At 41.0% G+C, this 72,089-nt stretch overlaps 1 long non-coding RNA gene across 1 annotated transcript; it reads left to right on the top strand.

Annotated features, from left to right (window-relative positions):
• The first annotated feature begins 43,406 nt into the window (after nt 1-43,406).
• Nucleotides 43,407-46,863, top strand: LOC142017087 (uncharacterized). Its single transcript, XR_012646433.1, has 3 exons — nt 43,407-43,602; nt 45,510-45,579; nt 46,036-46,863. It is a non-coding gene; the product is annotated as an uncharacterized LOC142017087 (long non-coding RNA).
• The last annotated feature ends 25,226 nt before the right edge of the window (nt 46,864-72,089 follow it).

The raw sequence follows: 72,089 nt of genomic DNA, 5'->3' as shown, positions 1-72,089 counted from the left end.
TATTCTGAAATAGCACTATGGACCAGGAAATGCTATTTTGAAATAGCTGGATGCTAGTTTGAAATGCATTTTGTACGTGGTTGTGTTATTTTGAAATAAGATATTTTGAAAGAGCTGTTTCAAAATATCTTATTTCAATATAGGGCTGCAGCGCTGTTGAAATTAGTGGGAATTTCATGATATTATACTTTGTATTTTTGAATATGACTCTCTCTCTTACTTTTTTCATGCTTTGAGTAATCACTTTAGACATGGATATTTCAATTTATGGTTCCTTTTAGTATTTTTCCCTCTATCTCCATCTAAAGAATGTTAGAGATTAGGCAGAAGCCAAACCTTTTGCTCCAGTAAAGCTGAACTTCGGAGAAGTTTGATTATGAATTTCATGGTTTAGGGCAGGTCTACATAAGTAGCTAAGGCTATGCCTACACTTTGAGATAATATCAATTTTAAGTAATTTAGCCCAGTTTTTCCAAGTGCCTGTCCTCACTGTAAATTCCATTAGCTTGATTTATGATCCATTAAAATTGACATATCAATATCATAATATCGTAGTAACCTGATGGGTGTAGCGTTCAGTTTGAATTTAAAATTCCAAATGAAGTGTAGTGAGGAAGTGCCCTGCCTTTAAATCGAATTCATTAGCCTCCAGAGATGTCCCGTATGTGCCCCACAATGCCCCACAGTTCTCCACTCTGGCCTCTTCCATCTCCACTGCTCTCAGGTGTGGAGGAATTAGGCAACAGGAAGACACTTTCAATTTGGTACCTAGAAACCTGTGGCTGTAGGGTCATGAGAGGCTGAAAAATCATCTTTTTATTTGCTAGTAATGTGACTGTGGGGTCTGTGGTTCTGTGTATACCGCTGCTAGCTGCCTTTTTTTTCCTATGCTGCCTGGCACCAGCTGCTGGCCCTCCCCCCACACCATGTGGCAGCTAGGTTGTGGGTGTGGGTTGTGTTTGTCTGATAGGATGAGAATCTTCTTTTCAGCCATTTACATGTTGTCCTACCCCCATATCTCTCCCTTCCCTCCCCGAGAGGTGCCATGCATTCTGGAACTTTCCCTCATACGCATCACATGGTAGCTAGTCTGTGGATGGGGGTTGTGCTTGGACAAGTCGCTTACATGTTGTCCTGCCCCCGACATCCTCTCCCTGGTCATTCATGATTTTTGGTCAGCAGAAGAAAATACTTTGTCACTAGCATGGCTGTCATCTCAGAGGAAATTTTTGGATAGGTTTTTGCCAGACGATAAGGGGCTGACCATAGCTGGGAGTCTTTTAGCCCCCGGGGTAGGTCACCCTCAGGGGCACAGTTTGCAGGCTGGCTGTAGAAGGGAGTCTTTCAGCCACCCAGGAGGAAGTCTGCTCAGGGGTCACGATTTTTGGGTGTTGTCTGTAGCTGGGGGACTTTTAGCTGCCTGGGGGAAGTCTCTCTCAGTGGTCACAATTTTCAGGGCTGGCTGTAGTAGGGGGTCTTTCAGCCACCCAGGGGAAGGCTCCCTTGGCTGTCACAATTTTTGGGTGCTGGCTATAGTGGGGGGAGGAGGGGCATCTTTTAGCTGCCTGAGGGAAGTCTCCCCTGGCGGTTATGATTTTCAGGGCTGGCTGTAATAGGGGGTCTTTCAGCCACACCTAGCTGTAACTGTTTCAGTACCACAGTTCTCGAAGTACGACTTGCAGCTAGGAATATTCTTGTTCTGAGGGTCTCTTTTGGCAGGTCTAAACCCAGCTGTAGTCTGGGGTCTTTTAGCTACCCTGGGGCAGTCTCCCATGGCGGACACAATTTTCAAGTCTGGCTGTAGTCTGGGTTCTTTTAGACACCCCAAGCCATAACTGTTTCAGTGATTGATTGCAGTTTCAGTGTAGCACCCATGTCTACTTAAACATAGTCTTCTTTTAAGGGTTTTCTTTTCCGGGAAGTCTAAATCCAGATGCAGATCCAAGCCTAGGCATGCTGTGAATAGGGGCAAGTGGTGGGTCTCCCTGGGAGGTTATGATTTTTGGGGCTGGCTGTTGCTGGGCGTCTTTTAGCTGCCCCAAGCTGTAACTATTTCAATGATTCATTAGAGTTTCAGTGTAGCACCTGGGTCTACTTAAATAGATTCTTGTTCTGAGAGTCATCTTTGCCATGAGGTCTAAATCCAGATCCAATCCTGCAAAGATGCAGTGTTTTTGCATCCCATTGTCAAAAACCCATCAGTTGGGGAAACCAAAATCTTTTTTCTAACCACTCCTAAGCTCTTTACTATTCCTTCTGTCCTCTCAATTATAAAAAGCACATCCCTTATAACGGCAAGCCAGACCCCCATCTAGAAAAAGGGATGTCTGCTTAACACGGCAGGGGAAGGAGGGGAATTAAATGTGGGAAGATGTCATCAGATACCCACATCTATTTGCGGGGCATTTTTTTCCCGTGCTGCACTGGTGAAAGTAGCCAGAATGCTATGGGGCTAAGGGACCTGTGGGATAGGTTCCCACAATACATTGCTGCAGCACTCGATTTAAGCTACTTGTGTGTGGCAGCAATAAGTAGATTTTATGGGGAGCATGTGGGAATGTGAGGATGCTCAAAACTGAATTGATAAAACCCAGCATCAATAAATCAATGTTAAGAAAATCAATTTTAGCTTGTAGTGTAGACACAAACTAAGTTGGTCTAACTTACATGTGAAAAAAGCCCTCCCTCACCACCAACAATGCAAGTTTCACCCTGTTCACAGTGGTGCTATAGCTGCTGGTTATGCTTTCCACCTAACTTAGTTTACACTTCTCCCTGCAGCCAAGGAACCATGCAGATGGCAGAGTGTTTGTCCATTGGCATAGAAAGTCTTCACCAGACCCACTGTTGTGGCACAGCTCCGCTGACATAACACTCTACATGTTGGAAAAAATAACCCAAATTACACGTACTACATGATGGGGTCAAATTTAGCTACGACAGATCAGGAAAGGGATCTTGGAGTTATAGTGGATAGTTCTCTGAAGACATCCACACAGTGTGCAGCGGCAGTTAGTAAGGCAAATAGGATGTTAGGAATTATTAAAAAAGAGATCGATAATAAGACAAAAGATATCATACTTCCCCTATATAAAACTATGGTACGCCCACATCTTGAGTACTGCGTGCAGATGTGGTCTCCTCACCTCAAAAAAGATATATTGGCATTAGAAAAGGTTCAGAAAAGGGCAACTAAGATGATTAGGGGCTTGGAACGGGTCCCATATGGGGAGAGGCTAGAGAGACTGGGACTTTTCAGTTTGGAAAAGAGGCGATTGAGGGGCGATATGATAGAGGTATATAAAATCATGAATGGTGTGGAGAAAGTGAATATAGAAAAATTATTTACCTTTTCCCATAATACAAGAACTAGGGGACACCAAATGAAATTGATGGGTAGTAGGTTCAAAACTAATAAAAGGAAATTTTTCTTCACACAGCGCACAGTCAACCTGTGGAACTCCTTGCCCGAGGAGGCTGTGAAGGCCAGGACTCTATTAGGGTTTAAAAAAGAGCTTGATAAATTTTTGCAGGTTAGGTCCATAAATGGCTATTAGCCAGGGATAAAGTATGGTGCCCTAGCCTTCAGAACAAGGGCAGGAGATGGATGGCAGGAGATAAATCACTTGATCATTGTCTTCTGTTCTCCTTCTCTGGGGCACTTGGCATTGGCCACCGTTGGCAGATGGGATGCTGGGCTGGATGGACCTTTGGTCTGACCCAGTATGGCCATTCTTATGTTCTTATGTTCTACTGTAGATGTGCCCCAACACCCATATGTAACTAACCAATGCAAGCTAGTTAGTTTCCCCTGTTAGTAGCTAATCTTTTTGCTCCATTTAATTCAAGTATCATCGAACTATCCCTACTACGTTTTGGAAGAAAGCTGTTTGCATCCTTTCGTCAACAGTGAGGTAGGTGGTATTTCTCTGACTCAGCCCATTGTAAGAGGTAGCATGCAGCTGGGCCTTTTGGAGGAAATAGCTGTGTATCAGGGACCCACAATACCTTTGTTATCCCTGACAGTTCCTCCTCGGAACTATCTATGAAGCAATTACTCTTCCCTGGTGTTTGCTGTGGTGGAAGTAACGGAGGATAGCCCACTTTCCAACCACACACTGGCTGATGCTTATACTTGGGCCTACTGCCAGATAGCCTGTGTAGAAGGAAAATGGGAGAGGTTCTTGAGCCCTTGTACACACGTATAAGCCAAGTCACAATCCACCTTTGTAGCTTGCATCAGTTTTTTACTTTTTAAAGGTTTATCATTTTCTAAAGAAAAAGCATTGTTGAAATAAAAGAGAAGGTGATATTAAAAAGCCAAGGTGGGATAATAATGAAGTAAACTGATCATCTGAGTTATTCTCCGTGCTTCAGAAATCTTAATTAATTAAGCTTCACAACATCCTGGTGAGGTAGATAACATAGGCTGTGCAGCTTCTCTTGCTGGTATGTGCCGTTTCTGTTTCTCAAAATCATTTTGTTCATATACATTCTTGATAAGTGCGCTAAAATGTTGCCTGGCTAGTAGAGATGATTCTGCATATATTTAAGGTGTGAATATTCTGTATAATGAGATCTCTTCTGGAAAAAGTGCTGTGTTCTTTTCTGTGCAGCCTAAGTCCTGCATAAAAAAGTGTATGTAGTGAAAGAGGCTGCTGGAGATATGTAATTATATATAGTACATACCCTGTATTCTATTACTGAATCAGGCCTAAAATATCCTCTCCCTTTTGTTATTAAAAAAAGATAGCACACTTAATGGGAGATTAATTTTTCCTATTTTGTAATAAAATTAATTGTAATTGTAGCTTGTATGAGTTTGAAGCAAAATTACTTTCTGATTTTATTAACTAAAATTGAGAGCTTTTTTTCCTTTAAGTTTTCAGCTTCACTGGAAACTCACTTTAGTTTTACTATATATTCGGAGTTCTGACTCTTGAAGAGCGCTTGCCTCCTTTTCTTCCACCATGCCACTCTAAACAAGATGTTGTTTATTACTAGAAACATTATATGTAGGTCCCAAGAATATGTTAAATATGATTGAAGTTTTGGCAGACATTGAGCAACTGAAGTTTCCAGAAATTTTGCTAGGTTTTAAAACCAAAGCCATGCTTTAAGGAAAGATTTCTACTTCCAAATGTGTGGTTGCCCAAACCTTTTACATTTTCAAGTCAGAGTCCCCTGCCAAATAATACACACTGTACCTTAACTATAATATGAGAGCGTAGACTCTGTGTTTAAAAAAACATTGCAGGAGCAACTATGATCATATTTCTTAAATTTTATTCTATTCATATGCACAAATGTGCATTTTATAGTAAGCTTTCGATTGCACTGGTCACTTACACTAGTAGAAAATGACATGTACAGACACAAGGTTGGCATAGTGTAACAAACCAAACTGGTAAAGTACAGAAATCCTGAGCCAGACCAAAATATGAGGTCAAGGAAGTTGCTTTTATAATAATAGTGGTTACCTGTTTAATGTGTGATCTGGCAGTGACATGTTGTTCACCATAAGCAATTATGCATGTTTCTAAACTGGCTGTATATAAGCTCAAAGTAACTGTAGGCAAGGCAAGCTGTGAGAACTGGGCACTGAGTACACTTTTATTCTTGTTTTTTACTTGGTTTCCTCAATTAAAACGTACAGTTTAATAGTAGCTACAGGTTCTACCGATTTTTTTTAAAATCCCCATTTCATTCATTAGGTCAGTTATCATAGCAGAGACTTATGAATCAAACTTTTGTCTTGCTTGACAAATAGCAAATCTGGTCCATCTGCATGCATTAAGCATCTAATTTTAGTAGCTGTCTTGAGTATTTTTAAAATGTTTCTTTTATTGTATTAAAGATGTTAATTTCAATGGCCAGGAATAATGTCCATATTCTATAAATTGTAGTATGTTTTTCTGAAAGACAGATAAGCTCTGAGCTGTGTGTTTGCATGTGTGCACATATTTAGTTTCCAGTGAAGATCTGCCAATGCATTGGAGAACAGAATTCAACCTTATTTTAGGCAGAAGGGGAAATCCCTACAATTCACTGAGAAGTATAGTCTGATTACCCAGTTGGGGATCTGTGGAATTCTAAATCCTGTTCTCAGCTCAGACACCAACTTATTCTATGACCTTAGTCAACTCACCGAGCTGGGAATCTTTCTGTTTTCATCAATGGGCTTAGATCAGTCCCTTAACATCTCTGCGTCAGTTTTCTCATCTGTAAAATTGTAATATAATGTTTTCTCACAGTGCTGGAAAAAAATAATGTCTCTAAAATCAGCAGTGCAACTTAGCTACAAGAAAGCCTGTGGGTCCCCCTTTCTACCCACAAGAGGCAGTCAAATTTGGCTGTTGGGGAGTAAGAAGGCAGAATTCAGTGGGCTGGGCCATTTGTACGTGTATAGTTGAGGCATGGTCATTACTCTTACCACACTCCAGACATCATTAGAGAGCTATGCTGGCAAAAGTGCATAAAAAATGTAAAACAAAGGATTTTGGGGAATGTTTTCTCCACTGCCATACTAAAGACAGACTGCATACTTCTGGTCTTTGTGGGTATATTGTCTTGTGTAAACAGGTAATCATTTTCCTAGTTGTCTGGCATTTTTTCTTGGCACATGGAACTATTGTGAAACAACAAGAAGTCCTGTTGGTGCCACAGGACTTCTTGTTGTTTCTGAAGATATGGACTAACTCAGCTACCTCGCTGTTACTTGTCACCGTACAAGGAACTATTGTGGTGGAGCATGGAGCTGAAAATGCTTGTTTTTAAAGGGGGTTCAGTAACCAAAATAGCCTCACAGAATTTGCTCTTTCTTGAACGCTTCATGATAAAGCATGTAGGGATTACCTACACAGAAGAATGGTGGGTGTGATCCTGAAGGGAGTTTTGCTGTTGATTTCAATAGGCATAGGATTAAGATTTCATTGTTTTAAGGAATATAAAGATTTCTGTGTAATAGTGGTTTAGGTATAGTTAAGGCTGTGGTAATAGTAACTATAGGTGGTTGAAACATTTTTGATGGAACGGTTTTCACTTGGAAAATCCAAATTAAGTTTTTTGTGAAATATTTCAGTTTTGATGGACCTTTTGACGAGGAGAAAATTAAAACATTTAATTTTGATCATGTCAAAATGTTTCATTTTGCAAATGTAAGAACATTTCAGGATCACATTATTTTATTTGCCATATGATGAGAAAAGCAGATGGGCTGGTTGTGCCGCAAGACTGAGGGACAGTAGAGGGACAATGTGTATATGCCATTGGTATCCACAAGACAGGAAAGAACAAGAGGAGGGCCTCCAATGCATTTGGTGGACCCACCACTCTGAAGACAGGAGCCGAGGGGCTGAATTCTTGATCCCTGGTGCTCCCCTTGAGTTCATAGCCAGAACTTGAGGGATAGTACTGGGAATGTTGCTCCCCAGGAAAACTTCAGTGGAAGTAAAGGGCAACCCAGGGCCAGATCCACAACCCCTCTTCCATCACCCCCTGGCCAGTTTGGAAGTGGGAAGCTGGAGCTGGGCATTGTGTGGAGCTGCTCATCTGACTGGTGCCATGGAGCAGTGGTATTCCCTCCTCTCCTGCTGCCTCAGGGGGTTAAAGCTGCCCTCATCTCCCAGCCCACTCTTCTCCTACAGCCAGAAGGAGGGGTAGATCCAGGTCCACGACTGGCAGAGCCCTCTGGAAACAGACACAGTGGAGCCCTCCCAGCACACAGCCTCTAGCTATCCCCAACCCTGCTTGCCTACCCACAGTCCCACACTACCTCATCCCTACACCCTAAGCTACCCCTCATCCACGCATAGTCAATGAACTATCCCCTGCTTGTCCCCTGTCCTTGCAGAGCCCCTTGCTACCCTTTCCTTGCAACTTGAGCTACCCCCTTGCTCACACCCCACCCTCGCTACCCCTCTTTCTTACACCCTGAGTTATCCCCTCCTTGCGCTGTGAGCTTGTTTGCAAATTTTTGAGCTGAGCCATAGCCTCTGAATTATAATTTTTGGTTGTGCCTCCTTCCCACCCTGCTACAATCAGGACAGGCTAAGTAGTCTGCTGAGCTGAACTCAGGTGAGGGTGGCATATGAAGCTAGCTTGAGTCTGCTGGCCCCTGCCCTCAAATAAAAGTCATACTACATCTATTTTAAAGCCCCTCAACTCAGATCTCCCCCTTCTGCCCCTAAGTCCTGGAGTTTTTGTAGCATGTTTAGGGGAAGCTACTGCATAGTTCTAATTGGTTGCCACTGAACTCAGCTGAATGCAAGCAATTTTACCAGGTGTCCCATATTCACCATAGAGAAATATGATCACCCTATTTATAAGTCTGATTCAAAGCCTGTTGGGTCAGTGGGAACACTCCCATTTCAGGTACATACTTTGCTGTAGGTGTTGTATAACCACAGAATAGTGTATAGTAATTTTGGAGAGCTATATTGTAATGTTCAAATATAGCATAAACAGCCTGATTCTCACTCAGCTTTCACCAATTTCACATCAGTGGAACTTGCAATGGTCAGTGACTTCAATGTAGTTACTCCTCATAGTGGTCTAGATGGGATCAGAATCAGGCCACTAGCCTTATCTTGAAAGTTAAAATTTGATATTGTTTTGAGAAAAACAAAATAGTTGTTTTTTTTTAAAAATTATTTCTGTCATGTTACTTTTCAAAGTCAATGGGAAAGTTGTGGGGAGGATTGGTAAAAATGCACAGTGTGCTGGTTTTGGTAAGGAAACACATTATAACAATTTCCAGATCCTATTTATTCTCAAGGATGTTTGTGTATTCATGCTGAATATGTGATAACAGACCATGTAAGGACATATAATATTAGAGAAGGAGAAAATGACTATTATAGTACTTCCTACTCTCAGTTTCTTCTACAGTAATGCCCTTACACCTTTCTTTTTCAGGCTTTTTGTAGCATTCTAAACAGAAGGATATTGAAGGGAGCTGATTCTGCTTTGATCCTTATGCTTGTTGTCAAAGCGCTTGGGATTGAAGAGACTGTTGGCTACAATTGACTGTGACAATTAGGAGATGATCAGAGCCCTAGAGTGGAGCACTTAAAGGGTAATTTACATGTCAGTTTGTCGAATAAAAAAAAAGATATTCAGCTAAGATTTTTTTCCCCTCAGAGCCTTGTAAACTGCAATTTGTGCTCTGGTAAGAAAAACCTGGCAGAGGAGTTAGGATAGCCATTTCCATTTGAAAAGAGGCAATCATAAGGCCACTGCTGAGCCTATTGTCCACTAAAAATGCTGATTTGCAGTCAGTGAGTGAAAGAGTGGAACCATCACTAAATAGAACCTTGTGCAAGGTAACTCCCTCTTGGTGGCTTTTTAATGTTGGGTAAAGGTTTTATATACCTTAAATCCTACATTTACTATCATTATAACACTGTTATGAATGTTCTTTATCATAACAAAAATGAATGTATTGAGGGGGAGGTAGGTGGAATGCTAGTTAACGGCAAGTTGGTAGACTAACACTGGGTAGCTGTTGTATCAGATCTTTCTTATTCTCTTGCCTTTTGTATGCCATCACAATTTTCTTCTTGTAGCCCTTTGCACATTGCCATTCAAGTCCTTCTGTAACAGCTTTCTCACAGGTTTTCCATACTTGTTTACACTTTTTACCCATGTTCCCTACAGATTGTTAACATTTTCCACATTTAACCTAGTGGGTTAAGTAAAGTGGGGGAAGTGATATGAGCAGATTTAATGTAGAATTTGCTGTTCTGTAACTATTCCATGATTATTTATTATAATAAATATTGTGTATGTGCCAAACTGAGATGAGCTGAAGTAAAATAGTTGACTATTAAATTTACTTGTCAGTACTTTTCTTGTACTTGATATGTCTCATATAGCTAGAGTCGCTTGGATTGTATTGTGGTATGTTCTTTATCATGTAAAAACTGCAGTTACACTGGTGGATCTGGGCTATAGCATATGTCATTAACAACCGTTAAGGGAAAGGATACAAAGGGATTTACATAACCCTCCAATGACTGTATTGCAAATGTAGGTATAATAAGCTTTTCTCCCAAAGACAGCACCAACTCTGGTTTTATGGTGAATCTTCTTGAAAGAACATCTAGTAATATATAAATGCCAGTTTTGTGTTACAAGTCAAAATCTTTATCACAATTTTGATGTACCCTGCCCTTTTCTGTCAAGATCCAAAAGTCATTGGCATAAAAACCCAGAGGCTATGCTTTTGAGGAAGTTCTGTTGCTTTCAACAGATCACAAACATGAATATAATTATGCCTGATTCTTCTGGATACTGGTGTAACTCCACTGACTTGACCAGACTCCTGTTTCCTGCTGTTCTGAGATAAGAATCAGGCCATGTATCGCCAAAGGGTCATCCGAGTGCCCTTTCATTAGTTGTATTCTCTACATCCTTAGGCACTGAATGTGTTAAACACCAAACAATGAAGCTTTTATTTCTGAATTTGTACTTGCAACATCTTTTAAAGTGACTTCTGTGTTTTGTATAGAAATCTTCTGAAATTCATTCTAAGTTGACTGGAGCAATGTGAGCCCTCTCCCCCCATTTTTCACTTAGAAATGTATTATTTCTGTCTTTAACTCTTCTTTTTTTATCACAGGTTTTCTTGTTTGGGAGAATTGTTCAGTTTCACAGAGGAAAAATAACATCTAATGCCCGCTGGAGATGTTGGCTTCTGCTCTTACTGCTTCTCCCAGCTTAAACTTCCTGAATGCCCAAGTTTTCATGCGTGCCTGTCTTTCTAACAAAGAAAGATACATAAAGAACAAATGAATAAAAGAAGATATTAAGGGCAAACAGTATAATGATGGAGAGAGTCTGGGATGTCTTTGCCTTAGCATGTATCTGCAAAATCGAGGCAGTCATAAATCTGTATCAAAAATCAGGCACAGCAGGAGGTGTTCGTCTCCCAGGTAATGGCTAAATGACGAGCAGATGAGCCATCGTCATATTGATTTAAGCATTTTGTTCCAGCCAGTCACAATTAACTTTGATTTGTTTTTACTTTCCTCTTACAGGTTTGCATTTAAAGCACTCTCAAAGCACTAATTGTATAAAATTCTAGTAACTGCACATTCTCTTGCTAGAGAGGTAATGAATGAATGAATGAATAGTCAGGAATTATTTGAGATTCTAAGCAGGGTTTCTCAGTACACTCCTAGCCCTGACTGAAATTGTTTCTGAAGATGAGCAGGAAGGAAGGAGAAAGTTATACTCAATGGGAAATGGCTGTTAGAAAACCCTTATTTTAGGGATATGGGTCTTTGCTAAAGAGTTCAACAGAAATGTGTTGGGATGCGAGATTAATTAGGACTTCATTAAACACTTTCTCTTTGGAAGATAGTTCAGGTTGTCAGTGTGTACTAAATGAGAATAATCCTTGGCAAATGTATTTTATAATGTCCCTAGAATAATCTTTTACCACAAAAGCATCTCAAAAGTGTGAAAGTCTCAAAATGCAGTTAAGGGATACAGTTACTCAAGATACACATTTTCTTCCTCTAAACCAGGTCTAAACATAGCTTTTGTACCCATTTAACTTTTTCTAATATCAAAATAATTATACAGCTATAACACCTACACTTATACCAGTATAAAGTTTCCTTATAATGTAATGGTGTCATATAGTGTAACTTATCAGGGGGTAGCCGTGTTAGTCTGGATCTGTAACAGCAACAAAGGGTCCTCTGGCACCTTATAGGCTAACAGAAAAGTTTTGAGCATGAGCTTTCATGAGCACAGACTCACTTCATCAGATGCTGGTCTTGGAAATCTGCAGGGCCAGGTAATTATTTACCGCTACGCCTACCTTCATGGCTCCAGCTTCCATCCCAGACACACCACACGATCCATTGTCTACAGCCAAGCACTAAGATATAACCGCATTTGCTCCAACCCCTCCGACAGAGACAAACACCTACAGGATCTCTACCAAGCACTTGAAACTGCAATACCCACCTGAGGAAGTGAAAAAAACAGATCAACAGAGCCAGACATGTGCCATGAAGCCTCTTACTACAGGACAAGCCCAAGAGAGAAACCAACAGAACACCACTAGCCATCACCTACAGTCCTCAGCTAAAACCTCTACAGCGCATCATCAGGGATTTATAACCCATCCTTGACAATGATCCCCCGCTTTCACAGGCCTTGGGAGGCAGACCAGTCCTTGCCCACAGACAACCTGCCAACCTGAAGCAAATCCTAACCAGCAACTATACACCGGACCACAGTCACTCTAACTCAGGGAACCATCCATGCAACAAACCTCGTTGCCAGCTCTGCCCACATATCTACACCACCAACACCATTACAGGACCTAACCAGATCAGCTGCACCATTGTGGGTTCATTCAGCTGCACATCTACCAATAAAATTTATGCCATCATGTGCCAACAATGCCCCTCTGCTATATACATCGGACAAACTGGACAGTCTCTACGTAAAAGAATAAGCACATGCAAATCAGACATCAGAAATGGCAATATACAAAAACCCGTAGGAGAGCACTTCAATCTCCCAGGCCACACAGTAGCAGACTTAAAAATAGCTATCCTACAGCAAAGAAATTTCAGGACCAGACTCCAAAGAGAAATTTCTGAGCTACAATTCATCTGCAAATTCGATGCCCTCAGCTCTAGCTTAAACAAAGACTGCGAATGGCTGGCTAACTACAGAAGCAGCTTCCCCTCCCTTGGTGTTCACACCTCCAGATCAACTGCTGGTAGTAAGCCTCTCCCTTGCTGACTGAGCTAACCTTGTTATCCCCACCCTTGCTCTGGCTTATTTATACCTGGCCCTGAAGATTTCCAAGACCAGCATCTGATGAAGTGAGTCTGTGCTCATGAAAGCTCATGCTCAAAACTTTTCTGTTAGTCTATAAGGTGCCACAGGACCCTTTGTTGCTGTTATAGTGTAACTTGTTTCCCTAAATTTATGGTAATAATAAGCATCTTTTGATTGATAGAACTGTCTCTGCTTTATGGAGTTGTACCACTTTAACTATAGTGGTTTCAAATGTTTCCTAAACTAGGTGTAGAGAAGTCCTTACTATCATCCCATACAACATACGCCTTACCACTGAACTATGATCCTTTGCTGCATTCTGAATTAATAACTTCTTGTTGGATATAAACAAGTGACATAATATTCTATTTAATTAACATAAAAGATTTCAAAACTATTTCAGTCCAGAGTTAGTTACAGTGTCTGATCGCTATGTGTTTTCTACTAGTGCAATAAGTTGATGGAGTAATTAAATATTTTTATGAATAAGAGAGGAAAAAGGTGGTAATGTTTTTCACACCTAAATGTCAAAGGAAAGTCACCCAAATCTATGAGGCATTTAAATAAATAGCCTTTTTTTGTTTTTTTCTAAATTTGTGGGTTCCTGTAAGTCCTGCTAAAGCTAGAAGTTGTGTGTGTTTAGCACCTTTGAAAAATTTCGTCACTTATTAATGGAGCTAACACTTATTTCTAAGCAATCCACCTCCACTTTTGTTTTCTTAAATGAGCAACAAAGTTTAAATCCAATTAGTATATATGGTCTGCAGGAGTGGTGGCATTTGTCCTCTGACAACTTATGTGGGTCCCAGAGCAGGACTATCCTCTCCCCCAGGTTATCAAGTCAGTGTAGGGATTGTCAGCATGGTGAAGGATATAGTACACATCTCAGAGCTGGAAGGGACTGTGGGAGGTCATCAAGTTCAGCCTCCTACCCACTTGGCAGGACCAAGCCCCCTCCCACCCCTTTTTAAATGAAACAAAAACAACTTTTTGCCTCAGATCCCTAAATGGCTCCCTCAAGGATCGAGCTCACAACCCTGGGTTCAGCAGGCTAATGCTCAAGCCACTAGCTACCCCTCCCCCTGTAAGGGAATGGAGGAGGTGGAAAGGCTTTTACCGCTATGAAAATCTTCAGGTGCTCTGACTTTCCTGTTCCTTGCGGGCCCTATTCATTGTTGCCCTCTGGCTCTTTTGCACCTATGCACCTCTCAAAAAAGGGGTCAGAAAAGCAGCTGCAGGCATTTTCTGGAGGATTGTCCCAGCTTTCCTCTGTGCTCTCTGCTGCAGGGACCATTTACATGGAGAATGTGCACTATGCACGTGGAGAATTCTGATTCTGTGCCAGCTCCACTTAGATCAGTGCAGAATAGAGGAAAGCTTGAAGGCCAAGTTGAAGCAAGGAAAAGGACACAGTGGAAAGGTCTGAATTATGGGGCTCTGGTGGTCTCAGACAGCTATAGAGCATGCTTGCAGGGGTTGCAATCCAGGGGTTAGCACAGAGGCTTATGGGACTGCCCCCCTTCTACTTCTTCATGGGGAACATAGACTTTGTGCACCCTGTCCACATATACAAAGCCAGTTCCCTCAGGCTTTATGAAGGGATGGTGTGTGTGAATTTTACTTTAACACATGCAAAATGAAATCTGACTTCATAATGCGCACGTTTCCTGAAATGACTGCAGCTTTTAACCAGCCTTTACCAGGAACCTGATTTTGTTATACATCTAATTTAGATTATTAGAGTTTTCTTTTTGGAAGTGAACAGAGCAAAAGGCAAAGTTCCATTAAGCGGCTGAACTGACTGAGTCACATTCTGTTCTCATTTGCATTATTGTAAATCTGGAGTAATTCAAGTCACAAAACTAGTGTTAGTCTAAATTTACAAAAGTGTATTTGGGAGCAGAGCTTCTTCCTCACATGTCTTGATTCTGATCTTTATTTCCACGAGGCCCTTTTGTACTGTTCTGACAACACAAACGGGCCTTAAATTTGGGCAAGGTTGTGCAAATGTACCTGAGAACCATATCTTCTGTCTTAAACAGATGGATGCTTAAATGTGTTAAATTTCTTATTGTATGCATACATACATCTCATAAAATCCATCAGTGGAAGCCCAGTAGATTTATTTCATTTAGATAACTCAATATAGGCTTTTGTTATGTTCTATAATGATAACAAGGTGTTAAGAATCACAGAAAGTGCAACAGCAGATTTCTGCTTGGTATGGTGCCAGAAACTGCAGGGTCAAAAGAACCTGCAGATTTATGTACTTTTAGTTGGATTTTTACTATCAGATATCTGGCTTGCTAATAATTGAGAACCAGATTCAGACCTCATTTATTCTGGTGTAAATCTGACAACAGAGTTATGCTGCTGTAAAACCCAGTCTATGTGAAAACAGCTTCAAGTCTCATGTATCCAATTGTGTTTGCAATTCTTTAGATAATGCTTAAGTTGATGAGAAAGTTAGCTTTGACATTGTGCTCATGCTGAAAGTATAAGGGAATATAGGATTATTATTAATAATCAGTAGTGGAAAGCAAGCATCTATAAAGTTTGATTTGAATATAGTTAAACTACTTTCATACAACCCCATGAGATTCATATGTGTTTTTCTTTAATCGCTTATTTGTAAAATTGCTGATTTGTAAAAAGCCTGGGATTTTTTGATAGTTAACTTTTGGCTCCTCCCTTGAAATGCAAAGTATATGTCAGAATTTGGAAAATTGTTCACAAAATATTACTAAAACTTGTAAACTGAAGTTGTCTTTCAGATGAATAGTTAGAGAGGTAGCTATGTTAGTCTGTAACTTCACAAAACAAAAAAGCAGTCCTCTAGCACTTTAAAGACTAAAAAATAATTTATTAGGTGATGAGCTTTTGTGAGGCAGATGCACTTCTTCAGATCTGGAAATAGTGCTGAAAATGAACAGGTGGGACAACTATATAGCAGATAGAGAGGGCAAAAAATGAAATGAAAACTGACAAATCAGCTGCGAGGGGGGCAGAAAGAAAATTATTTACTCCAAGTGTCTATTAAGTTAAGTGACTTGCCTGAGATCACTATGAATGAGATGAGTGATTGAACGCCAGCAACTACCATTGTTGGGCTTTATTTATTTATTTTTAAAAATTGCTATGATATCGCTAAATTTTCACCAGCATCTCCAGCATACTTGGTATGTATTACCTCTCATATGTACCTGACACATTTCCAGGAACTCAGGGCTAGATTCTTAGCTGGTGTAAAATGGCATAGTTCCATGGATGGTCGCAAAGCTTTGATGATTTACACCAGCTGATTATTGGGCTCAGCCATTCATGCAGGCATTTCAACTGTGCATATTTATTCGGAGGAAAATATTTTCACAATAAAAACCATATTTATGATAATTGGTATTCTTTTCCCTTTTGCATTTTTTTCTGTTTTTCCCTTTACCTCGTAAGAAAACAAGCTGCTATTTTCAAACCACAGTCTGTGTACACATCCTTTAAGGAATCCCTCTCTCCCAAAACAATTAAAAAAATAAAACACACAACACTGAAATGACATTCTGAGCGTGTCAGGACCATGAACCAGGTAGGGATTGTGTGGGAGGAAGAGAGAGATGTGTGCATTCTGTCTTTGCCACCATTTTGTTTTAGTTCTAGAAAGCAGCAAATGGTGGATGTTGTTGCTTTGCAGAGTATGGTTTTGTACTGGATCCATCTGCAAAGAGTAAACATATCATCAGCCCTCATTTGCTATATCAAAAAAAAATTCCCCATGTCCATATTTGATTTTCAAGTGCATCTGTGCACTGATTGAAACACTCCCAACATGCTGCTACACAAATGCAAAACCCAGACATTTCTGATTTTGAATCAAACACTCTCTTTTGCTCCTGCACTCCTGTTTCAAAGTTTGCTTGAGAGTTTCAGTGTGTGCCCTTCTAACACATTTTTTTTCTAGACTTACTGAGAGATCCCTGTGTTATCTTCGGAGCCTGTGCAGTCTTTCCATTTTGTTTTTATATTTTACCTTTGGAACTAGTGTTCTTTTTCACATCTTATTTATCCTTTATTTACAGGCCACATGTGCTTTTAAGCAACAAAACCAACATTTAAAGAAAACAAGGAAAAGTCTGAGTTTCAACATAGGAATTTCTAGGAATTAATAAGTTAAACTACAATTTGCTCTGGCTTTACTGTTACTGTAGAATTTAAAAGAAAAAGGAAAAATAACACACTGAGCCATAAAGTTCCTCAAAAGAAAGACCCTAATATAAAAATCATGGACTTTTTAACATTGATTAAATTGCTAGATAAAAAACAAGTTTCAGTGCAAATCTGTAATTTTAGAGAGACTTTTGTTTGCACCACATTATTTTGTGCAAGCCCAAAGTCCATGAGTTACCTTAACTGAGAAGTAGGCCTTTCCTGTCATTTTTAATCAGGTTGTTTTAGGTAATTTTTGTTATGCCCCTCATTACTGAATTGTTTATCAATAGGTGCACCAAGTGTCACTAGCTTTTCTCATCAAGCCAGGTCTGACAAAGAGCTGCAGTGCATGGGAAAGAGGCAGCTAGGTGAAACTAATGCCATAGATGTTTGATTCATTAGGAGCTTATTGTTAACAGGGATGTCTGATTGTAAAGGCTCAGTCAAGCAAAAGAGTGCAGAGTAATCAGTCGGATTTATAGTTTGCAGGGCTAAAAAAAAAATCAACATAAACCTTTGGATATAGCAGAAACAGAAAAATCCCCTTTGGGCAGCCCTAACCTGAGACCAGCCAAATAAGGTCATGCTACATGAAGGTTGCCTGTTAGGTGATGGAAGATATAGGAGGATTAAAGCCATATGGCATGGCCTATCATACCTTCTGACTTAAGATAACAAAGCCAAGCTTTGTGCTTAGCTGTTTTTGACTGACATCATCAATTTTATTTTATGTTGGTCACCTCCGGTAACAGGAAAAAATGGCCTAGGGTTGATAACACATGCCTGTTTTTTTTAGTATTAAGATGCCTTACAGCCAGTTTTGTGCTGCAAAAAATTTCAAAGAATTAGTAGCTTGTTCTTCTATCAGCCATCCTCCAGCAACTGTCAGCCCCCCTCCCCTCTTGTTTTCAGTTTGTACCTTGCAAATGAGAGACAGCCTTATTCAGAACCAGATGTAAGGCTCCTAGAGAATGAACGTAAGCTGTTGTACTTTAAGCCTAATGGGAAGTTTTATATGCAAGGGCCTTGAACTGATTAGTATAATTCCCTCTTTAATACAGCTGTCCCTCCAGATTAAGGTAAACCAAATGTTGCAATCAGAGATTAGTGTACCTTGCCAGTTATTAACATCCCTGGTTGCTCAGCAAGCACGTCAGACACTAATTCTGTGTATTTATTTGCCACTTCCCCACTGTAACTTGAACTTCTGCACCTGTCAGTGCGTTCCAGGGAAGAGAGGAGTATTATTGGAAAGCAAAAGTTTTATACCTGTTACACCTGGTTTGGTTTGTCACAGCCTAAGATTTTTGTCTTTTCCTGCCAGGATTGCCAGGTGGTTTAATCCGTTACTCTGCTGGTTTTATGAAACAAGCCTTTGTATGCAAAATTGCATTTGTTACTCTCATCTGCTCTCTTATGGAAGCTGAGATGCTCACCTAAACTGAGCCTTCCCCCCAACTTTGCCTTTCGTAAGGGAGGATTTTGTTTTCTTTCCCCTTCTTTTTCTGTGGAGTGGATGTAGTCAGGGCTGGAAGAATCAGCACCCACTCCTGCTGTGCTCTAATCAGTTAGTGGTGCCTCTCTCACAAGGTGGGTCACACAGTTGTCTTATTACATTTGGCAGGATATCCTGTCCACCAGCAACACAGATGTCAAGAAGGACAATGTCCCAGCTATCACAGAAAGATCTTTGCTCTCCCCTCAACTTGGTCTGATTTTACAGATAATGTATACCGTAAACATACTTAAAAAGCTAAGAGGGCTGAGTTCTGAGTTTTTCTTGTGCTGCCTGAAGGAAACAAGTAAAGTCAGGACATTTCAAATAACTGCCCCTCTAAAGTATTTAATTATTTTGGCACATGTGCTGAAATAGAAATAATATGAAGTTTGCAAGTTTCCTTCACATAGAGAAGGAAAGGCTGCTATAGAGAGATCAGTTTGTTTTATTATGAAAACTATCTGCATTATTTAAGGACATTGGGCAAAACATTAAAATAAATAGCAGAAGACAAGAACATGCTTTTGCTAAGAAAAAGACTGTTTACTCATTCAATTGTTTACATATTGAATGCAGGGTTGCATATCAGCTATAGTTTCTGAGATGTTTCCTAACCAACATTATGCTAAAACTTTTATTATTTAATAGGTTCCTTCTTAAATAGATAATTGACAGAAGGTAAAAGGCCCATTTTACCACACTCCCCTTATAGCACTGTGTTTGCAAAGTTCATTGCCTGTCGTACACTGTCTGCACATTATAGCTCAATTGCAGATTTTTTAAAAAGACAAAATATGTTCATATCTTAGGAATTATGTCTTGCAGCCTACTAAATATGCTAATGCAGTACTAAGCAGGGATAAAGTTCTTGCCATACCACCCAACAGTTGCGTGAGACACGCTGCCAAGTTATTGTTAATTGTAAAGCACAAGCAGGCTTTGCAATCCATCTTAATTGTCATACTTACTTCAGGTTTTGTGATAAGGCTAGATGTTCTGCTTAAAGTGACAGTGTTGACAAGGGGGAAGGGTGTGTGTCTGAGCTTGTGGTTCTAGAGGGGTTATGTGTTCTGACCTGCCATAGGTTGATATGGACAGTCTGCAAGGGGATTTTAGTTGTCATGGGGTCCCCAGGCAGCTGAATAGAGTGACTGTCTGTCCTGCTTTTTCCTGTTAGGATCCTGACACGTGGAGCATTGATGAACTCAGCATAACGTTGAATAGGAGCTTTTTGGCAGCTGAGACACAAGGGCTAAGCTGCAGGTCAGAGATAACACTAGTGCAGATCTCCTCATGCACACAGTTAGTAGCATGCTTTCTTCCCTCCTGAGTGCAGGAAATAGCTCATGTTAAATACATTCACTTTTCAGTTTTCCTTTCTTCTAAAATGGGGCTTGACAGATTGGACTTTTCAGCTCCCCTTTTTTTCACCACCTTTGTGCTTTCTACCTCAGAAATACTCTTCAGGAAGCAGTAGTTAATCTTGGGGAGGAAACGATAAGGTGATACTTGATTTTCAGGGGAAAGCAGAAGGATATGACTGCTTAGTAACTGCACAGAAACGTATAGGCCTCTCTTTTTAGGGCTTCCCTTTGCTTTTCCTTTCACATCCCTTAAAGTTGAGAACTGCAGCAGACTGAAGGCCTGGTGGGTGGGATGCAAGAATAGTCTGGAATAGGAAGGAAGTGTTAGGAAGGTACATTGATAAAACAGCTTCCCTGTACTTTTCTATCAGCTAGCAGGATCAGGTGAATTGGGTTGTTAGTTTCCCTATTCTGATGCATCCTGGCTGGCACAGAAATGTGTCTTTGAAGTTGTTTCATGCTCAGCCAAGTTTTTCACATGACTCCAAATACTGGATTGCAAAGAGAGAGAGCACAGACATTGTCTTTATTTAATGATATCAAGCCAGCATCCTGTAGACAGAGACAATGTAAAAGTTTTTTGTCTCTTTTTGGCATTAGGATTCAAACTGCATTAAAATGCTTACATTTAAAATATTTGAATATGACAGATTTGGGGAGGGGTGAGAGCTTATTCTTTAATAAGAATGTTTCTTGGTCATGAGGCATAACCCTTACTAGTTTCCCATAATCATACCATGGAGAGGCCACCTCTAGTGGCAATGGGGTCACTTATTCTTATGCCAATACACTCCTTGGTCTTTTTGTGGAGACTGATGACAAGAATGTCAGGAAGAATTATGGTAGTGGATTTTTTGTTGGCATCTGTCCAATGTGAGCTGGACTGAGACCACCTGATTAATTTTACTGAGCAGTGTTGGACTACTAAGAGAAGTGCAATTTTAGGGAATTTCTCCCAAACGGATGGCAGATATATTTTTATCTCCCCTAAGGACTCTTCTCTGCCTTCTGTACCCATATGCAGCAACGCCTTTCTCTGTGACTAGTCCTATGAATTTCAAGGGGCTATCACAGATGAGAGCACAGCTCAGCATGAATAAGGGTGGCAGAAATGGGCCCTGACCAAGCAGGGTTTTCCATAAGGGTGGATTTGTGCACCCATATTTAGTGCCCTAGTGAATTCATTGGGTCCTTCTGCTGAACCGCTTTCAGGAAAAGGGCTACTGCTCTGTAGGTGTGTGTATTGTTCCTACTGATATCAACAGAAGTGAGGTGGGAACAGGAAGAGGTGAATGAACAAATATAGTAAAAGCTACAGTTCTGATAATCTTTTGATGCTTGGCATTATTTTTCAATTTTCCAATGAATGGCTTGTATTTGTTCTTTTTTCTGAGGGGGCCTTTGCTTTTTCTTTCCTTCATTAAAGAAAAAGAAAATAGATGAAAAATGATTCAGAAACTATTAGCTCTTACTTATCTGACTTAAGGATCTTCAATGAGTTGGTTAAGTGCATAATCCATCGATGAAGTGCTTCTATTCTTTTCCTTAAAGTCACTTCTGTTCCTGTGATTGGCTTATGCATAAGGAAGAAAGAGGCAGAGTGTACATCAGTTAATAACGTTTTGTATACAAGGAAATTTCCCACTCCTTTAGAGTGGTTTGCATCTTTCTTTAGAAAGCGGCATTGGGAGCTCTATGTTCTTTCCTGGCTAATCTATGAATCATTCTAAAGTTCGTATTAAGAGAGCTCAGATAGTGCTAATATTACTACAGAGCTGAGCTTGGACCTTTCATTCCAGATGTTAAGTGGAATGGGGAATTAGAGGATCTGGCTTTTGTTTCCAGCTCTGCTGCAACTTCCTGTATGACCTTGGGCAGTTCTCCTAATCTCTCTAGCTCAACCTTTTGTCTGTGTCATGTGTAAAACAGTACTTGCCAACATCTCAAGGAGGCTTGGGAAGATATATTACAGAATGTCAGTGGGGTGCTCTGACACTAAAATGACGTACTCTAGCGAAAATCTAGAGTTGCTAATCCTGATGGAAGCTATTCCAGGAGATTTCCCCTGCCCCCATGTGAAGTAATGTCATGTCATTTTTTTTTTTAAAATAGGCTATTAAAATCACTAGGATGGCTTTCAGTGGTCACTGGGAGATTGGCCTGGAGTCTCCCAGAATCAGCATCAATCCTGGAGAGTTGGCAACCCTGTGAAAATATAGTAAAATAAAATAAATGCATAGTTTTCATGACACATTAGCTCTCATTGACTGTATTTGTAAATTTGGTCTCAAATGGTTAATGATAGACTATCAGAGGGGTAGCCATGTTTATCTGTATCTGCACAAACGAGAAGTCCTGTGGCAATTTATAGACTAACGATTTTTTGGAACATAAGCATCTGACAAAGTGGGTCTTTCTCCAAAGCATTCTATCTTATCATCTTCCCTGCATGTATCACTGCATATGGTGGGCCAAGTTTTATCCTCAGCTGTAGTGGATTCTAATGACATCATTGTAGTTCCTCTAGCTTCACACGATGTAGCCAAGAATGGAATTTGGCCCACTTTGTTGATTGAAAACATTGACACAGACTATGGGCCAGATTTTGATCTCATTAAGTTTGTCTAACACTGGAGAAATTGCATTGCTTCTAAAGGACATTTTGGTTTTGAAAAGGTGTAAACAAGATCATAATCTGTTTCTAAATCTCTGTATCCCAAAATAAGAAAAATTAATTCTAATGCTCTAAGAAAGGCATGTGTAGCTGGGATCACGTGGGCCCCTGGAATGTGCTAATGAATGGTCTATAACTTTTGTATCTCAAATAGTAGATCCTTGCTAATAAATATTGCTTTGGAACAAGACCTCTTACTATTTCATTACTTTGAAGTAATGCACGAGGATCAGTGGTTCTTACTGAAAAGAACAGAGTGCATTCCTGCAGGGTTCCCAAATCCTACATTGTATACTAATCCCCATTGGATGGACAGCACATTAAGATGGACAAATCCTTGTGGACCTGTTAGAATGGACCTCTCATAAGGGCTGCTGTAGATAAACTCAGACATGAAGAGGAAGCAGCATTTCCTCTGCATTGTCTGAAGTTAGTGTATTTGTTCAAGAAAAAATATAATAGGCTAATAATCCAGTTAGGTGAATCCTAGCTTTTCATATCTTAAAAAGTGGAGCTTTGACCTCACACTGTCATGTCTAAATTACAATTCTTAATATTTAGACACAGAGTGTCAATATAGTCAGAACAGGGCCACACAGCTTAAAGTATCTTCAGGGTTTTGAAACGATGTTTTTAAATAATCTACCTTGATTTGTTTGTTCTTTCAGCTGGAACAACTGGATGGGGGTGTGTGTGTGTGCAGGTTTTGTGAGTGTGTGCATGTGTGTGTGCAGATTGGGGGAAGATATTGTAAGTGTTAGATTCTAAAGACAAAAAGACAGGGTGGCGAGTACCATTTCTGTAAATACTTTCATCCGCTGACAATTGAATACCGGTACCAACACCTTTCTTGAATAGAGGGCTCTGAAGTGTGACAAAATAACTCTCAGCAGCAGTATCATTCCTGTGGTTCCCTTTCAGGGGTGCTCTTAAACCTGGGTCAGTTTTTATAAGAAACGTTATCTCCATTTGTTTCACACATGGAATGTACTTTGCTCATTACTATTTTGTTACCTTGAGAGAAGGACAACAGAAAGAGAAATATCCTTCAAACAATGGAGACGATAAGGGTAAGTGTGAGACCTTCACAATTAAATCAATCTAAGGTTAAAAACAAACCCAATGGATTTGTTTTTGTGTGCAGTGCTAGTTGCCTTGCCAGTCTGAAGCTGGCACTGTGGGTTTGCTGTAATCACTGAGCTGAGAAAAAGAGAGACAGTTTTTTTTGTCATCACGAAGTCAAACAAGACCTAAGCAGTTGCATGCGTAACACTTTCCTTGCTGCTTTCAACTGCCAGTCTTTCTTTCTGGCTTCCAAATGCTTGTCCCCTTGCCACACCCAAATTTATTCTTGCTCCTCCATTAAAACTGTTATTTAAATATCAATATTCACTTTGAAAAACTATTCCCTTTAAAAGGGGCTTTGGTTAAAATCAATTAAATGTGTACGTATGCATATGGATTCTTTTTCTGAGGCTGTGCCTGTTTTTTGGGGGGGGGGCACTATCTATTATTTCTCATTGTGAGCCAGTTGTCAGGTAGATGGGTGGTACATATTCAGGATGGCATCTTGAGTTCAGTACAGCATGACACACTGACAGATTTCCAGAATAAGATTTTTTGGACATTGCGCAATATACTGCCTACTGATGAGCTCAGTGTGGGTTTGCGACACAGGGTAGCTCCAAGAAAAATAGAAAGAAAAGTAGATTAGGGAAGAAGCAGCAAGATGACGTATAGCAATAGAGGGGAAAAGTTACCTTCAGCCAACTGATCAAGGTGAGAATATTTTCATCCTTAGTACTGCTACTGTGATAGTAGCAGAATAGCAGCTTCAGAAAGCCTGGCGTATTAAATACTTTGTGTATTGTTGTTTGATCTCAGATTATGACATCACCAAGTCTTTTTCACTTTAAAGTGCAGGGTATCTGTCCAGGCTGGCTGCCATGGTGCCATCCAGGAAACACAAAAGGAGTACAGATTGACTGTGTCGCAGAAGCTAATGATTCCCCCAACAGAGACCTTGTGGAGCTGGCTTCCATATCCTCCTCCCGACAGCTCTCATTGCAGAGGTCATGTCAGGGGCAAAGAGGAGTGTTTTGAGGGTGGGAGAAAGGTGTGACTGAAATTTGTTGAGCTCTGGCTATACTTGGCTAATAAACTTTTGCCATCAGCCAGCAAGTTAAGAGCTGACAGTTTGTTCCCAACTTGAGTCTAAGGCTCAAGGCTAGTCACTGAACATAATCTGGCCTCAAAGGCAGAAGATTTACCCACGGTTTCTCTGAAGTATGATGCCATAGCTTAATGCTTTAACTATGAGTCTTTAGACTTCCTATGTAACTGAACAAGTCCCTTCATCTCTCAGTGCCTTAACTGTCTCGGGAACAATAGCACTTGCACTCCTCTGTGTAGTGTTTTGAGTTCCTTAGTTGGAAGGTGCAATAAAACTGCAATGTGTTGCTAAAGTCAGACTTGAAGGAGTAGTAGGCTGATGTGCAAAAGGATTCACCTAACAAATTGTGCCTGGGGCTTGCAATTTTTACATAACTTAGAGTGATAGCAGTGCCCCGTTCTGAAAAAGAAGGATTCAGGGATGTGAAATCATTGTAAGCAAATGTATTAGAACAAAGTCTCTGCTGAAAATTGCTAAGCTGAGGCTTAATGAGCTTGGCACAAGCATAGGATATGTGTATGGAGTCTGTGAAAAGTGAATATGGGTATAAAATGAAAATTGCTATGTGCTGAGTGTGTGTGTTTACATGTGCCTGAATTAAGAGACACAAAGTGGGGGGCAGGCATGTCAATAAACAGAAGCTTCTGGAAGACGCATGACATTATTATAAAAGGCAAGCATGCTGCTCTAGGAAGAATTAGAGATAACGGCAGCTTCCTAAGATCTATGAGGGAAGGAAAGGTGTGCGTTTATTGCTGTTTGTGAATAAAACAGAAACACCAGAGACACTTCAGAAGTATGAAGTGGAAGAAACTGGGAACAAGGACGTCTATGAGAGATGGGGCCCTAGAACTGACAAGCATGATACTTGCTATGTCAGATATGCCAGAGAATTTTAGGGATGAAATCCAGTATGCATTCCAGAGTGATGTTCAGTCAAGTGAAAGAGGTGCTTTTGCACAGGGAAGGTGAAAGGAAGTCCACTGCTGGAGTTTTATTCAGTCTCTAAGCTCGTAGCAGACAGTGAACAAGGAGTGGTAATAGTGGCCACTAGGGTAACCAGCTGAGTGTTTGTGAGTTTTCTGTGAACTCGGGGACTTGTAAAAGGCCACTGGGAGAGTGTGGGGGCAGTGGTAAGAAGGCTGACCCTGGGGGACTTAGAGTACACAGAAAATCAACCAAGTCAAAGTTGATCTTCTGGGGCTTGATTTCGCACTCCTCGTAGGGATGTGTGAAATCAAACTGTCTGGTGTCAACAGTCAACCCCTGTAATCCTCAATAACATGAGAAGTAAGGGAGGTCAGTGGGAGAATTTCTTCCATTGACCTTCCTCTATGAGGACAGCCAGGTAAGTTGATTGTAGATAAGTTGATTCTAGCTACACAATTGCTGTAGCTAAAATTGTGTATCTACAATCATCTTTAATGTCTAGTTTAGACCTGGCCTTAGTCACTCCATTCTGCCATATCTGAATCAGGGGGCTGGAATTTTTGAGACCACCCAGTTTTCCCTTCTTCTTGGACTCGTCCTTCCATAGCTCTTGCAGAATTATTTGTTCCTCTGGTTTCAAAGAAGGCTTCTTCTATGGGTTGGGCCCTTCAGCACTTGGTTTTAAGACAGCCAGCTGGAGTTGCACAAGAGCAATGAAAGACATTCTTCTTCTCCAAGGGACCGAGCAAACTGTCTTCCTTCTACCAATACTTTGTGAGGGTAAAATGAGAGGATCTCATCAGTGCTACCACTTCCTGCCAGCCCAGCAGTTTGGGCTTACAATGAATGCTATCGCTGAAATAAAACAGGAGAAACATTAACTTTTTCAAATTTTCTCCCTCCATTTACATAGTTAGGGACATCATTCCTACACAATATCCTATAGGGGACTTGAGAAGACAGGTATCAGTGCTATAAATCTACAGCAATCCATAAATGTAATATCTTACATCGGAGTCCAGCTGATGAGTTAAGCACATACTTAGCTTTAAGCATATGAGTTGATTCAGTGAAGCCAGTGTGACTACTCAGCAGCTTCATGTTAAACATCTGCTTCAATGCTTTGCTGGAATGGAGCTTCATAATACTTCTTTGAAAAAGGAGACTATAAGTTTTACCCAAACAAAATTTAAAGGCTTCTAAGCAATCTCTGTTAATGAGTTTTGAGAGGTATCTGGAGTTCACTATCAATATTGGTCTTTCAGTTTTTGTTGCTGTTGGAGGAGGGGTTATTGGCATGAATGAGCTGGTGTTTTTTCCTCTTTTGGTGTTCTGTAGTATTTTAAATCAATGTTTTGATACCAGAAAAATGTATTTTTAAAACAAAAAATCATAAATGTGGCAAATAGTCTCCAATCCAGGAGTGGGCAACTACTGGCCTAAGGGCTGCCGTATCACTTTTCCTCTCTCTTTTTATCATTCTCTCTCTCTTATAAGATTGAGCAGGAGTGGTCAGGGCAGTTTTTTTTAGTAAATCTGTGGCTGCCCCACACTGCTCTATTCAGCTCTGCTTCCATACTGGCTCTTACCTGTCCTCATGCCACTCTACTCCATTTACTGCCTTCTGATTGGCTGATTGCTTGGGAGTGGAGAGCCATTAAGGTTCTAGCTAGGCCCCGCTAGCAGATGGGGGTGCATTTTGACAATGGGGAGGAGGTAACCAGAGCTGGGTGGAGTCCCTTACCTATTGGCATAACTGAGGGACAAGCCAAACATGAGAGGAATTACAACCCAAAGCATTGGGTTCTGCTTTCGTTCCTGAGCTCCATTCCACGTAGCAGAGCCTATGTCCATGGGGTAATAGAGTGAAGACAGAGATTGGGAGTGGTAGAGAAAAGACATCAAGAAAGATGTTCTAATATTTTGTTTTCATGAAGTAATTCTCCATACATCAGCACACTGAAAAAATATGAGTGAATGATTGATGTTTAGCCCTTTTTCAGGTTGCGTAGTAAGTGGTTGTATATTTAAGAATGTCAGTTTAGCACTGTTAAATCATGGTTAATTGTATCTTAACATGCCATATTGTAGCAAATATTTTTGAGTTATGCAATATGTAGCCACATTTAAAAAAAGAAAAGGAAAAAGTATGGCCTGCCAGAGGTTGTAGTGGATTTTGCGGCCCGGTGCTGCCTTAAAGTAGCCCATTCTTGCTCTAATCAGAGCTATCAGAGGGAGGTGGTGTTGTCTGCAAAAGATGAGGATTGATAAAGTCACATCTGGCCCATTTAGATAGTAGTTTTAGCAGTACTCTGCTGCCTCTTTGGCCTTCTTCAGTCTACCGTGGAGATAAAGTTTCAGTGAGGATCAGGGCCTGACATGCTCACAATTCTGCAAACGCATGTAGTGTTAAAAACTATCTTCAAATATTAATGTTTGTTTTAATAGTTAACACTTTCCAGTTTTCTCTTTCTTTCTCGCTTGCAGTTCCCAGAAGACCAGCCCTATCGGAAAGCCCTGCTTTAAAAGAAGGAATTATTCAGACTACAGGAGTGGTTTTCCTAAGCAACCAGATCAAAGTGAAAACTCTCAGAATAGCTCACTCACAGGTTTCCTTTTGTACGTAAGTTCATCAAGAGTATCAGACACTTGGTGTGCAGTTCATGCTCCTCTGACAAAGTAAAAAATGATGGGAAACTTCACAAGTACCCACGGTATCAGTAAGCCCTGCAAATATCTTGGGATCTCTCTTTTGTTTTCAAAACGGCTTTAAAAATAATTTGGTGGATCTCTAATCTAGTTATCTGATGTAACTGCAGAATACCGTGTATGTCTGACTCCCACAGACGAAGGCCTCTGTTTCCTTTCTGCCAGTACCTTAGTATCTGCCTTGCCCAGGAGTCTGCTGATGAAGACTTCCTGTTTGTTTTGAGTCACTGTTGGAGTGATAAATATACTTCAGCTTTCTCCTCAGAGAGGAAAGAAACCAGCTGCCCTGAACTAAAGAGAAAATATGTAGAAATTCCACCAAAGGGCCCTGTTATCATGGAGCCTCTATGGAAGCATAAAAACAAGAAATATAAGCCACGACAAAGGAAATGATTTACATATTAAAACATCCTTCCGCATGCATCCACATAAGTTGTTTGCCTTTAATCATTTATTTTCACTTTTATAACTCTAATTTAAAATGGATTAGAAATAAATAAATAAATGTGGGCTAGGGGGTGGGGGAAGGAACCAGTCCCATAAACATACACTACACAGTAATGCTTGGCTGGATAAACAAACAATTATACTTGTGGTTTCTTGATCTGACCACAAGCCCTAAATACCATTTTTTGCATGAACCTATAATGCTTCTGGATAAACAATTGTGTTTGTATTGTCAGGAGCATCTAGTGCACTGTTGTGTAATTTCTATGTGTGATTACCAGGATATAGAATAAATTCCAAAATAAAATAAAAGAAAGGAAGATGAGATTATTAGGTCAGTTTTAATAAAAACAGCATCGTTTGGAATCATTTACAGCTTAATATGTAATTTTAAAAGAATGCAGCAGTGGCTTTTAATTTTCTGCAATTATCTTTTCATCTCTTTTTTTATCCTTTTTCACTAGAGATGGGGCTCAAACCAAAAACCTGGATCCAAACCCAAGATCCAGGTTCATTTCAGAGTTCACAACTCTAACCTAGTTCTTTAAGATGTCTGCTGTAAGCAATAGGAACTTCCGTTGTGGATTTTGAACCCCCAAGTTCAGAAGCATTTGAATCTAGGTTTTTAAGTTCTGCTGGGTACAAAGTTTAGATCTTCATTAGTGTTTGTGGTCTCAGCATCAGTGTTTGTGATACCACCTGAAAAATTTAGGTGTACACGATGTGGGTATGTGAATGGGTAGCCAAATATCTATGGCTGATAAGGATGCCTGAAAAACAGCACTGAGAAATAGTGTGGGCTAGTGGTTATGGCCACTGGAATTGGGGGACTTGTGTCCTACTCCTAGCTCTGCTGCAGACATACTATTGGACCTTGGGTAAGTCATTCACCTCCATCCAAGCATCTACACTGCAATGGACACACGCAACTGGCCCATGTTGGCTGACTTGGGTTTGTGGAGCTCAGGCTGCTGGGCTGTTGCATTTCTGAGAGGGAGGCTCCTATTGATCTCCAAAAGCCTGAGGCTGCTGGCATATTTATCTATGGGATAGATGTACCCTCTGCTTCCGCTTCCATCCTTTGCCTTCCTTGCTTATTTCGATTGTAAGCAATTTGCTGCAGGGACACTATTTCTACAGTGGGTAGCATAATGGGCCCCTGAGCTTGGTCAAGGCCTCCAGGCACTACTATGATACAAATAGTGAACAACAACAATAAATGGGCATTCCAGGGTCCATGGGCTTGTCCAGTCAGAATCTTCAGAGTGCCCAGTGCATGTTCTCAGATCCCACAAACTGTCCTTCCTATAGAGGAATCAGATGGTTGATCTTAACATGGTGGAACATTCATCCTTCCTTTCTCTTGCTTTTTGTGACATGTGACTGAATTGTTTGTAAGGAGGACAGGGGTTATATGCGTAATGTCCACATTATTTGCAGGAAAAAAATAAAAAAAACTGCTTGGACTAAATAGTATTAGAATTACCATTTGCAGGAAAGGAGAACCTTATTTTTCTTACTGGTTTGGTATATTTTTCCCTTTATTATCACATGCCCTAAGTATTGGCAAACACTGTACACTTTTTTTTGTAATGAACGGCTCATATACATTCCTAAAAGGTAGAGGGTTTATGTCCTCTATAAGCACTCAGAGAAGTTATGTGGAACAAAAATAATCTTATATAAGTAGTTTCAGTTTTACCTTTTTGATGGTGTACCTCTACTAATGCCTAGTAAAATATAAGTTCTTCTGTTAAAGCTGAGGAAAAAAAATCATTATGACTTTAAAGCATGAGACTGTAAAAAGCTGCATCTAGTTTAGATATCAGTTAGAAGTTAATTCTGAGTCACTGCAATTGAAAATGTCAGTTTACAACATTTACTGAGTTGCTATAAAAATGTATTCCCCTGTGTTACATTAAACATGAGAAACTACACCTCAGTGTTTCCATTATTTATATATTTATTCATATCATGCTGCTTCTGATTTAGTGCTGTGTAACTGTATGCAAAACAAATAACTACTTGGGAACTGAATAATTTGCATTTGGAGGGGAATGAATAGCCTGAAAAATATTGGGGGGAGAGGGCTAGCCCCTATAAGAATCACATGGATTTTGCAGACAAATATGAGAAAATAGGTGGGACATTTTGGGTCCAGCAACCATGATGTTCATGTGTTGTGAAAAGGAAATTCATTTTTTAAAAAACCAATATTCAAATCCACATCTTAAATCACAGTGGGAGGCCTCTAGCATATTTTACAAAGGCTTTGAAAGGGATTTACTATCCGTCCCATAGAAATGGAAGTACAATAGGCCAGATCTTGGAGACTGTTCATGCTTCCCCCAGTACTGGGAACTGGTTAGGGGGTATAAAGGCAGCTATAAACCACCTATGTATTGTCCTGATCAGTCCCTGCATTGTTAGGTATTAGTGTGTTCCCTACTGTGAGACAGGACAGACTTATACTGTCCTAGACATGGATGCCTACAGCCTCCAAGGACTGTTCCAACACCCAAGTGTTGCTGGGAATTAAAGGGAAGGGCATTGAAAATAGTCAGTGGGAGATATTAATATGTATTATTATGCTCTTGTGTGTGCCTCCATCTTCGTATTGAAGCCTGGAGTTCATGACGACAAAGTAACAGATTCTATTTAAGAAACATACACAGCAAAGACATTCATAAATCTTTTGCGACCAGCCATTCCTGGGAAACTAACATTTTATGCCTCCCCTTCCAGCATCTGTAAATTCATGAAGTATCCTGTGTTTGACTTATTTTCTCTTTCATGTCCTCTACACCACATGGTCAGCAACCTTTCCAAGGCAGAGTGCAGAAATTTGACTTTTTATCCTCTATGTACGGTCCAAGTGCCAGTGATACTTAAGTCACTTATACATGACATAATATACGACAGCTTTTTTAGTAAATAAAGATGCAGAGCTTTACCATTTAGGTGGTGGTTGGTAGCATTAGCTGGTCTTTGCTAATCCACAGGCAGTACGGCTTTTAGCAAGCTCCCTGCTGCATGGGGGAGGAGGAGTGGGGCTGAGCTCCCATCTTGCATACTGATGAAAATCCGCTCGCATGTCACTCTTGGCCCACGTGCCAGGGGTTGCTGACCCCTGCTCTACATTAAAGATTCTCATTTCTTGGAAACCATATTTCTAGTTCCTTTAGTGCAATCCAGAGTTGCTCCTGAGTCACCTAGAATGGTAGCTAATGCTGGTCTGAAGACTTTCTGCCTCAGGGATAACATGGCATGAGGCCCTACTTACCCTGCAGTCTGACTGGTGCAAATATCCTGGTGTATAGAGCGGTGTTATGAGATACGGCTTTTCTTGGGGATGACTGATGCAAATCCCCTCCTTTTCTCTCTTTTTTTCACCCTGCGTTTATTAAACTCTAGAATCCAGAGAAGCAATGCTGAAAAGTGGGAATGTGTGTTTAAACTGTCTCACTCTTGTGGGGCTGGAAATGTTTGCAGAGCCATCTTGAAATTTACTAAAGCTGCCCTTAAATGGTGCAAAGAGTACAGCAGAGAAGTGACTCTGTCCCAAAGAGCCTCTGAAATGTACTGAAGCTGGCTCTGAGTGACACAACACACTTCCACTCCCTCCTCCCACCACCCCAGGCCTGAGCATGCTGCTTCAGCACTCTGTATCTGCCTATCAAAGTTAAATCTTGCATGCATGTGGTAACTATTCACTGCAGTGTGCTAGCTCTCTCTCGGGTATTCATATGATCTTTGTTACCATAGTATCTGAGTACTTCACAATCTTTAATGTATTTATCCTCACAGCACCCATGCAAGATAGGAAAGTGTTGTTATACCCACATTTTACAGATGGGGAAGGGCAGTGCAGAGAGGGTAAGTGATTTGCTCAAGATCACACAGGAAATCTGTGACAGAATGAGGACCAGCCCTCATTTTTTTCAGGTCCCACAAGAGTGCTTTAATAAGCCTTTCTCTCCTACTAGATCCTTCCTCCTCTCCTTGTCTGCCACACTGGTCCAATCCTTCTCATATTCAGGATGGGTCTTTAACTCATTCTAATTTTGAAGGCCCTGGACAGCCAAGACTGTAACATTGCACAAAAGTAAACTTAAATAGTAGCGCTAATATAGTAAAAAGTAAAAATAATAGTAGAAATCAAGAAGCTGTCTACCTCTTCTGATCAGTGTTTGCTTTGGTGAGTGGGAGTCATTTTCATCAGGATTAGTCATGTGTTTTTGTTTTTCTTTTCTTGCTTTTGGTGGAGAAGTTTTCTAAGGTATTTTTCAAACTTTCCAGTTTAGTAAAGCATTGGCTCAGATTGAAAAAGAGAACTGGGCACTAGGTCACGAGCAGAATTAGGTTTGCACTAGTGAAGGGCAGGTTGCTGACACAGCTACAATCAGACAAAACATTTCAAACTTCTGGCTTTGTACTTCTCGAATGCCTCTCTGAGAAAATCACTTAAGTTGTTATTAACATCCACCACCCACCTTCCCTTTCTGGTCCTGACATTGTGTAATAATAGATAATGTTGACATATGTTCCCTGCTGGTCAGAAATACTATACTTCTGTGAAAGGTAACATTTTCAAGCAATGACAAAATGTATTTTACTTGGATAGACCATTAGTTATTGGCCTAATCTCACATTGTGGGATGTGGGCTAAAAGTTTTAACATCTAAGTTGTGGGAGAGAGTTGCTGGGACAGTGAAAGCATCAGTAGGGGTGTATTTAGCTTTTGCGATTTCTAGCATTACTGGCTAAGTATCAAGCTGTTGCGTCCTTAGGAATTTAAAAGAAACATTCCCAGTATGTATGTGGAACAGCTGTCTATGTACTCAGAGCAACTTTTCAAAATGACTATTTGAACATTTTCTCTAGCAGGGATTACAGAACAAAGTTATATATGTGTCTGTCTCCCACCCTTCATTTATCCACTGGATTCCTTTTTGCACATCAGTTTTTAAACCCTTAGTAACTGTAAAATGATCTAAATTTGTATACCCATTTCCCATTAGGCAAAGCTGTCTGAAAATAGAAAAAGAGGAAGAGACTGCAAAATCTACCGAACATATATGAAGAAACTGTTTTTGAAAGTAATTCTGAGGAGATTCAACAAAAGTGTGTCTAGCTTGCACACTACTGGCATCTGCACAAGACTGTACATGCCTGAGGAAACAGTTTTATTTTAAGTTGTGTTTGTGTTTTCCTGTTGGGGAAACTAGAAAGAATGTTTGTTTTATTAATCTGATTTTTATATTTTGTGATAGTCTGAGCTGGTATTAAAAGTCCAGAAATTATCTTGTTGGTTTTGTAACTTTTGGAGCTTAACATTGGCTCTCCAGTTTTTCTGAATGCATTGTCTTTGATCCCCTTAAAAGCTGTGGTGGGGTTAGTAGCTGCAGTTCCAGGCATTGGGCTGTGGTTCCATTTCCATTGCAGGACATAGGCCGGCAGTGCTAATATGGTTTTAGCGGCAAATCCCTAATTCACCACCCAGCCCATTCAGCTGGGCTGTGTACTGAGGAAACGGTCCAGAGTGAGGGGAAAAACAGGAGGGTCCTTGTGCCTTCCTGGACTCTGCCTCCTGCATGTGGCCTTGCAGACATCTGCCATGGAGTTGAGCTTGCATCATGCGAGAATGAGCACCCTCTGCTGGCTTCCGAATCCTGTCCCCCTCTCTGTACAGCGAAATCACATCTGCCAGTACTAGCAATTCTTGGGGTGGGGACAAGATTTGCACATTAGTCCTTTCTCATAGGTATCTTCCCACTGATAATCTGGTTAATAAATTGTCTCTCTCCTTTCTCCAGGAGATGAAGAGCCCCTTTAAGAAACATGGGCATGCCATACCCATACAGCACCTTAATGGGCTCTGAGCTGGAGTTTGGCATTCTCAACATAGGAATCAGGTGTTGGCCTAACAATGGTGGCACATAGCCTTGTCAGAGGTACATGGTAAGCAGAATGTTCCAGGGATGGGTGTGCTCCACAGTATCAGCATATTTCCCTGAGGTGGCAGAGCTATATGAAATAAGGAAGCCTGAAAAGAAGAGGGCATGAGCATGCTGGACCAGGAAGTTGGTGGAGGAGCAAGGGTACCAGCCCGTTCTGAGCCCTGAATTCTCAGAGACTAATAACAGTCCAGTGATAATCTAATAGTAATAGATTGATTACTGTGCATATGTGTTAGGTTAATGAGGTGGGGGAGCTAAGGAAAATATATATACCTGTGTGATGAAGACTTAGGAGGTGGAGGATAGTTTCTTTACCTCCAATTAGTGCAGATCCATTAGGTGGCTCTGCACTAACTGGAGTTATGAGTCTCCTTTCTACAAGGAGAGGCTGAGGGATTTGGACTTGCTTACTCTGCAGAAAAGAGGAGTAAGGGGGTGTTTGATTGCAGCCTTTAACTACCTGAAGGGAGATTCCAAAGAGAGTGGAGGGAGGCTGTTCTCAGTCATGAGAGAAGGCAGAACAAGGAGCAATGGTCTCAAGTTGCAGAGGGGGAGGTCTAGTTTGGATGTTAGTCAAAAAACCCTGTTTCACTGTGTGGGCAGTGAAGCACTGGAATGGGTTACCTAGGGTGGTGGTAGAGTCTCCAGTCCTCCAGGTTTTTAATTCCTGCTTGACAAGATCCTGGCTGGGATGATTTAGTTACCGGTGGTCCTGATTTTGGGCAGGGGGCTGGACTTGATGACCTCTTGAGGTTTCTTCCAGCTCTATGATTCCATAATTCTATGGCTCCCTCTCAGCTGATCTAGATAGGCACTATTCCATTCTGTGGGGATGGCGCCCAGGGGATCTGGCTATGCAAAGGGTGGAATTATTTGTGGGAGGACTGCAGTATTTGAGGGTTCTGCCTGGGTTTCTGCCTTACTCCTTTGAATAAGTAATGAACTGCAGTTGCTGAGGGAAGGGCATGCCTTAATCAGTTTGTATAATGGGGAGTATTAGCACAGTGTGTGTGGGGGGGGAGGGGGGAGTAATGTACAACAGAGGGTGTTGCTGCCTCTAGCTTAGCAACTGCTTAGCGGTGTCCAGAAAGGAGGCTGTAGAATCTGCAAGCATGTTTTCAGCCCCTGCCTTGGACAAAATAATCTCATGTCTCTTCTCACAATGTGAGGGGAGACGAGTAGCTCCTATTAATACTAATAGCCCATAGATCAGCAGGAGAATAGAATGCATGAACATAACAAATGGATGTGCCAGCAACTCCATGCGTGATGGGGCTTTAAGGACTGTATTTGTCATCACAGTTCCTTATATAAAACTGAGTATATTCATGTTTTTGTCTGTTGGAGGAAGCTCACTTTTCTGAAAGCCTAAGTGACAACTTGTCCAACAGCTCCCTCCATAGCTCCCCATTTATTTCAGCTTCCAGATCAGAATCACCCTTTTAACCCTTTCTGTACCTATTTCAGGATCTGTGGCTCCACTCCATTCGCAGTTATTTCCTGCTGACGTCCATGGAGTTGCACTGGTGTAACTGTGAGAAAAAAATTCTCCTCTTCTTTTTACTCCCTTACTCATTTTGTCTGTTCATTTAACATGAGCCATTTCCCTGTTTCTTCTCAGAATTCTGCCTTTGTTGGCATGAGAATCTCCCACTCTGTAACAACTCCTGACTCATGGCAAAACCTTAATGCTTCATACTACTAGCAGCTGATAACTGATCTGTTTGCCTCTTCTTCCCTCCCTCTCCCTGCTCTCTGTGCAATGTTTTGTGATCCAGTTTGTATGAAAGGACTGGATCATAAAAGGTCCTTTAATGTTAGTTTGAAGTCTTCTTGGTGAAGCAAATCCAAGAGAGTACATTACGTCATCTTCTAATCTTCCCTTATCTATGGTAATACATGAGTTTTATTTTCATTAATTGCGGACATATTGTTTCCTTAGCTTTTACTTCCTGGATTTATACTATTTTCTTGCTCAGATACAGCTGTTGATATTATGCATAACATAATTCCTGTAAAAAGAATATATTATAATTTTTTGAAATTGTGCTTTCACTTAGCATAAGTTTCAGTTTAACTTTCGTTTTAAAAATAGTGAAAAAGTCCAGTGACTAGTACTTCTATCACTTTAGTAAAACTATCTCTGAAGAGACCTTTGGTTTCTTGGGCCAGCTGGAGCCAGCAGTACTGCAGAGCTAGTGCTTTTGGCATTGGGAGTGTGTTAAGGGTAGCGAGTGGTGGTAATGGGATCTTATAAATTCGTGTCATTACAGTTTTACAGCCCAATTACTTGTATTACAACAAAGCCTCATCTGAGACCCGGGGTCTGTTGAGACAGTCCCTGCCCCAAAGAGCTTACATTCTAACTAGAGAGGACAGAGAAAAGCTGGGAGGGAAAATAGAGACACAATGAGGTGCACAAAGTCACACAGCAGGTCAGAGCCCTTGTCAGTCAGTCTATATACTGGAAATTTATAGTTAATGTTAAGTGTATGCCTTTTCAAAACAGGGTGCCATTCAAAAGTGATGGGTAAAATGATATGAAGTACATGTTGTAAGTGGGTATACAGGTTTGTTTATTTACTAATTTAGAGTCCCTGGGCCAAAGTTGTCTCTTGTTTTCCTCTTTCATCACTCTTTTGAAGTCAGTTGACTCAAACTAGGGATGATTTTGGTCCAGGGAATCTAATCTGTTGTAAACTACATCATGAAGGGAGAAAGGTGCATGAGGAAAAATAAAGGACTGGTGTAAGGAGGTGAAAGTTAAAAAAGGGGCTTCCCTTGTCTTCACTTTGTACCTTTTTTTAGGGTAGGTCAAAACAACAAAGTTATTTTTAAATAACACTGTTATTTTGAAGTAACTATCCTAGCATCTACACAATGCAACAGCCGTTTTGAAACAAGACTATTGCTTATTTCAAAATAGGTATTTCAAAAAAGGGCCTGTAAAGACAGGGAAGAGAGCCTATGTCAAAATAAGCCAGAGTGCGTCCAATGGTTCTATTTTGCAATAGGTTCTATTGAGTGTAGGTGCTCTATTTCAAGATAGCTGAGGGCTATTTTGAAATGTATTTTATGTGTAACTGTGTTTTTCTGAGATAAGCTATGCTAGAAAATCTCTTCCTGAACAGCTAATTTTGAAATAACGCTGCTGTGTAGACATGCCCTTGAACCCTAGGCTCACATACACTTAAAGGTAGTAAGGATACTTAATTTGCATTACTTTCAGATCACCCTTCAGTTTGGCCCCGTGTTGAATATAAACTGTTGAATATAGAGTATGTGATTGTGTACATATGAATAGGGTGACCTGATGTCCTGATTTTATCATGGTAGTCCCTGTACATGGAACTTTGTCTTATCTATATCACCCACCTCTTATCCCAATTTTTCACATTTGCTGAATGGACACCAATATATGACCCAAAGTCAAGTTGCTTGGTTTACATTGTAGTTGTGCGGTGTAGGTCAGAGTTTGCTTGCTTTGATTTGTGTTAGTTTTAAATTCAGTCTTCAACAACTCCAAAGCATAACACACACAACTTTTAAAGTGCTTCACATCTTAAATTACTGCTCTGATATTATTAATTTATTAATTAGGAAGGATTCTCCTGAATTGTTTTCATTTATATGGTTTCAATCGTAGCGATCTAAAAAGGCTTATGACATACTTGTACCATTATTTTCTATGATAGCGTGGAAAAAATCCTGGAAACATCTGTTTATTTTTTTTTTCTGCTTCTGACCACTCTGTTTGGAAAAATTGCCAAGTTTGTCTCTAAACTTGCAAGTACAGTAACTTTCTTCTTTGAAAATTTGTGTCTATAATGTCTGGAGCTGCTTTTGGTAGAAAGGATTGTTATATTACTGACTCTTAGGATCAATTTCTTTTTCTTAAATTGATTTCATACACAAGGTTAACAGAGAAGGTCCAAACAGACGAATACATGTGCATTTATCTGACAGAATTTCATATACAAATAATGAAAGCAGTACATTATCAATTCTCCTTAGTAAGAAGTATTCTTCATGTTTTTATAAAAAAGTACTTAAGAGCTGACTTTGAAGACAGACTTTGAAAACTTGCCAAACCTTCTTCGTATTTTGAAAGTCCACATCAAGAAAGTAGTAAATAGTCATTGAGTGTAGGAAAAAGGAAACTATTAGCATTGTTTTCTTTTAAAGATAAAAAGAAAATGCAGTGCAAAACTTCATAATCTCTGAAATGTGTATTTGTTATTTGAATCAATTTAAAACAATTGTCTCTATTAACTTCATCTTAGCTTGCTGACTGAACTGTACAAAATGGTTGTGTATCTGCTTGGTTGATGTATGTGAAGTTGTTCTTATTTTTATTTTCTTGCTCCTTGGAATATTACAAACTAAAATTATTTCCATTTAATTGTAGAGTTAGAATTATGTTAACACTTGTTCAAAAAGTCCAGGATTGTTCAACCAATATTCCTTTTCTAATTTAAGGACGTCTAATCTTGATTTCCATAGAACAATACTTCCTCAAAACTCTTTTCTTGAAGCTCCATATTTATGTTAGTGAAACTGTCCTGTAATGTGCTGAGCTGAAATATCCAGATTTTCTGTTTAATTTGCAGATCCGGGGCCAAATTCTTTGCTTCAGTAAATTGGTGCAGCTTCTATTCAAATCACCACTCTACACCAGCAATGAATGTGCCCATGTGATTTCCCTAGAAGTTACTTTTTATATTTGTTTTGTGTCACGATTCTCAAATGGAAATTAGTTGTGTGCTTGAAAGTAACTGTGAACCCTCACTATATATTGCAAAAGTACAACCTACCTCCCATGCTTGCACTGGTTACAGGAACTTATATTGTGTAATTATATGTAATAAAGTGGTTAACTTGTCTTTTATCACTGATAATGCAGGTTGTACTTATGCATATATTAATTGCAGTTCCATTAAGCTGTCCCATGCGTGAGGTAGTATTATGAGGAGCTGCTTGTTCACTTTAACTTTAATAAGGTCAAAACATGTTCAGCTGAAAAGGACTCTATAGTGTATTTAAATGGTGAGAAACAGACGTGTTCACTCAAATTCTGGGTGTGATGTTATTATGGTTCTATAGATGTAATGTTCCACTTAAAAATGGAATATTTGCCAACAGTTTCCACAAAGGTATTCAGAGATTATTATGCTAAACATCATGGTATAAGAAACAAGACAGGGAGATGGGATGGCAGGCACAGGAGTGCAGTAACTGATTATAAATGTTGATTTTTTTAATGGAGACCACTGTATTAGTTTATATGGAGAAAATATGCATTTATGTATAGAATGAAGGTGGAATCCCATCGTAGGTTTTACTGGCATGGGTTTGAGTGACTACATTTCTTAAGAGTTGAAGAAAGATGCTGGATTTTTCAGAGTTTGTGAAGTTCCTTTCAGGCTTACCAATGCTTCGGTGGTCATCTCCATCTCATTTTCACATATATGTCTGAGATACTGATTCATCTTTTGCTTTTTACCATAGAGTTTTACAGAAGAGTTTTTGACAGATAAAATTGCAATATACAAAACATGAATAGAAGTACATTGCCAACGTATAATAACGCTATAATGCTGTCTGTTTTTCCGGTTGTTTATTGGTATAGTTGATTTAATAATGCAAACGTAAGAGGTAATTTAGGAGGTTTAAGGCATATCATACATTTCTGCCAGAATATTTGTGGAATGTTGACAAGAAGACCAGAAAACTAGGGACTGGGGCAGAGGGTTTCATTCACCAAACCTTCCACCCAGTGGAGAGGCTTAGTTCTTTTAGCAAACACTCATACCTTCCATCTTAGTGATTTGGAGAGTCATTTGGGTCCCCACTCCTAGTCAAAACCAGGAAAATAGATCTTCATGCAAGGTGAAATCCTGGTCATATTAAATTCAATGGGAGTTTTGCCATTGTTTGCAATGAGGCAAAATTTCACTTATGATATTTCAAAATGGATGTAGCTCCATGGAGTTGGGTATGAACAGTTTTAAGCTATTGAATAGAAATTTTTTTTATAAATCAGCAAATTTTACAATTCTATTTTTAAATTTTAAAAGTTTATTAGACCGTGGTTTCCCAAACTGAGGGGATGTGTCCCCCCGGGGGGGTGTGAAGAAATTTCAGGGGGGTATGAGGTGACCCAGTCCCCCACCTGCATCATTCTCCCCAGCCCAAGAAAGAGCTGGCCATTGCGTCTGGCTCTCATCCCCTGCCATTTCATGTGGGTGACCTGGTGCAGCCACTACAAAAAGCAGGCAGCCGGTGACAGCCCACATGGAGCTGGGTGCCTCCTGCAAAGGTGAGTGAGTGTGGGTTGTGGGGGAGGAGTATAAGGTTAGATGTGGGAAGGTGGTGCCTGGCTGGAGGGAGGGAAGGGGCTTGGGTGAGCAGCTCACGGGTGGATGGGGGGGCTGGCCTGCGACTTGGGTGGGCAGCTGGCTCCGAAAGTGCTGAGGCTTGGGCAGCTGGCTTGGGCAGCTGGCTCTGTGAGTATGGGGGCTTGGGTGGCTGGCCCCAGCAGCGGAGGGCTCAGGGGGGTGGCTGGCTCTGGGGGCTCGGGTGGGCATCTGGCTGTGGCGGAGTGGAGATGCGGGTGGCTGGCCAGCTGTGGCAGCTTAGGTGGCCAGTTCCAGTGATGTGGGGGCTCAGGTGGGTTGCTCGGGTGGCTAGCCCCAGCAGCCTGGGGGCTTGGGTGGGTGCCTCGGGTGGCTGGCCCAAGAGTAGCAGGTGGGCAGCTCGGGCGGCTGGCCCATGATTGGCAAGTGGGTGGCTGACCCTGGCCACATGGGAGCTCAGGTGGACAGCTTGGACGGCTGGATGGCTGGCTCTGCCAGTGCGGGGCTTGGGTGGGTGTCCTGGGCAGCGTGGGGGCTTGAGTGGGCAGGGGGCTGGCACGGGGCTCAGGCAGCTGGCCAGCTTGGACTGCTCCAGGCACCCACAAGGGTACCCTGGAGAGTCCATAGTCAGTCTCCTAGGATTTCCCAACTTACGAAAAAATGCAGCAGCATCTTTCACATTAAATTCATTTGTTTCTGCTGTTTCTGCTGTTCAATTACATTTTTATTAAAATTTGGGCCAAGAAAAACTATTTGTGCTTATTTTTAATTTTAAATAACAATTTTATATCAAGTTTTTGTGTTTATTTTAAATTACTGATTTTTTTTTGTTGGGAGGGGTTGGATAATGGTAAAGAAGAGGTGCAGGGGCGTAAGGGTTTCTCAAAAATCAAAAGGGGGGCATGATGCTGAAAAGTTTGGGAGCCCCTGTATCAGACAACGGTCACACTCCATCAACTTCAATCCATGCTATCAAGGATGAATTTGGACCTATTTGTTTGTTCAGAGGTTGCTTAAATGTTCGTTACCCTTTTAAACTACAAGGCTGTGTCTACACTTGGCCATGATTTTGAAAGAGCGATGCTAATGGCCAAATCGGAGAATACTAATGAGGCACTGAAATGAATATTCAGTGCTTCATTACAATGCTGCCAGCTGTGGCACTTCAAAAGTGCCACGTTTCAATCAGCTGATAGGAATAAGGGGATTTTGATGTTTGCCCCATGTAGATAAGCAGCATGCGATCGACATGCGGCACTTTCAAAGTGCCGTGGCCGGCAGCATGCTAACGAGGCTCTGAATATACATTTCAGCGCCTCATTAGTATTCTCCAATTTGGCCATTAGCATGGTCCTTTCAAAATTATGGCCAAGTGTAGACATGGCTTTGTAGTTTAAAAGGGTAATGAACATTTTAGCAACCTCTGGCCAGGGCCATTTTGAAGTTTCCCCCGAGCATAGACATAGCCTAAAAGTATGCAGTGTTAGTCCCAGACAGTGTTATAGCTCTTATAGGGAACCGAATGCCATAATGTTAAACTTTTCTCTTTGCCAGATTCCAGGAGGAGGCCAGATTCATCTCTGTTAGATCGGTGCCATCAAAAAAGTTATTCTGGCTTTATGTTGATCAAAACCAGAATTTGTCTTACTGACATTCCATGCATAGAGTTCACTTTGCTAACTTTCGATGTGGGAAGCCATAATGAAGTCACATCGTCCTGAGTCATAATTTACCTAGCAACAGTGGATTAGAGTGGTGCCTTATAGATTATCCATATTGTCTGTGATACCTACATTCTAAGTGACTGAATAATTAGTACATAAAATGAATTGCTTTTATTTTTTTTTCTACCGCATATCTGCCTGTGGGTGCACCATATTTCTATGCAGAGAGCCACATTTACTTTATTAAGCAATGAGACACAAGCTACAATCCTAAATATGATTTTTGTTTTGCTTTGTTTTTGCCAGAATGATGAGCTCAGCTGTGCATTCCTTGTTCACAGAATGAATGAATTTTCAGTTTGCAAGAAATGCTTGTTCCCAAATCTCCATGGGAAATACTATTCTAGGAAGATGCAGCTTTCTTCTCTGCTGTTGTTTTACATGTCCAAGTGGAACTCTCTGTCTGTCTGCATTATTCTGTTTTATCTTCGGTCATTGTGAATGAGTGGCTGATGAAATATGGTTTAAAAATGTTCCTTACTTCCGCCTGCGCTACATTCCCACCCCACACTTCTCCTCTTTAAAACATTCCTGTAGCCATTTTCCAATGAAATCCCACTCAAGTGGACTGACTCACATTGGAAGACATTCCAGAAAGACGAATAATTACACCATTGCTGGAATTGATGTAATGGTGTTTTTCAGGATACTTTAATAGACATGAGTGATGTTTTGGCAGCCAGTTGAAATAACCCTAGATATCTGATTGCATTACTGACTACAACCAAGGAGCATCTCTGGGGAAAGAACATTACTTAAGGTACTTTCTTCATATTTGTAACTTACTGTAGTTATCTTTTAACTTGACATAGGATTTTTTTTTTTAAAGATAGACATATTGGAAAGTTAAGGGAAAAGTATCACAAAACGTATTTACAAACTGAACTTTAAACATACACAGATTCCCTGAGATAGGCCTGTGTAAACATCAGCATAATTCTCAGGCTTAAAATAACACTCAGTTATGGATTTAACCCAAAAGTTTGTCACTTACCAGCAGCATTTCTTTTGTTATCTGTAAGGTTTGGATTTAATATTTTAATTTTGTCTTTAGATGGTAATGGAAATAGTTTCTTCTGAATATGCTGCACATTGTGTTCAGTGTTCTTATCTGTTTAATTATGTACATTGGTACAATTTGACCTTTGTAGTTCTCATATATTTATATTTGGGGCTGTCTATTGATTAGCTGTAATGCAGATGAGTGGCAGGCTGGTGGGTAGCAAGGTCCATGACACCTGTGAATCTGCATTAGAGTGACATGTATTGTGACTGCCCCAGTGCTGCTGAAGGAATGGGGAGGAAGGGTACACTGCTTAAAAGACCTGACTGCACACAAGTGAGTTAGGGAAGCAAACTGACTTATTTTCAGGGCAGTAGTAAGTTATTCCCTCTTCTTCCAGTCCTGGAGCAAGAAGGGAGGAACTGTGAGTCAAATCCTTCCTAGGGTGATTTCTGAGGTAGTGCAGCTATGTGCCACCCCATGCTGTGACTGTGTCTAAAAGGCCTAACGAATATAGCCCTAATTTATTAAGAGTCTTTTTCTTTCATAGATGTATGCTTATTCTCTTTCTCTTTCTCTGATTGGCTATGTCTACACTACACTACTACTGATGGGCCTTTTTTGAAAAAACCCGTGGAGCACCTACACACAAAATGTGCCTTTTATATTGAATCGAAAGAATGCGGCACTTTTTCTAGTGGCCCTCTTCCATTCCCAGATAAGGAAGAGTGCCTTTTTAAAAAGAATCTTTAGAAAGCAATGTGTGTAGATGCTCTGGGGGGCCATCTGTTAACAGACAGGGCTTCTGGTTCACCTGACAGCCCTGTTTGCTGAGCTTCTGGTTGGCTGTTCTGTCGAGAGAGCAGCCAGACTGCCCAGCCACTCACTTGACAGGGTGGATTGATCTTTTGATCCACTTATTGTATGTGCCCATGGTCTTTCAAAAGAAGTTTTTTCAGAAGAGCTCTTCTGGAAGAACTTCTTTTGAAGGACCACTCAAATGTAGCTCTAGCCAATGTGTTTTAATGCCATACTTATCACTGTGGTATTTGTATTAGTTACTATTATTAAAGGCAGTAAACAGACTGGACCAAACTGTACCCTTGTTGAATACCCCCACAGGCCCACTGAGGGCTCAATCATTGTCTTCACATCTAAGCTGTATATTTTTTTTAATAAAATATGAGCACTGATGTTCCTGGTTTTATTTTTCATAGCCTAGTCATTTCAGCTACTCTCCTCAGGTAAACAGGTCTTTTTTTTTGGTCTGGCATGCTGATAAACCTTCACACTTGGCTGGGCCTGAGGTGCGTTTGTGCAAAGCCAGATTGTTTTAGTTAACATAATCAGTGAACTCACTGTTCTACCTGGATGTCTGGGAGAATTGCCAAGAGATTTCCCAACATTTCAATCAGAGACGTAGGCTATAAAGCTGTCACTTTTCTTGTAGGCCAATTTGCCTTTGCCTTGGTTCTAACATTTTGTTCATTTATAAAGAAATCAGCCCTGGTCTTTTGGGGTAATATTTTATGCTGGTTTCAGTTTGAAGAATCTCTTTCTTTCTTTCTTTCTCTCTTTCTTTCCCATGTTTTCTGACACAGGCAAATGTTTCACATTATGATTATGACACAATAGGAAAAAAAGAGAACTTTTTTTTTTTGCAGCCCTTGCACCAGATTCTCTTCATATATTGCAGCAATCTCTGTTCTCAAACAAAGAAGTGGAGCTATTCAGGTAAAATATTCAGGGATGATATTGGTCTGAGAAGTAATTGCAATCAGAGATAATGTTAGACTACCTGAAAATAATTAAATTCCACAGCAAAAAATATATCTACCAGTTTATGGGTTGTGGTTCATTGCCATTTACCTAATTCCACATACTATAATAAATGTTGGTGAAATATCTACTACTGAGTACTGAATTTAAAAGATTTGTTTTTCCCAAGCATTCCATATTCTCTACATTGTGCCAGATTAGATAAAGTAATCTCCATCTATGTCATATCTCTTTTTTTCATATGACTTGATGCAGTGGGACATAGTACCAGAATCACTTGAAATTTCTTTAATATACTCTGTGGAAACTCCTCAATGTTAGTTTCTTTGCATGTTTTCAAAGGTATTGGGCTGGTATTTTTGACTTGACCGGATGACGAAAAATGTATTGTTTTGTATTTGTATTGTTCAGCAATACTTCAGATTGCATTAAAGAGATGAAATGAGTGAGTGAAGTGGTGAGAGAGTGTGGAGTATGGAAGCCTAGTACTCAGTAAGCCCGCAGGAAAGGTAAGCAGAACCATCAAATACAGTTTGTAGAAGTTGTCCTGCTATTTAATGATTGTGAAGTTTTTTTAGGCCTGCAGGTCAACATCCCAGGAAGATGTCTTTGCAACTAAGAAGGAAGATCAAAATCTTGGAAGATAGGGAGAGACAGGTTCTCTGGAAGAGAAAGCTGGAACTAAAGCAGGCGAAGACCTTCACCTGTCACTGAATTACACTTGCAATAAGGCAGGCGTCAAAAGGACAGTATTAGCTTGGAAGACTTCAAAACAGGTTTTTGGAAGAAGGGAAGCTCATTCAAAACCTAAACTGAAAATATTCAACATAAACAGCAACTTACTGGCATCAAGACCGTATCTAGCTTTGACAAGTTCACCTGTCTGGTGCTTCATGCAGCTGACTTATCTGCCTGGACAGGTGGAAAACTGCCTAGACTTAGCCATGAGTAAAGTGGAATTGTTAGTGCAGTGCCATTAAGGAAGTGCTGTCTTTCACTGCAACAGTCAGAGTAAGCATGTTACAGTGCTCCAAGTTAACAGACAGTTTTAAAACAGTTTACAAGCACTAGAATTAAGTGGTTAATGAAGAATTCATATTTTCTAGCTCAGGCACAATGAGACTTTGGTGAATTTAATTTTTATTGCTTTTATGTTGTAGCCGTCTTTTGGAGGCAATCATGGGAGCTGCAAGTACAGCAGGACATATGAAGATACTTGTTTGCATTTTGTAATCCTGATTATATTAATTCTTTACTACAAGCAAATGCCACTTGGAAAATAAAATTCTATTCTTCTACTCTTATTCAGGCTGTGCAGCATTCTTACTGAAATAAATGGATCTCTCTGAAAAGTAGCGTTCTATTCAGTGGGAATAAGGGCAGCAGAATCTGCTCCATGGCCATTTGGATGCTGGAGAAAAAAAGTTTTTAATCACAGAATTAAATGGATACTGAAATATCCAAGGTCATATCCTCAGATGTAGCTCTATTGGCTACAATTAAATTACATTGATTTGTACTAACTAAGGATCTGGCCCATAAACATTTAAACAAGGATTGTAATTTTTGCAAAATATCTATCTCCATACTTAGTTACATAATGTTATATTATTTAAAATCTTGTAGCAAACCTGATGTTGTGTATAGCTATATCAATATTCCCCCATCTGAAGTGCACCAGAATCTACTATTACCAAAACTTACCATAATGCCATGTACTGTATATAAGAAATGAGAGACTGTGACTGCCACACTCATAACTGTTTCACTGCTTGATAATGGGGAGATCTTTTTTCCATTAGTGTCTGATTTTTATAATGTCAGCAACAAAGAAAGGTCTTTGATGTTTTGTAATAGTTTTCAGCATCACTAGAAAACTACTTGTTTTCTTCATTTTCAGTGGTTTATAACTGATCTGTAGCAGATCTGTTGGATTTAACCCGTAGTTGTATATAAAATATTAAATATGACCATTAAAGAGATTGTGGCTGTTTCTAAAACAGTTTGGGCGTCAACCCTGATGTCCGGAACAAATTCCAATTTGGGTAATTAAATCCTGCCTATATAAATGCTCAATGCAATTTTAATTGGATGCAGGATTTTCCATTTCTACTGCTAAATAATTGTGCAGTATTGATGTGTGCTGTTAAACAGCTGATATTTTGTTTTCCAGAGGTTGCTGTTTTTCACTGGCAAGTGAATCCATTTCTGTATGTATAAGAACACGAGTCTTGAGAAAAGCTGGATGTTCTCTGGATCAGGCACAAAGTTTGTCAAATGTTTTTGACATGGAGAACAGTAAAATAGCATTGTTATTTTTAACCAAGTTATCCCAAATTGTCAAAGTAGCAGCCACACTAATGAATCACAAACAAAAAGAATCTGATCTGTACAGTACAGGTGACTCCCAGGGGTGGAGCGAGTGATTTGACAGAGCATTTCCAGATTTGACTACAATGATTATTTGGGACAGGCAAATATAGTTGTCCAGTTAGTATGGAACAATTATGTTATCCCAACAAACAAACAAACAAACAAACAAACAAAAACAAATAGTGTGGATGATGCTGACTTGGGAAAAACAGACAATATTATAAGGAATCTATATTTTTAGAGAAATAAACTTACTTATTTTAAAAGTTTGAAAACATTGTTTACTTTGCCCCCTTTGGCTGTTGGAAGCATGGGAAGATCCATTATCAAATAAAATTTATTGCATTATTTGTGATATCTTGCAGAGATTTTTCATGATTTTCTGTGGGACCACAGAGACAACTTGCAGAGAAAATCACTACCATTTTGATACATTTGCCATGTTTTTCAGCCGAGGGTGTAGTCCTAGCTGAATGACTTTGTACATAATGGTCACTCACCCATCATCCTATTTAACCGATTCACTCACAACATTTAAATGCTGAAGGCATTTAACCGGCCATAGTGAAATCTGTTGTGGATATGTAGCTTTTCATGGGCACCCTTAGTGATTGTGCTAGCCCCAGGTCCTGTGATGGATTCTGTACTCTGACAGTTTTGATGGAAAATGTTTTACAGGGAAAGATGTTTGGCATACAGTGGCTGCAGTAATAAATGAAGCTCCTGGAGTCACCCCTTTCCTGTATGATGTATCAGATTGCATGAAACAGTGTTCAAAAAGGAAAATAAATCAATACATATGCAAATTTGACCAAGTTTTAAAAGCTATTTTTAGTTTCTACTGTTACCAGGACAAAAAATGTCTCCAGCTGCGAGAGGCTATTTACTGGAAGATGACCTTGCTCATGTTTGTGGGGTAAATGGATCAGTTGGCTTGCCAGAAGATCAGCAGAAGTAAAACTTCTGTTAATCATTTACTAATGTTCATCTTCTTCTTTGACAGCAATCAGTTTTTCTTTTCTCGTAAAAATGATTAAATTAAGAAACTACCTAGAAGATGTGAAATCTCACAGATTATTTAAACATTTACAATGGACTGCCTACCAGGGGTGAAATTAACACCTGTACAAGGAGCCAGCACACCACTGATGTCTTTGGAATATGCAATCAATGTGTTCCTGAGCATCCGTATTTGCCTAACACGCCAGATTTAAGTTACGTGGATTTTTGAAGTTTCCGGTTTCCACAGTCCTGGCATTTAGAAAAACTGTAAGGAGTAGCTGTAAAGCAGAAAAGGTTTCATGGCAGACCCAATAAAGATGACACTTCAGGATAATGTGCCCCAGGTGACATCAAGCCAAAAGTGTAGTTTGAGGCTATGTCTACACTAGGACGCTATGTCGAAGTAGGCTATTTCCAAGTAACGACATCAAAATAGGCTACTTCGACGTGTACCGTCCATGCATCCTCTGGGGCTGGTGCCGTCAATGTACAATGTCGAAGTAGCAATGGGGAACATCAAAAGGGGCTGCCCCGGAAAGAGAAGCAGAGCATCCACGCACACAAGCACCCCCCTTCGAAATAAGGGGTCCAGAAAGCCCGCAGACAGGGTCACAGGGCAGACTAGCTCTTCCGGGGCAACAGCATGGCACTCCCTTAAATGGCCTCTCCCAGACATACCCAGCCTGCACTGCACGAGCCCTGCACTGGTGACACAAGCCTCGCAGACCTCAAGCCCACAGACGTGGATGTCCGGCAGCAACTGGAAGCCCTCCAAGTTGCCTCCCGAGGAGCAGGCACCCTGCTAGACACTGCACGGGGGGCTGCCCAGCAGCTCCTGGCAGGGGAGCCCTCCCCAGGGGCACAAGGGGATGCCCTGAACCATCGGGCCCTCCTGCTCCCCCCATCGCCAGGTGCCCCGCCGACTCTGGAGCTAACCCTCCAGCACCGGAGCAGCTGGTTTTGGGGGAACAGGATGATGACAAGTGGCTGCGGAACTTCTGCATGAGCCAGCAGGCCTTCATGGAGCTCTGCCAGTGGCTCACCCCTGCCTTGAGGCACCAGGACACCCAGATGTGGCGCGCCCTCACCATTGAGAAGAGGGTCGCAATAGCAGTCTGGAAGCTGGCCACTCCAGACAGCTACCGCTCCATGAGACAGCAGTTTGGCATTGGCAAGACCACAGTCGGGGCTGTTGTGATGGAGGTAAGGAGGCCTGGGCCTGAACCCACTGGGGAGTGGGGTGCCCAGGAGGAGGACCAGAGGAGGGAGACCCCTGTCATGTTCAGGTGGCTGGTTCCCCCTCAGCCGGGGTCCCTGGCGAGGCTGGCTGGGGGCCAGGAGGACAGGGAGGTACAGCGGAGGCGGGTTCTCGACCTGGTCATTGGCCCCAGTGGGCTCCTGCCCTGCAAAGCTGGTGGGTGGGGCAGCAGGTGGAACATCAGGCGGGGTGGCAGGCAGGACATCAGGCAGGGTGGCAGGTGGGACATCAGGCAGGGCAGCAGGAAGGGCAGCATGGAGGACAACGGTGGAGGGGCAGCCAGGCCACCAGCTCTTCAAATGTAGTGGCCACCTGGTTAAAGGTGGCCATAAAGTCCCGCCAGGCCTCCCGGTGCCAGGCAGCCTCCCGCTCCTCAAAGTAGAGTTTCCACTCCATGATATCCACCTGGCGCTGGAGGGCAGCGGCCACCTTGGGGTCGTGGGTGGTGTGCCTCTGACCCCAGCAGGGGTGGTCCCATCCCAGCGCAGGTCCTGGGGTCTGGGGGTCTGGTGTGCCCTGGGGTCTGGGGGTCTTGGGGGGCTGTCTGGGACCACGGATGGTGTGGCTGCGGAAACGGGGGATGTTGGGAGGGAGGCTGTGAATACTGAGCCCTGACCCATGGCCCAACCCCATCCCCACAAGGGCATCTGGTCGCCATCCCCTGTCCCACATTGGTGCGTGCAGTGGCCCTGTGGGTGGCCCCTTCCAGTGGTCCGCCCCTCCCACTTCCCACTGGGGGTGGGGCATGGCACTGTCCATGGGTGGAAGTGCTGATGGGCACAGGTGGCTGTGGCACCATCCCTGGGCTGTGGTCTGCCCGGACGCTGGCAGGCTGGGGTCTTCTGGGGCTGTGGGGGGGGGCCCCAGTCAAGTGGTGCCCCTGCCCCATGCCCTGGGGGTGTGCTCCCTCTGGGGCCCGGGCGTAACCCTGCTGCAACTACTTGACCTTACTCCTGACATGGTCAGGAGTGTGGGCAGGGTAACCCTGGGCAGCCAGCCCTTGGCAAGCCGGGCGAATGACTATGCGTTCTGCCACTTGCTGCCCATTACGTGGAGCACCTCCTCCTCACCCCAGAGCCTCAGCAGGTCACGGAGCTCAGAGTTGGTCCAGGAGGGGTCCCGCTTCCTGCCCCGCTGGCTGGAACCTGGGAGCCCGGGGACGGCTTGGGAGGGAACTCCAGGGGTGCTTGGTGGGCTGGCTTGCTGCCATGGTCTCCCTCTGGGCCGTACAGGGGCACCTCGCGGCATGGCTACTGCCTGCATGGTGTCAGCTTCCTGCTACTGGGTTTCCGGGTCTGTGCGGCTTTAAGAACCGCTGGGCGCAGAGATCATAGAGCCCCACAGGGGCTGGATAGCACGTCTCCGCCTAACAGCTGATTGCCATAGCGGGACGCGGAACATCTCTATGCATCCTACATTGATATTAGATGTCGATGTAGGGTGCTATTCCCATCTTCTGATAAGAACAGTGATTTCAACGTCTTGCCATCTAACTTTGATTTCTACTTTGGAATAGTGTGTGCTGTGTGTAGACATGGTGCGCACCATTTCGAAGTTGGGCTTGCTACTTTGACGTTGCATTCTAGTGTAGACACACATTGAATGTCATTGACCGTGTCTACACTAGCCCCAAACTTCGAAATGGCCACGCAAATGGCCATTTCGAAGTTTACTAATGAAGCGCTGAAATTCATATTCAGCACTTCATTAGCATGCGGGCGGCCGCGGCACTTCGAAATTGACGTGCCTTGCCGCCACGCGGCTCGTCCCGATGGGGCTCCTTTTTGAAAGCACCCCACCTACTTCGAAGTCCCCTTATTCCCATGAGCTGATGGGAATAAGGGGACTTTGAAGTAGGCGGGGTCCTTTCAAAAAGGAGCTCTGTTGGGACGAGCCGCGCGGCAGCGAGGCGCGTCAATTTCAAAGTGCCGCGGCCACCCGCATGCTAATGAAGTGCTGAATATGAATTTCAGCACTTCATTAGTAAACTTCGAAATGGCCATTTGCGTGGCCATTTCGAAGTTTGGGGCTAGTGTAGACATAGCCATTGTGTCACTAACAAATATTTAGAAAAGTGATCCTAAAATATGAGCATCCTCAGAAGTTACTTGATTACTGTAAAGAGAGTTTAATCATACATAGGGTGAGTGAAGAAGGGTAGTGAAGCACTGGAATGCATGATTTGGAGAGGTGTTATTATCTCCATCCCTAGAGGTTTTTAAGTCCCAGATTGACAAAATCCTGACTGAGATGATTTAGTTAGGGTTGATCCTGTTTTTGGGCAGGGGGCTGGACTCAATGACCTCCTGAGGTCTCTTCCAGCCCTTGCATTCTATGATTCTACGATAAGCAAGATCCTCCCACACTAGATTATTTTTTTTCAGTTTCTTGTCTGAAGATATGAACAAAGTATTTAATATGATTACAATGGTCTTAAAATGTATTTGAAAAAAGGATATGTAATGTATTTTCACGGACTCAGCCTCAGTTGTCCACATTTATACCCAGCAATAAAATCAAAGCATTAGTATTATCCTCTAAACTCTCTGTTGTAAAGTGTGTCTGCATAGTTACTCTGTTTCCACTGTCAAAAGAGAACAGGCATAATGTTGGCACTGAACAGAATAATGATTCTATCAGGTTGGGGATTTCAATTTGACCCTAACAAGGTTAAAGAAGTTTGACGTAACACAGCAACAGGGTTAGATGCATGACATGTTTAGGACACAACTGCACAATAGAGGTCTCTCCAGTTGTCTAACTAGACAATGTGTGCTTGTGTACAGATGCGAGAGGTGAGGGGTGTGTCTGTGTGAGTTGTTTTTTAGCAAGGCAAAACTAAAAATTGGTAACCGATAATGGAAATGGCATCTCTTCTATCAAAATCTGCTAACCCTGGCATAGGGATGTTGCAATCTGGCACAAACAAAGTAGGAGAGGAATTTTGGATTGGTTTGAAAACGAATGTCTGAGGGGGACTCATGAAGATCATGTGGTCAGACAGTGAGGATTTAAACCACTTAGGAGATGAACAGGCAGAGGGACCAGAGAGAGGTTGTGCAGAGTGGAGAATGCCACTAGTCCAGGTAGCAGAGCACAGGCTGCCAAGATGAGTAAAGTAGTCCCACAGTGGAGAAGGAACCATGTCTTCTGGAAAAATTTAGGACTAATTAAGAAAGCACTTACACATGCTTAACTAAGCATGTGCTCAAGTCCCGTTAAAATCTATGGGACATAAACAGTTGCTTAAAGTTAAGTAAGTGCTTTTATATTTCTTTAGATGCAGAACTGGGGCTTCAGTTTAAAATAAACAAAGAAAACACAATACAAACTGGTGTCATATAAAGATGTGGAGAGAGTATTCTGAATTCTGAAGGCCTCACTAGGGGACTGTGATGATAATGTGAACCCATATATATGGTTATGCATAATCACAATTTAAAAAATGCCTGTTAATCAATTATACTTGCTAATCAGTATCTTATGTACATATAAAGGTGGACCAATGGAGAGCCTCCAGAACATTTCAAGAAAATCTGTGGGGACGTTCACGCTGATCTGTAGATCTTCATCTGGAGTTTTAGTTTTCATTCTCCTCTTGTACTTTAATCTAAGCATTATTAGATAAGAATGGTCAGACTGGGTCTGAATAAAGTTCCATCTAGCCCAAGCTCCTGTCCTCTGAGATTGGCCAGTGCCAGGTGTCCCAAGGGAATGAACAGAACAGGCAACCATCATGTGATCAGTGTATGACAGGAGGTACTGCAGGTCATTCAAAAATAGTTAATTTATTAAACTGAACGACCTTCACTGCCATTGCAGCACATTTTATGGGAAAAGCCCTTACAACTTCACTGTCTGGCACATTTTAGTTGGAAGTAATATAGATAGCACTACTATCTCCATTTATAGGTGGGCAGTAAGTACCTCACTCATGTTATTTTTCTGATTGCACATTGAAACATATAGTCTTATTTCTATCAAATCAATGTGCCTCTACAATGTGACAATTATATACAGTCTGATTAGCATTCACAGGATGATCCTGGGGTGGAGATCAGTAGTGCAAAATTGTATAATGTCGTCTTTTCAATTTAAGGATTCAAGTTTAACACCCCAGGAAGGAAAATGGGCAGATTCACATTTCTTTTACTAGTATCATGTGTCAGTCTGTCAAAAGACTCATAAAGGCAACAGTGGGTGGGTTTGTATTCTCAGAGTTCACCATATAAAAAAGCTGGAAACAGAAATCATTTAAAAGCCTCGCAATACCATAAAAAGTGGGAATATGTAACTCCACTGAGTGTGTTAAACTTGCACACCTGCAGAGTTCTGCTTTGACAAATGGTCATTTGCCAGAAGACAGCAAATCAGGCACTGGCTTGTGTGGCTTTGCAAGCACAGCTGGCCGGCACCTTGTGTCTACAGACCCACTTCCATGTGAGCATGGTTCAGGTAAGGCTGCTTCTGGCAGCATTTGCTTAACAACACGTGGACATTGGTTGGTGTAGTGGGGGAAGTGCCTGTCTCCTGCAAGGAATGTTTAACGCAGGCTGGAGGGAGCTTGTGCAACTCTACCAGCCAATAAGGTAAGTGCTCCTTGGAGGAGTCTATCACAGGGCAGATGGCTGGAGCAGCCTTGCTTACAAGGAGCTGCTCCAGCAGAGCTGAATGAGTTGGGTCCTGGCCCAGGAGGTACAGGACCAGCTCCCAGAGAGAACTAGCATCTTATGTAGGGCAGTACTGAGCAGGAAAAGGGGAGCTTTGGGGAAGGTTTCAGCCTGACTTCTGCTGGACGACTGGCCTTGACATAAAGGCCCAGAAGTTGCATGAGGTCACAGGGAAAGTGGCCAGGGAGTAAGGCAATGATGGGAGGTGACTAGGCTGTTGAAGCCTGACTGTGAAAGGCTAGGCCTCTGAGGCCTGAGTTGACTGGGCTGCTGAACTTGACCTGAGAGGAGTAGGCTGCTGGGCCTGACTGTGGGGGTGACTAAGCCGCATAGGGCTACTAACGGGGAGAACCACTATGGGGCGGGGCCCCTTGGAAGAGGGGCGGGGTAGGTGGCCCTGTCACAGTTGGCATATCTTCTATTATTAGAAAGGAGAATGCTCTGCACCGTAGCTTCTCATTAACCCTCTGTGAGCTCTGCAAACCCTGAGTCCCAGTTCCAGGGAGGTCTCATAGAGGAGCTCCTTTGAAATGAGAGGGAAGGGGGAATGATGCTCTCCTGGACCCATGTTCTGTGGAAAGACTGCCTGAGCACATGGAAGTTCAATAAGTGATAATGATTTTGAGCCTTGCAGAACCCATGTGAGGTCAGTAAGTATTATTACCCCCATTTACAGAGGGGGTAAAGGCAGCACAGCAAAAGTGACTTACTGAAGGGTGGGCTGCTGGTTTCCAGTTCAATGTCTTTACTGCTATTGTATGTTCCCTTCTTTCTCTCCACAGCATGGCACTTTTTGTCACATTTTGGTACTGCTGTTGAGCTGTTCTATGTGCAGCTTCACCTGAACAATATATCTGCACTTCTGATTTGGAATAACAATCCATTGAAAGTTCATTGAAATTAGTATTAATTTTTCTCACCAACCTTTTCTTCCTTTACCACATCTACAGGGTTACAGGTCTGTAATCTTTCATCTATTACATGACTCTGTTGTGAGTATAGCCAATGATTAATGGTGGGTTAATAATTTTGTCCAATTTGAAGTTGGTGTAAGGGTGAAAGTTGCTGACTAAAACCTTATTAGGCTCCCTTTTGATTGCTTAAGTGAATAGATTACTCAGCAACAAGCTTGTCCATAAAAAAGCAGAATAAGAATGTACCTGAAGAACGAACTGTTTTCTTCTTGAAATGAACATACAGACAGTTTTCTGACACAACTTCAGTTTGATGTCTCACAAACTAGCTCACTATGCTCAGTGTATATTTGTAGTACGCAGTAATAACAAATTTGGATCCTCCAAAGAACTATGACTTGACTATCTCGCTTTGGCTAGCTCATGCCAGGTGTCAGAGACAAGAAGTCTGCATGTCAAGTCAAGCTATGCCTGCTACTGTAACAAGAGTAGTCGGTACTACCTATGTCTCATTAAACTCATGGTCTTGTGGGTAGCCTGGGTATGTATGTATCGCTAAGGAGAGCAATTCCCAGCAGAGAAACCCCACTACCCTGCAGGTGAATTTGGGAGACTGCAAAGCTCTGAGAGTAAACTCGAACCATAAATCTGCTCTGGAGCCCCAAAGGCAGTCACAAACTAACATGTTGTTATCTTTCTGGCACCTCCTACAGTGGACTGGGTACAAGATCTATTTGTTCTTCTTCTCCTCTGGATTTTACTGGTGACACCAAAACGAGAGGTCCTGATTCATGAACAGCTTAGAACTTGCATATTATGTGCCCAGGTTTGCACCCTGATCAGGTACACCAGCTTCATCTCAAATGAGTGCCAGGGACTGTGTCTGACAGTGGTAGAGATCATCACATCTCACTGGATGAACATTGCCATAAAGCTGGGCAGCACCCAGACAACAAGGTATTCTCATGCCATAGTCTGCCTGCTTCAGTTGTTGCTTGGAGCATAGAGCTTTCTAGCTTGAAAAGCGGATTGTAACCAAAACACCAAGCAAATCAGAAAGAGGCTCAATCCTTTAATCAAATCTGTGGAATCTCCTGGTGGAAAAGAGCCGCCAATAGTGAGGTGCTCAGATGGGCCCACCTGCTCCATCTGAGGGAGATGTGTCCACTGGCTTGGGCATGCGTGATTAATGTATGATGGGCATAGCCCAAAGGATATGCTGAATTGGCATCTAGAAAATGACCCAAAGAATGCCCAAAATTTAGTGTTAAGAATGCAGCAAGAAAGCCCTGAGATGGATACAGAAGTGGACAAAACCACTATGAAATTACTATCTATCTTTGCCTAACCCATGTCAGGCTTATGTGACAAGCTGTTGAGGTTTAACGAAATAAAAATGTACTCTTGATGCATGTCTCTCCTGTGTAAACTTTATTTTTGTCTTAAAAGCACTAGTGTCAGAAGGGGAATTTTGAGACAAAGTGTCACAGCCCTATGAAAGCAGGACTTCTGTTCTGTGCATTTCCCACATTTGAGATTTAAGACAGTCTGCATATAAGGGCAGATCTCCAGTTATTCACTCATCCTACTAACAGAAACAATCAGCAACTCAGATTTTTTTTTTTTTTGGATCTGAAATGTACAAGAGAGAGCTTGGTTTGACCAAAGAAGAGTGAAATCAGCCCCAAATGATCTGAGGCTGTATTACATCAGTAGACAAAAGGTGAGTTTCAAGGAAAAAAAAATGACCGCATGTTAATGTCGACATTAGCTGAAATAACTGGCTCTCTTCAGCATGCACAGCTGCATTACCACTAGGGAATTTTTTGGCTACATGTGAATTTACACATCTGTCAAATAACTTGGAGATGCATAGGCAAACTTTAGCACTCCAGAACATTTGTGTGGCTTTGTGACACTTCCTGTAGTATTTTGAGTTCAGAAAACAGTGAATAGATTGCAATTTTAGAAGACTTTTTGCTCCGATAGCTTTAAGGCCAAATTCTCTTCACAGTTACACCAATGTAATTTAATTGAAATCCAACACCTGACTCCGCAATGCTGAGGCCCACTTGTCTATGTAGTCAAGAAATAGAACAAATTTGCTTTTGTGCGTAGGTGCCTCCATGTACGTCCTGCTAATTTTAGCATCTATTTCAAAATTGTATGTTTTTCCTCCAGAGCAATAGCAACTAAAAATCCCCACCAAGACTGGGACCACATTGTGCTAGGTACAGAGTCAGGAAGCAAACCCAGAGTTCTATTATTTTAGGTTGATGCTTTAAACACAAAAGCTGTGTCTACACTAGCCCCTTCCTTTCAGAAGGGGCATGGTAATGAGCGAGGTCAGAAGATGCTAATGAGGCACTGACGTGAATACACAGTGCCTCATTAGCATAATGGCGGTCGCGGCTATTTGAAAGTGCCACTTTTGAATTGTGAGCTGTCCGTGGAGATGGGGGCCTTTCAAAAGGACCCCCCCAGTCTTCTAAAGCCCCTTCTTCCTAACACCAGATAGGAAGAGGGGGCTTTTGAAGACTGGGAGGCCTTTTTGAAAGGCCCCCATCTCCACAGTTGGCACACGATTTGAAAGCAGCACTTTCGCATCACTGCAGCTGCCATTATGCTAATGAGGCACTGCATATTCATGGTAGTGCCTCATTAGCATCTTCTGACCTTGCTCATTACCATGCCCCTTTCAAAAGGAAGGGGCTAGTGTAGACACAGCTAGAATTATACTTCCTTTCTTCTGCCTTATTCCTACCATCTGCTTCTATCTTGTCTCACCCCCCACCCACCCACCACGTGTGCACTATAGTTTCCATCTTATGGACCCTCCAGTTCTTTTAAAACCTCAGCAGGAAGATTATTTTATACATTGTATGTGGTTTTTATTTCCTGTCTTTCTCATAAGCTTTCATATTGAGGGAGCATAGTGTACTGTACTAAGCATGGGACTGTGTTACTGAGTACTAAATCTGACATGGCTATTAGCTCATTAGGTGGTCCTGGGAAAGGCATTTAACCTCTTTGGATCTCAATTTCTCTATTTGTAAGGTGGGCGATAATGCTAATTACCTAGATCTTGGGGACGTTGTGAGGCTTAATTAGCTAATATTTATAATATCCTATATTAAATGTTAAGCATTTGTATAATTTTTAGGATGGAATGCTTTCATTTATTCAAAATTTTCTCTTTCCACTACTGTTTTCTGTAATTTACATGTGAGACTGCTGTCATCTATTTAAATATGTAAACCATTTGGGGATAGAGTTTATGTGCTCCACTATATAAAATATGGTTGTAACGTGCATATGGCAAATCATTTGGCATCATTTTTTTAAAAACTTCATAATTGTAGGACAAACACAATGAATAAAGTTTTCCTTTAGTTGTTGCATATCATTGTGTAGGTAAGCACAACAGAATGGAGATGACGTAGCAGAATCATGAGGCACACTGAGATATGTCAGTGGAATTAGCTGCAAATCATAAAATCACAGAATCCTCAGGCTGGAACCCTAGAGACCATGGCTCCTTGTTCTGCCATCCTTCACTACGGACAACAGCCTCTCTCTTCATCCTGTTTAGAGACTCCTTTCAGAAATCTGAAGGCTGCTGTAAAATCGCCCCTCACTCTTCTATTCTGCAAACTATCTGAGCCCAAATTCCTCCCCTTCTCCTCAAAGGTCATGTGCCCCAGGCCTCTCATCATTTTTGTTTCTCTCTGCTGGACCCTCTCCAATGCATCCACATTCTTTCCATACTCGGGGCCACAGAATGGAGCACAATACTCCAGCAGTGGCCTCACCAGTGCCAAGCAGAGAAGAAGAAGAATTTCTCTAGATCTGCTGGAAATTTTCCTCCTAGTGCACCCCAGTATTAGCCTTTGTGGCTACAAGGGCACACTGTTGACTCATATCCAGCTTCTCAACCACGGTAATCGCCAGTTTTTTTTCTGCTGAAGTGCTAATGAAAAGTGATTTTGTGGTGTGGATTTATCATCTAGTTTGTGCCATGGCTTAGCAGGCAGGGTAATTGGGACACACTCCACGAATGAGGTTAAGTTGTTGAATTTGGTTCAGTTAAAAGCAGTGGACAGTTTGACTTCACAACATTGTCTGTCGGGAAACAGGCACTCAGCAATTCCTTTTATATTTGGGAGGGTAATTGATATATTTTCAGGTCTGTAAAGTATTATGCCAACATGGTGTTTTGATCCTCAAGAAGGAGTCTTGAACGAAGTCTTCTTTTTTAAGTTCAGAAGCCCTCGTTACAAGGCTAAAATATGGGTGGAACGCTGGCCGTATCTTTAGATACATTTCTTAAGTGCTGATCTGCATGCACCTCCGGGAGCCTACCCATTTACCAGTTCCAGAAACACAAATCCATCAGCATCAAAGGGTGCAATCTAGTGAAGTCAGTTGTCACAACAGCACAGAGAGGTCCACCAGCATTTTGGTGCAAGGCCTTTTTTCTTCCCAAGAACAACATCTGCTTCTTAGAATGCTGCTCATTTACATGGCAATACTTCAGTCACTCCTCCAGTGCACAGCTCTTTAATAGTAGTGCTGGTGTCTAAACTCTGGAAGAAACCAAATGGTTTGGGTGTGCTTTTGTGTGCCATGAGTTATTCCTACAGTGTGCTTATTTATAATAAGGACATTCATTATCATGAGGGAGCCTTTTTTGCTCAGGAGTCATCACAGTACATCCTGTGAATGCATCTTGACAATAGTTTTCATTTGTGTATTATGGACCTATAATATGTATTTATGTGTGTGTATAAATCAGTAATACTGAATGGATAGTTAAAAAATTCTTAGGAAATAGCATGAACGGTAACTCCTTTTAAAATATTATATCTTGGCCAATTTTTTACTTCCAATATCCTAGTCCACATTGTAGACTAACAGCCTGCCAATTTCACTTAAAAGTAGCCAATTTTTTAAGCTACAGAAGCACAAAGAGCAGTGGAATATTCTTTTTTTAGGACTCCTCTAACTTAAACAAAGATTATAATATTTGTACTGCTTTGCCCAAATCTCTGAAATATGATTTTGTTGTAATTCAAGTTGGATATTTTTTTACTGCTCTGTTATACACTACAAAATTTAGAGCTTGTTTTCTTTTTTATAAATAGAATCCATTATTTAGGCTCTATATTGATCTATTCAGTTCCAAGCCCAAGTATAGCAAGATCTACCAGGAAACATAGGTCACTTTGTTGTATGTTTATTAATGGTATTTAATTCTTTGCTTGTGTTTTTTTCTCTCTAAAGCAGAGCAGCACTTTCCAATTATTCTGTGAGCTAAGAGAGATTTTTCCCTCACATACTGCTGTTCTGTATTGGTGTCCTTATAGATGCTTTATCTTGCTCTTTTGAGATTGTAACATGATATGTTGTCCTGCACACAGTGCCATAAGAAAAAAAGTTTAAAATGATGTAAAATAAGAGATGTTAGCAGAATCTCAACCATAACAGAGCTAGTTGGAAGCTGCTATTAAAATGACTTAAAGGGAGCAGGAAAATAATATTCAAATTGCAGGCATAACCACAAATGAAAGCTTTTTAAAATTATTATTTAATTAGGGTTTCGTTGTTAGGAAAAGAAAAATGACCATCTTTTAAGATTTCTCATCTGCATACCTAAAAACATTTCCTACTGGATCAAAGGAACAAAATGCACAGATTCATTAGAATAATTACAGAGAAAAGAGAAAAATGGAGTGAACTGCCTTAGATTTTTAGTTTCACATAGTGACTGCCATGTTAGGGGGAAAAACAGCTAATTAGAATAGCAAAAGACAGTACAAATGCTAAGAAAATGTGCTGTGTGATGAAGGTGGCAGAAGTTGTAAAAGATTTATTTTTAATAAGAGGTAAGCAATCACTATCAATGCACAAGAACTTAAAAACAACAGTAATTACTATTCAAATGCTTGGGATTTTGACATGAACATTATCTAACTTTAAAAAGAGTATGGTGGTGTGTGTGTGTATATATATAGCTGAATTACTTCTTTCTTTCTTTCTCTAAAGCCCTATACTACAGTGTGTTTTATTTATTCGGAGTATAGCTTTTAGACTGTTTAGCCAATCAGGGAGGCTATAAAGGTCTAGGACCAGGCTTGGTGCTGAGCTCCAAATGTGATTCCATTCCTGACAGGGGGATTATAGGAAACAGATGACTTACGCTTCTAATTTGTGGCCTTAAATTGCAAACAGAATTTCAGGAGTCGAGCAGAGTAATAAATGGCAATAGAGAAAGCCACACACAGCCAAATCAGTATGTGGTGGTTGTAGGTTAAACTAAATAGGAAGAGACAGGTTATGATGGTTTAGTGTATTACAGAGAAGAAAGTCTTAAATTACTAGTGCTGAGAGGTATTGCTCGATGGCAGACAGTATTGCATTGTGTAGTCTACAGATATCACAAGCGGAACAATAAAAAAGCAGGTTTAGCATAGAACCTGTTGCTGGACAAATCTTTTTTCTCTTTAGAAATGGAAGCTGTGTTTTATGTTTGTTTTGACCTTAACTATATGCTTGCCCCTTAACATCTGTTTTCTACTGTTGCAGTTTTTCACACCAAATTAACTGTCAGGGATTCAGATAAAATAAGTTTAAAATACTTCCAAATTATTTTTGTTGACTTTCAGGACTACAAAAGTGCTTTATTACTCTTTTTGAGCTGTACTGTAATACTTGGATTGCAAAGGCATAAAATATGATCAAACATTTAAAAAAATGAAAAATCTACAACAACAGTTTTTAAAAGTGAAGCTTACAACAGCCTTCAGACACGTGAGTTTTGGAATAATTAGTTTCACTATATCAAAGTGCATTTTGGGTTAGGTTAGGTTGTTGAGCTTTCGCTCAGGATCAGCTGACCAGTTTTATTATCATTTAGAGCTTCTTGCTTAGAAAAACTCTGGTGTATTTATTTAATAAAAATGTGTACCAAAAGTTTGTTCCATAGTGTTAATGGGTTCCTGCTTTTCATGAGCCTAAAATTAAAAGATATATTCTGGGAATCTATAGAGGGATGAGGACTGACATGCAGAAGCCAATGTTGGATCTGCTTTTCTTATATTGGTATAATTGAAAACAAGAGAAATGGAGAGAAGGCTGAGTTTTCAAGAGTGTGGAGAGCTGGTGCCACAAAAGCATTGTATTATACAAAAATGATATATCAACTTTTAGTGCTTCTTAAGCTTCTAAATTTAGAGGAGCGTTTTAAAAAATGATAAAACTGTTTTATTTAGGAGGATGGGTGTTACTGATTCTGTACAAGGGCTGTGAAAAATCCATAGAGATAATTACTACTATAAAAATGAAAACTCATAAGGCTTAGGACTAATACTAATTCAAGATTTTAAAAAGTAGACAGAACAAACCTTTGACCCACTGCAACACCTTAGCCGGCTCTGCTGCATATGACAGAAGCATATACCCGCTTCTACTATCCTTTTGAACAGATAATCCATCATGGTAAAACCTTTCGTCTTTTCAGCCACTGTGCTGGTCTACAACTTACACATTTCATTTCAGGCATCAAAGCCTACTTGTGTTTGAATAAACAAAACTGTTGTTAGTGTAAAATGGTTATTGTTTTAAGCATGTCTGTTGATAATCATTGAGTATGATTCACTAAATACATTCTGATTAATCACTTGCAAAAATTATGCTTGTTAGAGCTGCTTTATATTCTGTGTCACTGTGATCTCAGAATAGGTTATAGCTATTTCTTTATAGCTGATATGATTTTTTTTTCTTTAAGTCACCTGGTGAGAAAGAAAAACAAATCTTAGTTGAAAGCTTTTGTCTGCAACACAGTCTCCTCTTTTTATCTCTACATTCTTTTAAAAAATGCTCAATTATTGTCTGTGCCATGGAGAGCAGAATGGGGCCTCTACGGGACCTGAACCTTTTTAGACAGGAGATGGCTTTTGTTTTTGCACCCCATCAACACTGATCACCTAATTAAATTTGATATCTTTGGCCGAAGCAAAATGATTTGTTAATAGTTCTTTGGGAATTTACTTAATGAGTTTAGATGTCTTGTATGGTATATGTGGGGGCACTTTGCAAAAGGGAACTGAAAAGAGAAATGGGGGGCAAAGGCAGAAGAAAAAGAACACTGACAGAGCAAGGTGTAGTTTCAGCAGAAATGTTGATGGACTGCAGTCATTCATTAGTCAACAACAGAAAACAGATCTGAGCTGTAAAAACCCTCCCTGTCAAATACAAGCCCTGGACATCTGTCAGGGATTCAGATATTACACCTTGATCAGACCAAGACAGTGACACCATTTTCTTTAACAAACACCAGCAGCCTTTCTTTCTCCTTCATTTTAACATTTCTCAAGGGTTGGATTCCCTTTCTTCTCCTGCTCTGTAGAGAGTAAAAGGAGCTTGTTAACTTGCTTAGATATTTTGACTGCTGATGCACTTTGGCCACTTGCCTGTGGTAACAGTGTCAAAGCATTACTTGGTATAATTGCTGTATTTGCAGTCTGAAGAGTGCTTGGACTTAGTGTTCAAGCTGCTGAATAAAAAAGAAATTGTCATTTGGGAAAAATCTGTGAATTATCCTCAAAGTTGAAAAAATGCACAATGTTTGAATGCCTTCTTTTTTCTTGCATTCAAGAACAAAAATTCAGATAGGTAACTTTTTGATAAATTGTTTAAAATAGCAAATGGCACATTAAAGGTACCATTTTAGTATTTTTTTAGGTGGGGGATTAACCAGTATGGGTAGGTAGCTCTATTTTTCAATTCCTTCTTCAGCCAAAGCTACTCATTCATCCATAAAAGACCATAGGCTTGGAGTCTTGGCCTTTCAAGGAATGCAGGATTAGGCCCAGAAAGGGTGCAAAGTGCATAGCCAAGACATCTTTTTACTTTCAAACAAGTGCCATAAAACATTTGAGATCTTGTAATTAAGAAGTAACCAGAAAGTATTAAAAATATTAGTTACACTGACAATTGTGTCACAAGTCATATAGAGTATGGATTGTATGTGACAATTTTTTGATGGTCTTTCATTTAGCAAAGATGTGAATAATTTATAGATGCTCTTATGACATCCATTTTCTAAGAGGAAATTGAGAATATAATGGAGTTTAATTATATTAATATGCAATAATAGATGGCATTCTAAAGCCATATTTGTTATAAACTATACCTCCGTGATAGGGTTGCATTCTCCACTTGCTGTGTGATTCTTTTTCCATTTTTCTACAAAAAAGCAAGACAAGGTGCAGATTATAATCAGCATTTGGTCTAGAAAAAAGTCAATATTTTATCCTAAAATATACGGGCCAGAGCTGGTGAGGCAAGCTACTGAAAGCCCTCTAATTCCCACTGATCAACGGGATGTGGAAGGGACTCAAGCTAATGCACCTTATGGCGCCAAGTAGGTGGAATCAGGACAAGTGTGGCTTGTGGATTCTAGACTTGATTACTGTTCTCAGCATTGTTTCCTGTAAACTGTGTAACCCATACACCTGCTAAGTGTGGTTCACTGTCCCACGTATTGGCACTTAGGCCACTTACACAGAGAATGAATGAGTCACGTCTACAGCTTGAGCTGAGTTGGCTTTTAGCTCAAGCTGTAGAGGCTCCTGCACTAAGTTCCAGAGGTACCAGGTTTGCGTTCACCTGCTGGCTGTTGCATGCACACTTGTGAGGCAGTTCTGGAGAGATTCAAATGCTGCCCACCTGGTTAGCAGTTACAGCCAGGTGTGGGTTTCTACTGCTGGTGCACATTTGCACATGCCTCAATGAACATAAAATATTTATTTTACACAGGGATGGAGAAGATTAGAGGGAACATTGCTTCTTAGGTTTCATCCTAATGTAGATGTGAGCAAAGTATGCAAGCTAATGCAAGCTGCCACAGTAAGCAAATGCTGTTTTCTCATTCGTCTCTTTTGGTTAGATTCAGACCAAACTCTATCCTGAGGCATGTACACTGTGAAGTAAGCCACAGATACACATCTTTTTCTCTCAATATCTATGTAGTATTTCAAAGTCTGCTTTTCTGACACGAATCCAAACCTGTGCTGAGTTTATTGTATTTTATTTCCAAAGGCATTAAAAAGTCTGTTCAGGAATCTAGGCAATTCTTAGCTGGAGAGATATTGAGATCAGCTGGGGATCTGGCTGAACAGGAAAAACTAGCCTCTAAAAGAGCTCTCTGACATACCAAAATAAACTTCTTCGAAACCCTGTCCAGATACCTGACTGCCCTAAACCTGGGAAAATAGACACATCTTGCAACATGGCCTGATGGTAGCGTCCAATTGCCTGCATAGGATCCCAGTTCTATTGTGTTTGACTTCACTCTTTGTTGTGTTGGGATAGGATGACCTGTTGACTTCACTGGAAGCCAGGGTGGAATTTGTTTCATGGAAGGCAGTACCTATTAAAATGTTGTATCCTCATATTACTATTGCTTGTAGGCTTCAATGCTTTCTCTTTCTAATTCAAAGTGAAGCATACTTTGTCTTTTTGCCTCCAGATGCCTTGTGTGGATGACTGCTGCAGTATGATGTGCATTTTACCTGGCATTTGGGAGTGTTTGTTTAACACTGGACGTGATTACAGCTTTTACAGCACCTACAAGATGATGAGCCCTTTCCAAAGGTGTTGAGCTTCCTCTGCTTTTAAAGAAACCAACAAGACTGAAAGGTGCTCAATGCCTTTCAGGAGTATGTCATTCGGTACAACCTAACTACATGCTACATCTGTGTCTATTATATTATTTAGGGATGGATCCTGCTCTTTCTTCCAGTGATACAAATCTTCAATAGCTCCTTTGAGGCCAACAGAGTTACTGGAAATTTACATGCTTGTATCTGGGATCAGAATTTATTCTTTCATGCACTGCCCATTTGAATGTTGCTAATACAGAATTGCCTTTATGCTTTGGGAAGACACTGGTTTGTTTTTTTTGTTTCCAGTTGGCAGAGCTCGCCTTTTTAAACTGCTTTTGAAGGAAAAAAAATATGGATTTCCACAAGTAAGGGACTATGAAAGAGAACTCCTCTTCATAAGCTGGATTCACTGCGGTGGGGGTAAGCCTCTTGCTGCATTATACAGAACTGTAACATGTAAGCTATTGTTTTGAAGCTTTACTGTGTTATTGTCCTTTCTCATCTGAATAGGATGCGCATATCTCTGGTGGATGTAGGTTAGCTAAGTAAGTCATGCATAGATGGAATTTATTAAGTTTGCATGGTAGTGACAGCTGTGAGTGGGAACAGTAACTCTGAATGTGCCAAAGGCTTGGAGAGGAGAAATTTTTGTATGTGTCTTAAAGGAAAACTGCAGCGTAATTATGAAAGCTGTTCAGATCTCTACATTGAATTGCAAATGGGAGAAAGTCACTTAAGTTATTTTTAAAGAGTAATAATCTGGTAGGAAACTGTTGTTTGGACAATCTCCTGTGGCAGATTGGCCAGAAAAAAGTCAGGTTCTACTAAGAACCACTGAGAAATGGGCAATTTAAAGATAAATCAGTTTAAGACAGGCATATTGATATGTATCAATATAATGTAACAACTGGTTAAATTATCTAAACTGACTAAATATTATTTTACATACAGAATTTATCTCAAAATAACTTTAAAGCAAGTCTGATTTTCTCCAGCTTCTATGTCCCATTTTGCTTCCTGAGTTGTTCTCTCTCTTGCTGAATCGCTAAAATGGCAAATGCCACCCACTAAGAGAGAGACAAATTTGGCCACTAGCTGAGTCCTGCTCTAACCTTTTGAACATGAGCAATATTCATTTAGTTCAGTGGGACTGTTCATGTGAGTAAGATTTGTCTTAAATCTTGTCTGTAAGATTTGAAGGATCAGGCCCACAGAGGAAAGAACATGCAGAAACAGTCAGAAACAGCTAAGGCTAAATACAAATTAAAATATCATTTTTATATAATGGCTCAAATTCTGTTAGTCCTTTGAAACCATGTGTGTTTCAGCCTTTTTAAGGCCTGTAACATGATTCATGCCAGCAGAACTCTGTGTGGGAAAGGTCAGGCCTGCTTCAAAAGAGCTTCGGGCCATTCTATATTGGTGGGGGGGATGCTAGTGTACAGTGAGCAATGTCCGGTGGGCACCCCCCCTTCCCCGATGTCCAATGGGCCCCTCTTTAATCTTGCTCAGTACACTGCCACACAGAAGTCATGGAAGATCGAAGGCTAAAAGTAATCTCTTAGGCTGCTGAAGAGGGAGAAGTGACAACAGGATGTGCCAAAGGGCAGGTCTACACTAGACCTGAAAGTCCATCTTAGCTATGCATTTCCAGCTATGACAATTGCATAGATGGAATTGAGGTACCCAGGATGAATTTATCAGGCTGCCCACACAAGCAGAGATCAATGGGAAAAACAGTCCCATCAACTTCCCTTACTCCTCATGAGATGAGGAGTACCAGTGCTGACTTCTTGAGCCCCGATGGTTCAATTTAGCACGTCCCCTCTAGGTGCACTAAATCAAACCCTGGAAGATCAACCATAATTGGGTCAATCTTCTGGTAAGTACCCTTACCCTTAGAAAGACACCTTGTAAGAAGCTGGGTGTAATGCTGCCTTCTACTGCTTCTGTTGGCCACTGTCTGTCTGTTTATTTGAAATTTAATAGCCTCTCTCATCCTTCTAGGATGACAAGTCCACCCTTGAGCTGCCAGCCATGGGGCTGTATTGGCCATGTAGACTCCCCAGCAGAGACAGACACAGGGATAAAATTTTAATCATCCCTACCCCCAAATGCTATCACTGCAGAACACCCAGATGGAGGAGTGACCAATTCCATCTCTGTTCTGGGTTGATTGTAGGTCTGATTTTGATTTTGCCAAAGTTGCTTTGTGTTAGGCTTATTTATGGCTTTCTTCTGGGTAAAAGAGAGGAGTATAAAGGAGTAAGGGTTGTGTCTCTTTGAGTATGTCTACACTAGGAACTAACTTCAAAGTTAGGTGCTACTTTGAAGTAGCTGCAGAGAGTCCACACACATTTTCCCTTACTTCGAAGTTAAGGGAGCCCAACTTTGAAGTCCTTACTCCATTCCCAGGAAAGGAGTAGTGCCCTAGTTCAAAGTAAAACTTCGAAGCAGGGTGTGTGTAGAGGCTCAGCTTTGAAGTCTGTTACTTCGAAGTACAACTTTGAAGTAAGAAACTTCCAAGTTATTTTTGTGATGTAGATACGGCCTCTGTGTTTGATTATGATTCTGTGGCTGACAGATCACTGGACTTGTGCAGACCAAGGAGCCCTTAAACAGGGAAATACAGACAAACTTGGGCACCATTTGTAATTCAGTGTAGTGAGTTGTCTTCATATATTGGTCTTTTATTTTCTGGTCCTGCCTAATTGTGCTCAGCACAGCTGTAGACCTGTGCCTCAGGGAAGGAAAGACAAGTAGTTTTGAGCCACTTAGTTTTTTTTCAGTCCTGGGCTTTCAGAGCACTGACACCATCTCCTATATAAAACAGAGCAGCCTAATATGGTGGCTGTCTGTCACCCACAAAGGCAACCTAGCAGCCAGGAATCAGCCAGGGACAGGGGTATGCCAGCTTGGCCCATGGGTACAATTTGTCAAAGGACCTGTGGGATCCTTCTCTTGGCCTGGTAAACTGCTGTACTTTGCACTACTGGAATGGTGCAAAGCAAACTAAACTGAATGGGGAATCCATCCCATTGTGTTAAGTAAATATGTATCCACCACTATAAGGAATTATCTTAATCACAGATGTTCTCCTTTGCTCTAAATATAAGGCTAAAAATCATGAACACAGTTTAAATAGGGTTGTTTTTTTTCTATTGTATGATAAATTTAAAAAGCAGCCCTCTTTTTATAACTGTTAACAGCATCCCGTTTTACAGACTGTCTGAAAAAAATTAAATTAATTCCAATTTTACAGGGCTCTTTAGGTGGCATCTATTAATTTTCACCTTTTCTGGGACTCTTTTTGCAACCTAGGATTTAACTTACAGTAGGTTAAATCCATGTTTTTAATGAAGTACTGCTTTCTCTGTTTTATTTTTTGTTGTTGTTAGACCACATGGGATATGTTCTCTTGATGTGCGGGGAGTTGTGATTAGATGAGAATATACCTCTGAGGAAGCTCATATTATCACACATAAAACATCAGAAATTGCAAAAATGATGTTCATAACTGTGAAAAAAACAATGGATCTTATCTGAGTTTTTCCTAGTCACATCATAGTACAGTACATAAGGCTGTCTGATAGTTTGCTAGGATATGTAGTTTATTAAAAGATTGATAAAGGACAGCTGAAAAAATACTCTCAAATCACAACTGAATTTAGATTCAAGCACATCCACTATTTGTTTGTGTTCACTTTGAATGTTTCTTGGTAAAATTCACAATTAACAGTTTGCACTTTCTTAGCTATTTTGGTAAATTATGTGGTTTTTTTGTTCCCTGTTTAGATGGGTTTGGAACTATGCAACACAGATTGAACAGCAAATATTATAACTGAATAAGCAATTTGAACTTTGTGCTATGTTGATCACTTAAGTTGGTTACATGACTTACATGTTCCTGATAGTAAGTGGCACAAGTTTTAGTACAAATTGTGAATTTTATGTTCACTGTTACTTTTTCAGCATCTAAGTTCAAATAATCTTGAGGCCACAAAATGTTTGCAGATGAAATTTGTGCATAATATAGAACAGCAAATAAATCTCTGAAGATTGTGATCTATCAAGAAAAAGATATTTTTTATGAATTATTCTCTCATTTCAAAATTTGACACAAATCATTGAGGACTTGATCCTGCACCATTACAATTAATAGGAGCTTTTCCATTCACTTGAATGAGGGCAGGGTTCAGCTTCCCCCACTTCCCCTTGCACCCTGCCCTCCAAAAAAAGCATATTAATGACTGGATATATCCTTTCCATAAATACCCAGGCTTCCTTAATGACACCTAATGGATGATATCTTAATGAATTTATTAATGCTATTTCACCTAGATAATGGGGGACAAATGATACAAGGCATGTCACCTTTGACTCTTGGTTTCTGGTATGGGCTGTTTCAACAAAAATATTAAAATAGATTTTAGTGGGAAAACATTACCCAAATTCAGGTTTACACATCTACCATGTTTAGGGTGATCACATTGACCTATGGCAAATAGGGGACACCAGCCTCCAGGGATGGGGGCGGGGCTGCTGTCCCATGTGAGGGCTCTTTGGAGATGGGGGCTCCTGCTCCAGGGTGAGGCACCAGGGATGGGGACTCTGCAGCCTCCAATGGGGAGGTGCCAGGGAGGAAGAGGAGTGGAGGATGGGGGTGCCAGGACTGCCCGGTGGGGGGAAGTGTTACAAAGCCTCCTGGGCAGTGGGTGGGGAGCAGGCAATGAAGCAGGATCTGCCTTGCTGAAGCATAGGAGGCCGGGGAATGAGACAGCCGACCTGTGCGGGGGCTTCCTGGGGTCTGGAGCTGCCTCCCCTAAGTGTAGGCCAAGGAACGAGGTAGCTGCCCCATTGTAGAGTTCAATGGTTACCACCTGGGGGTGCCAGGGAGTGGGGCAGCTTCCCACAGAGGAACTCCCCTGCAGCAGGAGCTGCTGCCACAAGGTGCAGAGCTTCAGGAAACATGGCAGCCCCCCAGTGGAGGAGCTCCTTGACATGAGAATCTGCCACCCCAAGACACAGGGTGCCAGGGAACAGGAGCCCTACAAAATATGGGATAATTAGCCAATTTTCTTAAAAAAGTTGGGTAGCCTATGAGACAGCTTAAATAAGGGACTGTCCTGGGAAAAATGACCAGATGGTCACTCTAATCCTGTTTTGAAATCCAAGCTCTCTCCATTTTAATCATTGTCAGAGCAAAGGAAGTCTAAATTTTACAGTGTTTAGAAAATGCACAAAATTAAAATAATTTTAATTCCACACAATTTGTTTTAGTCAGTGTACACTGCAATCCATTAAAAGCCCCATTACAAAATTAAGGGGCTCTTGTAGACCATACAAAGAAGTAGAGAGTTTTCCTTAATGAGTCTATTGTTTTCCAGTGTGTTTTCATTAAGAGTGTTATGGAAGAACTTACTGTACTGACCTTGAAATACATAGTGACATAAACTGCACACACGTGCTACAAGAATGGTTCCTCTGATCCGCTTGTGGTCTCAGTTACCATCAGATGTTCCTCATCTTTGTCTCTCTTCTTTTTTTTTCTTTTTTTCAGACAAGATTGCTGAAACTGCAA

Source organism: Carettochelys insculpta, chromosome 8 (genome assembly GCF_033958435.1).
Source record: "Carettochelys insculpta isolate YL-2023 chromosome 8, ASM3395843v1, whole genome shotgun sequence".
In the NCBI taxonomy this organism is placed as follows: Eukaryota; Metazoa; Chordata; order Testudines; family Carettochelyidae; genus Carettochelys; species Carettochelys insculpta.
Note: the sequence above shows the minus strand (reverse complement) of the source record. Positions and strands in the feature narration are given on the sequence as shown.